Source organism: Rhinolophus sinicus, linkage group LG02 (assembly GCF_036562045.2).
Source record: "Rhinolophus sinicus isolate RSC01 linkage group LG02, ASM3656204v1, whole genome shotgun sequence".
In the NCBI taxonomy this organism is placed as follows: domain Eukaryota; kingdom Metazoa; phylum Chordata; class Mammalia; order Chiroptera; family Rhinolophidae; genus Rhinolophus; species Rhinolophus sinicus.
This window is the reverse complement of record NC_133752.1, coordinates 150815352-150881759: the sequence shown is the minus strand read 5'-3', so window position 1 is coordinate 150881759 and position 66408 is coordinate 150815352. Positions and strand designations below refer to the sequence as shown.

At 49.2% G+C, this 66408-nt stretch overlaps 3 protein-coding genes across 6 annotated transcripts; 1 reads left to right on the top strand and 2 right to left on the bottom strand.

The window, feature by feature from the left end:
• The first annotated feature begins 14133 nt into the window (after nucleotides 1-14133).
• CACNB3 (calcium voltage-gated channel auxiliary subunit beta 3) lies at nucleotides 14134-27736 on the top strand. 3 transcript variants are annotated; one of them, XM_074325762.1, is made up of 13 exons: nucleotides 14134-14258; nucleotides 22532-22654; nucleotides 22887-23009; nucleotides 23431-23546; nucleotides 23814-23878; nucleotides 24096-24115; nucleotides 24308-24388; nucleotides 24596-24654; nucleotides 24831-24940; nucleotides 25210-25361; nucleotides 25554-25649; nucleotides 25777-25926; nucleotides 26375-27736. In XM_074325762.1, the coding sequence occupies exons 1-13, from the start codon at nucleotides 14253-14255 to the stop codon at nucleotides 26687-26689; spliced, it is 1416 nt and encodes a 471-aa protein (XP_074181863.1). In that variant the 5' UTR covers nucleotides 14134-14252; the 3' UTR covers nucleotides 26690-27736. The 3 variants fall into 3 exon arrangements, with proteins under 3 accessions (XP_074181863.1, XP_074181862.1, XP_074181861.1); XM_074325761.1 differs by lacking the exon at nucleotides 14134-14258 and adding an exon at nucleotides 15295-15473; XM_074325760.1 differs by lacking the exon at nucleotides 14134-14258 and adding an exon at nucleotides 18398-18846.
• Nucleotides 27737-28570: 834 nt separating this feature from the next.
• On the bottom strand, nucleotides 28571-43053 carry DDX23 (DEAD-box helicase 23). Of its 2 annotated transcripts, XM_074325759.1 has the most exons (18): nucleotides 42955-43031; nucleotides 40325-40354; nucleotides 38691-38899; nucleotides 38164-38274; nucleotides 36934-37027; nucleotides 36760-36825; nucleotides 36066-36204; nucleotides 35659-35792; nucleotides 35410-35522; nucleotides 33974-34117; nucleotides 33650-33875; nucleotides 33216-33361; nucleotides 32677-32854; nucleotides 31697-31939; nucleotides 31128-31279; nucleotides 30788-30896; nucleotides 29888-30062; nucleotides 28571-29451 (listed from the first exon to the last, which is right to left on the bottom strand). In XM_074325759.1, the coding sequence occupies exons 3-18, from the start codon at nucleotides 38897-38899 to the stop codon at nucleotides 29228-29230; spliced, it is 2463 nt and encodes an 820-aa protein (XP_074181860.1). In that variant the 5' UTR covers nucleotides 40325-40354; nucleotides 42955-43031; the 3' UTR covers nucleotides 28571-29227. The 2 variants fall into 2 exon arrangements, with proteins under 2 accessions (XP_074181860.1, XP_019580241.1); XM_019724682.2 differs by lacking the exon at nucleotides 40325-40354 and having other exon boundaries at nucleotides 42955-43053.
• Nucleotides 43054-45869: 2816 nt separating this feature from the next.
• Nucleotides 45870-52474, bottom strand: RND1 (Rho family GTPase 1). The gene is made up of 5 exons (XM_019724681.2): nucleotides 52239-52474; nucleotides 51370-51457; nucleotides 48589-48698; nucleotides 47590-47724; nucleotides 45870-46964 (listed from the first exon to the last, which is right to left on the bottom strand). The coding sequence occupies exons 1-5, from the start codon at nucleotides 52356-52358 to the stop codon at nucleotides 46719-46721; spliced, it is 699 nt and encodes a 232-aa protein (XP_019580240.1). The 5' UTR covers nucleotides 52359-52474; the 3' UTR covers nucleotides 45870-46718.
• Nucleotides 52475-66408: the final 13934 nt, after the last annotated feature.

The following is a 66408-nucleotide window of genomic DNA, read 5'->3' as shown; positions in this document are numbered from 1 at the left end:
GTGGAGGCCAGCTCGTGGGTCCCTCGACCAGACCTGTAGCTCCTCCTCTCTTGGCAGCCCCTTCCCCACCCGAAGTCCAACTCCAACAACCTAGATCTCTGTCAGGAACTGCTCGTTCCTCAGACCCAGCCCTCACTGGGGTTCCTAAACCCAAGACAGAGCTTGAGGGAAGGAAGGGAGGGGAAGAACTAGGAAAATCTGTTTCTATCACTTACAAGGTGTATGCAATTGCACACTATGTATCTTGGGTAAACCATCACTTATTCTCTTGGAGCCTCATCTATAAAATGGGGATGAAACTAACTGCCTTGTCTTTCTTACAGGATTTTGTGAATCAGCTAGAAAAATGTTAGTTAAAATGTTTGAAAATAGGAAATGAAAATGAGAAAGGGAGAGTTTCTTATGTCATAAATGAGTCTCAGTTGTACACGCCTGGCCTGTAATTTGACCTTTGGGGCCTCTTTGCCTGACTTCTCCCTTCAAGTAGCTAGTGTTCTCATCACTAACAAAATTTCCTCTCTAACCTGAATCCAGTTTCTGCCATTTACCTCTTAGTATAATGTTTGTGAGCCATATGGGGAAAATGCAAAAGACAATAGACAAAAAGAAATGTGTGCATCATGAAATTTTATATTTTGGAATGGAAGGCTTTGGTTTCTTTTGGAATGAAATGAAAAATGGACAGCAACCAAGTAAGCTGAAGAAATATGCTAGGGGTCCATCTCTGGGTGCTTTCAGTCTCACTGGCCTCCTCTACCCTAATGTACAGCTGGTGTGTTCATCTGGCCTCCTGAATTTCCGATTCCTGGAAGGCAGCCACCATCAGCACCTTACACAGAGGATCTATTTTTAGCACTATAGACTATTTGGGCCTTAAAAATTATTCTGGTCTCTTATTTCATAGATAGGCAACATGAGCTAGTGGTAGGCACATGGGAAATACTCGATTATTGAAATTTTAAATGTATGGGATATTAGAGCAGAAGGGGTCATAAAGATGATCTAATTCGGCTACTATACTTTCAGTAATTATAATTATATTATGTAAGCAAGCATTTACATAGCATTTCCTGTGTGCCGAGTATTCTTTTTTTTTTTTTAAATTTTATTGGGGAATATTGGGAGACAGAGTGTTTCTCCAGGGCCCATCAGCTCCAAGTCGTTGTCCTTCAATCTAGTGGTGGAGGGCGCAGCCCAGCTCAAAGTCCAGTTGCCGTTTTCAATCTTTAGTTACCGGGGGTGCAGCCCACCATCCCATGTGGGAATTGAACCAGCAACCTTGTTGTTGAGAGCTCTGGCTCTAACCATCTGAGCCATCCAGCTGCCCCCCTCCCAGTATTCTTCTAAGCCCTTCTAATTCTCATAACAACTTCATGGTGCTATTATTATCACCTTCACCTTACAGATGGGAAAAGTGAGGTACAGAGAGGTTTAAAAGTTTCTCCAAGGTCAGAGAGGAAATGGTAGGTCCACATTCTGAAGGTTTGCAATCTCCCTTTCGGATCTGTGTTTGTCACCACGGTGCTACCAAGCCTCTGAGATGGGAAGTGACTTGCCCAATCACACAGCTGCTTGGTGACAGAAGTAGCACCAGAACTCATAGTCACTGACACCAATTCATTGCCCTTTCCAATCTGCCTCACTATGGTTATGCCTGTGTCTATCACAGCCTTGAATTGTGCCACGTCTTCCCTGGTATCTCTTCAGAATCACAGACATTCTTCTGCTGGTGGGTGGGCTTTGTCCCCATTTCACTGTGGGGAGTGCATACATTAAAGGATTTGGGACAGTGGGCCTTTGAGTTGTAGCTTCATGACCCATAAAGTGTGAGAACTGCTGCCACTGGCCAAATGCAAAGGGCCAGGGACTCCTCATTAGGCCAGGTTAGAGCCCGGGCCTTCCACCAGCCCTCTCTGTGACAGAAGATTGCATGTGCCAGACATATTTCAGTCAAGCCCTCTATCTCTGACATGCACCAAGGTCTTCTAAAAAGCTTGCAGATGAGTAGCTTGGTAGGAAACATGGAGTCTCTAAGACAGTAGTTCTCAGACTTACTCCAAGCCCCTAACAGAAAGGGTTTTCTCAGCAGAACATTATGAAATATTAATATATTAAAATAACTGAATACATAATTTTGTGCTATGCCACATCTAATAGAGTCTAGAATCACAGGCACCAAAATTTTAGGGAAGAAAAATATTGTAAAAGCCTTCAAATTGAGAAGATTCTATTTTTTTTTTCTTTGAACTGGGACAAGATGGCTATTATTCTTATTTTCATGACAGAACACCTCTGTCCAGCTTGGGGAACACCAGCCCTGCTGAGCCTAGTTTGAGAACCACTACAGTAAGTAAAATGTTCAGAAAGGACCTCCTACCCCAGAATGGAAAATAAACAGCAAGTCCAGGATCAGTTGGAAGGTTTCAACCTGCCCAAAGAGAAGAAGAAAGAGAGAGAGAGAGAGAGAGAGAGAGAGAGAGAGAGAGAGAGAGGCAGCTAGCATGAACTGTTTCTATTTCTCCAAGCCTAGCTTGGTCTCAATGACCTTGGTTTTTCTAATACAGGGCACAGTCACAGAGTGATGTATTCTCAACCTCTCAATTTCAGGAAAAGGAAATTCCTACAAAGAGTATATTAGATGTAAATGCAAGTTCCATATAGCCATAAGTGTATCTGAACAACACGCTCTAAACAGCCAGTGTTGAAAACATCCTGTAACGTAACAGATGAATGGGCTTGAGTCCCCTGAGCCTTCTCTGGGTTGTTTGGGAAACAGTTAAGCAAGCCTCTGCCTACTCCCTTTTACAAAGCAAGGATTGCTTTTACAGTGCAAATAACCATTCCCTAACTTTTCCGCCTTAAAGATCAGTTTATGCAGATTACATTTTTTGAAAGTAAGAAAGATGTGTAAAGACAACCCACACTCACTCAGTCCAGCAAATATACCCTGTCCATTTCACCATCCCTAACGTGACTGCTGCTCCCACCACCACCCTAGAGACTTGGCTTCCTCTAGGTCTCAGGGGTGGAAGAGGCGTTGGCCACTGCCACGCCCACAACCACTACCACCCATAGGAGTGGAATGATTGACTGTAAAGTCCAGAGGTATCCATACTTCCATTCCCTCTTCTTTAGCTCCTCATCATTCATTCATTCATCCATTCTTTCCACAAATATTTATCGAGTGCCTACTATATACTAGGTACTGTTCTATTAATAGGTACTAAGGATACAGTAATTGAACTCAGCAGGCTGACTCCTGTAAATGCAAGTTCCATATAGGTATCAATTGCAAGTCTCACGGAGCTTACCTTCTAGCAGGAGGAGACATGAAACAAATGAATAGATGAAAGATAGTGGATGGTTAAGTACAATGATGACAGAAATGGGGATGGATAGGAAGTGATTGAGGCAGAAACCTAGGTGAGAAACCTCTTTGAGGAAGTGACATTTGCATAAAGACCTAAATGACAGCCACTCAACCAGGCAAAGAATCTGGGTAAAGAGCATTCCAGGCAGAGGGGATAACTCATGCAAAAATCCTAAGACAGCAGCCAGCTCCCTGTGTTCAAGAAACAGAAAGTCCTGCGGCTGAAGCCTAGTGTGGTAGAGAAAGAAAGTACAAGATGAGGTCAGAGAGGGAGGCATGCCCTAGCTAGTGTACAGCTTATAGGCCAGGGTAAGGAGTTTGGATTGCATTCAAAGTGTAATGAGAAGCCTTTGGAAGATGTTAAGCTTGGAAGTGGCATGACCTGATTTATGGTTTTAAAAGATCATATTGGCTGCTGGGTGGAGAATAAAACGAGGGATTAAGAGATGCAAGGGAAAACATTTAGGAAGCTATTATAGGGGTCCAGGTAGAAAGAGCAGTGGCTTGAACAAGGATGGTGATTGTAGGGTGCTGAGAAGTGGAAAGACTCATGAAATGATTTGAAGTTGGAGTGCCCTAATGACCTGTCTTGGTTCCTTCTGAATGGTTTATCCATATCAAGTAATCATTGAAAACTGACAAATATTTATCGAGTACCTACTCTATGCCAGATACTGTGCTGAGCAGTGGAAGTTACAGTATAGAGAAGGCACACCCCTCCTATTCTACTGCCATAGGAAGCTCTAGGTTGGGGAAGTTACTGCCAGTCCCAACCCTGCCCCATTTTCAGGGCCAGAGGCACACCCCTCATTCCACCCCTGCACTCTAATGCTAAGCTGAAGTTGATGGGGTTAGGGGTGTGTTTACACTCAGAGAATTGATGCCATAAAAAAAGAGTCCAAAGTTCTCCCAAGATTTCAGAGCAAAGACCGGGGAGCCCAAAGCTTCGACAATGGAAGAGGGTGCAGCTAGAGCCATGAGGACGAGAGAAACCTGTTGGTGGCCACACCACTGGTAGTCCTTCTATGGGGTCATTGGAGGCCAGCCGGCAAGAGCCTCAGTCAAGCCCGACTTCCTCAGCCTTCTCCACCACGCCATTCAGCAGTGCAATGCCAAGCTCCCTTAGTAGATTTCTGAGTATCGTGTGCCCTCTGGTGGCACATTCCTAAAACTGCAGCCCACAGTTAATAGCTTTTCACTATTCTGTCTACAAACTTCTCCCAATCTACATGCTCTCAAGGGCGATATGGGAAATTCCGGAAATCCTGGGAGGGGCTAGTAATGTCATTGCATTAAGGCAGAGGGCCACATCAGCTTCTGAGCCTTAGAGGGATGAGCTAGCCCTACCATCTATTGCCAGATTCGTTTATGAGCTAAACTGCTTTTGAGCACCTACTGTGAGCGGATCCCGGGCACCAGCGTGTGCAAAGCTGACCCAGGCTCAGATGGTCAGGCACTCACACACCAAGCGCTTTGAGTCTGGAGCCGGTAAAGTAAAGAAGCTAGAGCAGTGTGGAATTCATTCTGCTGTCAGGGGCACGCATCCAGTGACTGTGGCAGAAGCCCGGAATCAGACTCCTCTGTGATTCCTGCTGCTTTAATTTCCCTTCGTTCCTGCCTGGTTTTTAAGCCTGGTACTCTGGCCTTTCCATCAATTCTATAAGCAAGTTATTCACTACCCTTGCAATCAATGTCTTTTCTGCTCACATTAATTGGAGTCTGGTTTTGTTTTCGCAACCAAGAAAACGACTGGTACGTGGGACAATTGGTCAAACCTCTCTGAGCTTTAGTTTCCTCCTCAGTAAAAAGGGATGATAACAAGGACTTCCATATGCAAGGCTGTTTTATTAAGTGAGTGTATTAATTATCTGCTGCTGCCTAACGAATTACCGTATGTTTAGCAGCTTAAAACTACACACATTCATTATTTCATGTTTTCTGTTGATGCGGAGTCTGGGCATGGCTTAGCTGGCTGCTCTGCTTCAGGATCTCACAAAACTGCCATGATGCTGTCAGCCAGGATCGCAGTGTCATCTGAGCCTCGAATGAGGAAGAGTCAAGTCCATGCTCAGGTGGCTGTGGACGGGACTCAGGTCCTGCGGGCTGTGGGAATGAGGACCTCAGCTCCTTGCTCCAGCACAGCAGCTTGCTTCACCAAAGCCAGCAAGGGAGTCTGCTCGCAAAATGGAAGTCACAGCCACTCTGGTGGCCTAATCACAGAAGTGTCATCCCCTCACTTATGCTGTGTTCTCTGAACTAGAAGCAAGTCACTAGGCCAGCCCACTAGGCAAGAGGAGGGGATTACCGAAGGGCATGACTACCAGGAGACAGGGATGGCTTGGGGCTACCTTGGAGTCAGCCGGCCACAATGCAGGAGCTGCGAGTCCTCATTCAAGGCCTTGTTCAAAATCCCACTTCCTTCTTGTGAGCTTTTCAAGTCCCTCTTCAACCCACACCCATCAAAATTAACTCCTCTTACAAATGGGGAAACTTGAAGATGTACTGGGTCTTAGATGGGATTATTTTTAATTGTGTTAGAAGGGATGATGTTATTTTGATGCTGTAAGATGGTCTTTTCAAGAGACACTACTGAAGCATTGAGTGATAGAACATACGATGCTCACACTTCTCTTTCAAATGTTTTAGAGTAATAAGGGGAGAGTCATGACATCAGTCTCCCTTTGTTTCCTAGTCTCCCTGACTAAGTGGTTGCCATGGAAAAAGTTGCTTTTGCTCTTGCCGTAAACGGTTCAGGAAGCCAGCTTTAGATATGTGTATAAGAGGTAAGAAGGGCTAAAAGGAATAATATTTAACAAATGTCATGCTTTCTCATCTGATAAGCTTCAGAGGGCTCCCATTTTAGGGTTGTAGTCATAGATATATATAAATTCACTAAAATTCTTCCATCAACCCTGAACAAAAGAATGTGGAGTGGGGATGGTTGTCATTGACTTATAGATACGGTCATCAATAAAAAAGTGGTGGTCAGCATATGGCATTTCCCCTTCTGTATTGTATTTGGTCCTTCAGATCAGGAAGAAAACAGATTCTGGAGAAAGCCCAAGGTGGAGAACCAACTCCCCAAAATCAGTGATCGCCTTGATCATTGCTGTCCCCTCATACAGATGTGGTAGGTGGACACTCAGGACAAGAATCCTCTTTTGATTGGTTTTGACCCAGGTAGATCTCAGCCCGTAGTGCAGGACTTGGGTTTAGGGGGCGGGGAGAGGGAGGAAGATGCTTCAATCGCTGCTGGGTTTGGCTCAGGTCAGATCCAAGCCTCCTCTGCTTGCGTCAAGAGTAGGAAGCACGCACCTAGTCGCTTCACACAGTCTTGGAAAAATGATGAACCACAGCTTTCCTTTCTGAGCCTCTTCTTTTTTATCTCCACACTCTTCCTTCCAATTCTCTTCATTTCTTTCCTCCTCTCTAATGTAACATCCTCCCCGACTAAGAAATCTGTCGTGAATGCCACCTTAACCAAGTGATTAGATTTAATGTCACCAAAAATGGGACAAACTGACAATAATATGCCCCCCCAAAGCGATGCACTGAGAAGGACACAATGTCACCTATGTAATGGTATTACCAAAAAAAATGTTTAAACTAAATCTAATCACAAGAAAACAAATTGAGGTGCATTTCTAAAATAATTGGCCCACACTCTTTAAAAATATCAATATTATGGAAGAAAAAACCCAGCTGAGAAATTGATCTCATTTTAAGGAAACTAGAGAGATATAACTAAATGTAATGCATGATGCTTGATTGGAACCAATTTTTTTTTTAAGTCATAAGGACAATGTTTGGACAGTTGTGAAAATTTGAAACAGACTATATGTTAGGTAATATTTATTGTATGAATGTTAAATTCCCTGAGTGTTTTGTGATTATGTAGAAATGCCTCTCTTCTTGGTAAATACATGATGAAGTATTGAGGAATGAAACTGATGTCTGCCGTGAACTCTCAAGTGAATCAGTAAAACCACAGAGAGATAAACCAAATGTGAAGAAATGTTAACAACCAGTGAATCTAGGTGAAAGGCAAATGCATTTATTGTATTGTTCTAGCAACTTAAGCCCTACAGAAACCTTTAAAATTTTCGAGATAAACAGTTGGGAAAATGCCAAGCCTTCAGAGTTTCAATGCCATCAGGGAAATACTCTGAATGAGGAAAGTGACAGGGTACTGTGGGTCCCTTAAATTTGCCCCAGAGGTGGTGGGGGAAATGAAACGGTGAATATTTATGCCATAGGCACACTGAGTGGTAGGTGCCAGCAAAGCAGCGGCACTGAAAAATAAGAAGGGAAAGAAAAAAATATATTCATTAATGCCAACATGCTGGCAGGCAAAATTCTAGGTACAGGGGATCCACTGGTAAGTGAAGAGGACAGATGAGGTCCCTGCCCTCATGCAACTTGCCTTCTAGTCCAAAGAGGCAGATAATAAATAAGCAGACAAATAAATAAAAAAAGTTACATACCATGAAAAGTGTATTGTAGAATCTAGCTACATATTGTATGAATTCAGCTATATGGCATGTAGGAAAAGGCAAGACTGTGGAGACAGTACAAAGATCAGTGGTTGCCAGGGGTTGGGGGAAGAGAGGGCTGAATAGGCAGAGCACAGAGGATTTTGAGGGCAGTAAAACTATTCTGTAGGCTGCTGTAATGGTGGATACATGTCATTCATTATACATTCATCAAAACCCATAGAATATGCAACACCAAGAGTGAACTCTAATGTAAACTATGGACTTTGGGTGATACGATGTGTCAATACAGGTTCGTGGATTGTAACAAAAGTACCTCTCTGGTGGGGGAAGTCAGTTGTGGGGGAGGCTGAGGGGCAGGAGGCATATGGGAACTCTCCACTTTAGGCTCAATTTTGCTGTGAACTTAAAACTGCTCTAAAAAATAAAATCTATTTCTAAAAGTGTGTTGCGGGAAATTAACATGGTGATAAAAGGTAACTGGAGAGACGTACTGTAGATAGGGTGGAAAAGGAAGCCTTCTCTAAGGCTCAGTTTTCTCAGCGATAAAATGAAAGTAGGAGTATTTGCCTTCATGTACATATATATATGAAAGTATCCTGTAAATTGCTATGTGTCTTCCCAAGCGATAAAGTTTGGAACGACACCTATAATATGTGGGTAGGAAGCTCTGAAATGGCCCCCAGTGATCCTGCCTTCTGGTTTTCAAGTCCTGCTGTAATCCCCGCCTTCTGAGTGTGCGCTGCATCTAGTGACTTGCTTCTGAGGAGTAAAATGCAGCAAGAGTAATGAAAAGTCACTTCTAAACTCACAAAAAGACTGGCTTCTTCCTCTCTCTCTCTCTCTCTCTCTCTCTCTCTCTCTCTCTCTCTCTCTCTCTCTCTCAGAAGTAAGCTGCCCTGTTGTGTGTAGCCCTATGTAGAGATCCAGCAAGGACCTAAGGTGAGGTATTGCAGGATGCCTCCAGCAGATGCAATGTGTGGTCCTCATTAGGGCATATCAGCTCTAAAAGACATTTGGGGGCCATTGGGGGAGATTTGAATATTGACTGGGATTAGAGAAAATGGAAAATTAATGAAATGGAAAGGTGGAGACCGTTGACTGAAAAAAAATAGGTTCAAAATAGCATGTTCATTATGACCTCATTCTGCTAAAAAAGAAAAGTGTGTGTGTGTGTGTATGCATAAAAAAAGACACACCCTACCCTATAATCCAGCAATTTCATTTCTAGGTATATATATATATCCAAGAGAAATGAGTTCCTTGTCTACCAAAAGCCACATGTTCAAAAAAATCCATAGCAATTTTATTCATTATGGACAAAATTGGAATTATCCTAAATGTTCATCAACAGAACAGATAAAGTACGGTATATTCTAACAATGGAATACTACACAGCAACAAAAAAGAGCAAACTGCTGATAAATGCAACAAGGATGAACATCAAAAATACGCTGCTGTGGGGAAGAAGCCAGATACAAAAGAGTACACACTGTACGATCCTTTTTATATGAAGTTCAAGAACAGAAAAATCTAATCTATGGTGATAAGAGCTTAAAGAACCATTAAATTACCAAAGGAGGCTGGATATTGACCATGAAGGAGCATAAGGAAAATTTCTGGGGTGACGGTAATGTCATAGACCTTGATTTGGATGTGGTTATATAGATGTATATGCAAAAAAATCATCAAGCTGTACATTTAATATTTGTGTACTTCATATGATTGAGTTATATCTCAAATTTTTTTTTAATTTTAAGAAAAAACATCCAGAAAAATTATACCCCAAGTGTTAATGGTGGTAATTTCTGGGTGGTGGGAATACTACGTTTAATTTGTTTTATCTTGTTGCTTATCTGTGTTTTCTAATTTTCTACAATCCATAAGTACAGCTTCTATAATAAAAGATTATTTCTTAAACTGCATTCCAAGACTCGATAATATTATCCCTGCTGCCTTGGAGGAGAGTCACAAAATGTACTTGCTGCATTATTTTTGAAGGAGAAAGGGGTGTGGCCACGCATAATAGGCAGGAATGAAATACTAATCGCTATGGTATCTGCTACGGAATCCGGCATCCGGGTGTGGGGACTTAAAGTTCTCAGTGCTGAGCACGTGGAAGGTCAGAGTAGACCACGTGGAAGGTCAGAGTAGACCACAGTATCCAGCCCACCTCGTGTAATGGAAAGAACCCAGGAAGGAGAATCCAGAGATCTGGGTCTGAATCCAGATCCCACCGTGGACTGACTATGGCCTTTGAAAAGTTATTTAACCTCAGAAGTGGAAGGACTAAGGGTTAGTCACACTGCGTGGGTTAAAACCAAGGTCATAACACTGCACGGGTTCTGTCTACCACGTGCTGCTTCCCTGTTTATGAGGTTCCTACCCCCAATAAAAACAACTATTACACAGCCATTTCCATTTTCTGAAACGCAGATGTTCCTGTTGGATTCTCACAGAACCTCTTGTTAAGCAAACTCTGTTCTTCCCCTTTGTTAAAAGTAATAACACTCAGTTGCTGAAATAAATGACTTGCCCACTAGTAAGTGACAGAAATAGGACTTGCCTTCTGGTTTTCAGACTCCAAATGCTGCACTCTTTCCACCAGGCCAGGCAGCCTATCCAGAACACTTAACTGAGCCCTCCTCAGCCTGCACCTGCTCCCAGCAGCTCTGCCGTTCTCCATTCACCGCAGGACGCCGTCTCCTGGGAGGCGAGGGCTCTGCACAGAGCATCCCTGGTGCCTTACGGTGCTGACTCCAGGACCCAGACTCCATCTGGCTCTGTGTAACCCCAGAGGCATAGAGGAATCCAGATGTCCAATGCTGGGCAGTCACTCGGGTCAAGGGTCTTTCAGTCTCACTTCCCAACCTGGCTCCAGGTGACTGCCAGCTCCGTCTGCCCTCCTGACCCATGACAAGAAGCCACATACTTCACCAACCCTCTTCTCTCCTCCCCAGGAGGTTTCTCCCCAAGGCCCAGGTCCTCACTTCCTATCCAGGTCCTGCCTCTCCCTGACAGGCGCTCACAGCTGGTGAAGGAACAATGAGAAGCAGAGCTAGAGGCAATGGTGGACCCAAGGGGCAGCAGCTGTGCGCAGTTCGCACTACGTTCTCTTCAATAATTCATTGCCAGGGAGGCTCTAGGCACTATGCCCTCATTCTGAGCTGGAGACACTCCCACAGCTCAGATCCTTAAATTGAGAGTGGTGGGAGTCCGAGTGGGCCAGGGGGCTAGTTAGAGCAAGCAGAAGGGTACCCAGCCTCTAACACCCTCGCAGCATCATTCGCCCTACTCTTTTCTAAGGGCTTTGATTTGGGCAGAAATCCGGGATCCGGTGAGAGATGAGGGAGCCCAGGCACTGCAGTGAGCATGAGGAAGGACCTCAAACAGAAAACACAGAGCCTCACCCCCACTCACTCCAGCTGTACATCCAAGGTCAGATGAGCTTTCTCAGGCCACCCTCAGCTTCTTGTTAGTTTCCTAAAGGAAACCCAAGTCCCTTCTGTCCCAGACTTCTAGAAGCCCTGGATGCTTTAACTGCCCCTGCTAAGGGACTGATTTCCCCAAAGAGAGCCACTCACCACCCATAGGCCTGTAATCTGAGTCAAACATCTCAGAATCTTCCCTCACCCACCCCCACCCCCTGCATTTGCCCCATTCCCCACCTCTTTTCAAACCCAGCTTCCCTGGCTTGTAAACATGTGGGGGTGCAGGAAGGACTGGAACTGACTGACCCCTTGGGCAATTCTGTGATTCTGAGTCCAAAAGTGTTAAGAATTTGGCAAGAGTGAAGGAGAAAAGGCAGTCAAGTCTAGGCCAGCTCCCCTCCCCCAGGCCCTTCTCGGGATCCTGCTGCTAATACCCCTCCCTCCACCTGGGGCAGCCCTAGAGTTCTGGTCCAGTTCCAGCCTCATTCCTCACTCCAATCCATCCTGTGCAATTGAAATCACTGATCCCATGTAATGGACCAGGAGGGGAAACCGAGATCTAAGACTGAAGTAAACATGTATCAAGCACCTACTAAGTGCCAGGCTGAGCCAAACTCTGGGCAGCAAGAGAATGAGAGCCAAGCATCTCAGCCTTCTCACCTTCCCTCTTTCCCAGGTACCAGAGAACCCCCAATCCACAGAGCAGTGACACTGCCTGCCCCAGAGTGGGCAAGAGATGGGTCTTGAAACCATAACTGAGAGCCCAGTGCCTCCAGAGAGGCCTGGTGTGGGAAGGAAGGTACAATCTTGTGGGGCATTGTCAGCAAGAAACTCTTCAGGCATATTTATAGCAAATGCTGCGTCAGGGGATAGAGCCTGAAAGTGCCTAGAAGGATCAAATATCACCATGGGCCCAGAGGCAGAGCCCAAAAGAGAGAGAGAGAGAGAGAGAGAGAGAGAGAGAGAGAGAGAGAGAGATCGCAGCAGGAGAGATTGAGGTTTGATGTTGGAGGAACTTCCCCAGAATAATATCTGGAGTTGGCAATGGGGATTCCCTGTGGAAGCTATTCCCAAGCTTGCTCAGAAGAGCCGGGGAGAACTTATGTGGTCTCAGTGGAATAGATACAAAGAATGGACATGGTAATTTTTTTTCTCTGTCCTTGTGGTATACAGATTTTCAAATGCTAAGCCACTAAGTACAATCGTGCAGGTTATGCCTTGCTGAGGAGGTTAAGCGGGGATTGAAACCTAACTGTAGAGCTGGTGCAGAGCTGGGTCTACACAAAGACTCGCCAAAAGCGTGAGCAGAGGCCCTGCCAAATATCCTGAGGTCCTGACAACCTGGGGTCTGGGAGGTCAGAGAATAGGGTGAGCTGACCCCAGAGAGAAGGGATGAAGGCTTCCTGGGAAGCTCTGGGGGCTATAGCTGGCTTAAGGACCTGAAGGGGCCACACTAATGTATGGCTCCCAGGAGTGTGTGCAGGCTAGAGGCCCCTCTTAGCCGGGTGACAGATACTGTGAGGTCAGCGGGAGATGGAGACCTGAGTGAGAAAACGCAGGGAGGAAGAGGGTGTGGGTCCCAGACAGGGCCCAAGGAGGGTTGGTTTTGCCAATCATCTGGGGGGGGGGGTTTTGGGGGGGGCAGCTAAGAGAGGACAGTTCTGGGGACCTGGGGGCAGGGCTCCCAGCTCTAGCTCTGAGGTTCCTACCTTCTCTTCCTGGCAGAAGGGAGAGGGGTGTGTGATCCAGCAGCTGGAGTGAAAATGAGAAAAAGTGAAGGTTGCAGAGCTGCCTCTATTCACCTCAGATTCCCTCTGATAGGTTCAGAGAGAAGTCATTGATATTTCTATTTTAAAGAAAGGAGTGGAGAGAGATGGTGTTCTAAGCTGTAGGTTCTCGAAGAGTGGAGGGAAGGAAGGAGGGAGGGAGGGAGAAGCCAGGGACAATTGCTTGACTTGGCCAGCACCCCCCCACACCCCACCCCCTTTCTCCTATGGAAACTAAAGCTGCCCCAAGGCCCAGAAGAGCTAGTCCATTAGCTGTGGTCAGCGGGGGAGTATGGGGGAGGGGGGGCTCTCTCCTTTCAGGACTTAACGCCAAATGAAAGGCAACGCTTCTGCTCCCTCTATTAGAGCCCCCCCACCCAAAAAAGCAAACAACAAAAAACAAACATAAAAACCTCTATGCACATTTTTAAAAAAACATACACAACCTCTATATCTCGTCTGAATAGTTGAAGCTGAGTGTCTTGGGGGGAGGTAGCTGATAGGGGAATCCTCCGACTCACTGGACTTCACCACAGAGGGAGGGAAGTGACTTCCCAAAGCGCTTTCCCCGGTTAAGTTCAGCTTGAGGAGGAGCTGGGGGTGGAGAGGAGAATTAATTCTCCCCCAATTTAGCTCCCTCTGGAATGAGGGCAATTGGAGGATCAGCTAAACACAGAGGGAGGGATGTCTTCCAAGATCCCCAGGGGATAGGAGGGTTGAGGGGAGGGATACCAGGAACCACCCGGGCAAGGGAGTTTAAAAAAGGGCTAGGAGGGCAGTGAAGCGCCCTGGACCTGAAAGGAAAGAGTTCTAGCTGGTGCCAAGGAGAAGTTGGGGACTCGGGTCATTCAGCTTCAGGGTGTGTCCGTTTCCACAAGGGGACCTACGACACCCTCCCGGCCCCCTAGCCGTCCTCTTTGGTATGGAGAAGCGTCCAGCAACGGGGTGCTGGGGGTGTGGAGGAACCAATGAGAGGCTGATCCGTTCAGAGGGTGCAGGGAGAGAGCTGGCTGGGGATACACCCCTGCTCCCCCCTTCCCCCGCCAGAACTTGGGCTTGTCCTGTTTGACGTGCCCGCCGAAGGGGGCGGGAGGGGTACCGACCCGAGGAGCGGTCCCAGGACTCTACTCCCTGCCACCCAGTCCCTACCGGGTCGCTGCCAGGCTCAGCGTGGTCGCCTCTGGAGACCAGGATGGAGGTAGGAGGGCTCTAGAGCTCCAGGGGGACCAAGTATCTAAAAAGAGCCCCACAGGGGTGGGAATAGAGTGCAGCCTGGAGTCTCCATACTAGGGGTCTGGAGATGGGACCGCAGCTCCTGGAAAGATGGGAGGGAGAGAGGTTTATCCTGGGCTTCGGTGGGGGTCGGGCTTGGAGCTGCGCCCCCTCTGCTCCGGCCAGGGCAGCGCCTCCTACTGGGAGGGCCGAACTCCTGCCTGCGGACAGAAGGGACCCCCAGGCCGGTGCCGCCACCTGGAGGGCTTGTGCCGCCACCCCGCTAGTGAGTCCAGGGGGCGCTGCAGCCGGTGGGGGAGGAGCCGCCACGCCTCACTCTTCGCCTTCACAGGCTGAGCCCCGCGGCGGTTGCACCTAGGAGAGAACAGTGACGGTAGAGATTTCCCAGGCGCCGGGCGCGTCCCGGTTAGACTGTCTCCAATTCGATCCCGCAGGAGCCACCGGGTTTGGGCCTGGGACGGCGGATGGACGTGGCTTCCCCGAAATCCAGAGGGGGCGCCTTGACGTTGGGGCTAGCTAGCAGTACATGAGCGTTCTTTTTCGATCCGTTCCTCTGCTGAGGTCGGTCGGAGCCGCCACGGGGACCACGGTGCTTTCCTTTCTCGGGCGCTGGAGGCTGGGCGGGGGAGCACCGAGCTGGGGTTAAGGGATCAGAACCTTCTGCCCGAAGCTCCAGAGTCGGGCAGCCCTTGAGCTACTCCCGCCCTTCTGCCTGCGGCGATGGGAATTCCAGAGTCCCTTTTCTGGGGAGGGGATAGAGGAAGAAGTGAGGGTGGGCAGGCAGAAAAGGGATGAGAGCTTCATGGATGGAAGGACAGTGGGAGGCAACCCGATAAACATTGAACAGGAACAGTAGAGAGGAAGAAGATGAGACGGAAATGGAGAGAGCAGGACTGAAAGGCGACGGGAGAGGGCGAGAGTGACAGAGAAGGCGAGAAAGGGAGAGAGGGAGGAAGGGAGGGAAGAGGAAAGGGGGAGGGAACCTGGAGAGAGGGAAGGGAGCAGGCGGCGGAGCCAGGCAGGCGTGGGGCGAGGCCAGGCGTGCAGGCAGCAGCCCTTGTGCAGAGCTGCGGCCGGGTCCTGCTCCCGCCTCGGAGCCCCTGGCCCCGGGGAGGGGGAGAGGCCGCTAGTCCGGTCTATGTCTTTTTCTGACTCCAGTGCAACCTTCCTGCTGAATGAGGTAAACGGGGGGCGGGGGGCCCTCCCCAGGGGTGGGAGGAAAGCCCCACTCCAAGCTAGGAAAAGGGCCGTGTTCGGGGGAGACTGCAGTGATGGAGAGGGAGGGAAACCAAAGGTAAGGCTAAGGGTGAATGAGGGGGTAAGAAAAAAAGGAGTTGACAGAGCTGGCAGCCTCCAAGCACTGGGACTGGGATAGAAGGAGAGGACTGAATGGGAGCTAGAAAAGAGGACAGAGAGAGGAGGGCTCTGCCAAACTCCCCCCACCCAACCCTCCCCAGGTTCCCTGGGGGCAGCCTAGCAGCTAGAACACTGGGATATTTGGTTTGGTCCAGATCTTAAAGACTGCTGTGGAGGACTTCCCAGAGGTCCTAGCTCCTGCCTCAGTTTCCCCATTTAATGATCAGGGACTGGGATCTGCTCCGCTTCCTGGTACACTTATAGAAGCTAGAAAGTATGCTAGAGGTTCCCAAGAACTCCAACTCCCAAACCTGGTTATTCAGGCTTTCCTCCTATGTCCTGCTTCCTTGCCTTGGGTACCTGCTAGCTGCCAGTCTAACAGCTCTCTCCTAATAAGAGGGAAGGAGGAATCTTCTCCTGAAATCCTTTGTTTGTTTGTTTGTTTGTTTGTTTGTTTTGTCCTCAGCTCTCTTCCATTATGTTCAGTCATGGGAAAGAAAAGGGGTTAGGGGCCACAAGACACTGACAGGCACATGTCTTGTTACAGGACAGAAAGTCACTAGGTTGGCATGAAAACTGGAGTAGGCAGGTGTGGGTGAGGTGAGAAGTGGAAGGGGGTATTGAGTAGCAACTCAGAGATAAAGGAAAGAGAGAGAGAGTCTCTGAAGCCCTGCAAGACCCAGGGGATGGGCCCAGGTAAGAGGAACTTGAAGCTATCTCCTGGGGGTGGTTGGCATAGCAACTCATGCTTCAGATGCTTCAGGAGGGAGACCAAAGGAGACTTAGACACCATTGTCCTGTATAGGGATGTTGTCTTTACAACAAGTTGTGTGAGGAAGGAATGAAGCTCATGGCAGATCCACTGTTACCTACAGTCCCTGGGACCCCCTGGTGGTGGGGATTCCCAAAAGGAGAGGCCAGGAGAGTAGATTCAAAGATGGGGAGAGAAGCAGATGCCTCAGCAGCTGTCTTCTTCATTAGAGTTATCTCCCAGGAGAGAGCACCTTGAGGGTCACATTCTCTTACACCTCATGCCTTCTTTTTGCCCCTCTGGAAGAACAGAAGGAATTGAAGAGGCAGAGAATAAAAGAGGAGCATATAGGGATTCTGAGGAACTGGGAAAGGGCACAAAAGTGAGAAGACAGAGTGTCTGGGAACTTCCAAGACAGAAGAGTCCAATATATGACCAACCTCCAAATGATGCCGGACTCAGGAGAGGGAACTGGGAAAGCGGACTGCCTCTCCAGTAGTGATTGGTCCCCTCAGCCACTGGGGCTCCAACAAAATTGTTTTCCAGATCCAGCAGGAAGAGGCTGTGCAGGGCTGGACTACACCACTCACAGGGTTAGACAGACTGAAGGCAGACTAAAGGCGGTCTTAAGAGTAGGCCCCTTCTCTCTTTTTCTTGCCAACAGAACAAGTGACATAAGTAGGAAGCCAGTTGGTTTGGGTGGTCTTTCTCTTCCATAAACAGTGCTTTCTCCCATAGGTCTCATCAAACCCTGTCAGTTTTGGTTTTCTAATTCCACTGTAGCTCAGGAATGTAAAGGGATGAGTAGATTCTTGATTCACCTTCCTCGGGGTGAAAAACTGGGAATGGAGAAGGACTGAGCTCCAAAGCCCTCCAGGTGGTAACCTGTCATCTCACATCCCCCTCTAGGTGGTGGGTGCGACGGGGGCTGATAGGCAGTCAAAATTCAAAGGAATACTTTTGCTCAGGAGATGGAAAAAAAAAGGAGGGAGCTCAAACAGGTGGATCTTTGGGGAAGTTGGCTCGAAATAAGGACTGCTGCTGCTCTGTCTCTAACCTCAAGTCTCAGTGCTCCTTTAAAGAGACTGACTGGTGCAGAGTGGTACATGTGGCTCCAACGGGGATACCGGCCACTCCAACCCCATCCTTTTGCTAAGGAGGAAATCTGGCCTTAAGCTAATGACTCTGGCCAGATTTGCCCTTCCCCCTCCCTACCCCAGTCTGTCCAGGACCCCATCTTCTGTCACAGCCACAATCCCCCCACCTCCACCTTCTGGTTTCTTTCCCGGTCCCTTAGGCTCACCTAAAACAGCCCGTCCCTGTCCCAATTCCCACGGGTGCCTTGGCAATGCCTGGCACAGTCCTCGGCGAGGAAGTGAGTAAGGGAACCCCCCATCCTGGCCAGACTAGGATGAAATCTGCCTGCGCACCAGGTATAGGGCGGCCGGACCTAAAACCTGCCCTTTTGCACGGGTTGGGCGACACGGCCCCGTGCTGCAGGGCGCAATGAGAGGGCCGAGCACCTGGTGTGGCAGGAGCTGCTTTCATGGTATTGACGTGGAGTCGCCAAACCCATTCCTCCCCAGTGCCATTACGGGGTTCGCTTTTGGAGTCTCAGGGACCGCCAGGGCCCAGACACGCCTCCCGCTCACCTGGGGCCCCTCCCCCGTCTGCGCCTGCCCCAGCCCCGCCTCTTCTGTCTCCCCATTTTCCTGTCTCCCCCGCCTTCCTCCTGCCTCTATCTCTCCTTTCTCCCTCTCCTGCCTCCCAATAACCTGCGCCCGCTTCTTTCTCGGCCCGGGTCTCCTTTCCCTCCGCCTCTCCGCTCCCCCTCCCCTCCACCGCTCCAGCCCTTTGTTTCCCGGCGGAGTATTTCCTGGGTTGCCGAGCGTCTCAGTCTCTGCATCTCTCCTCGCCCCGCCTTCTCCCAGCCTGGATCCGCCCGCCCTCAGTCTCTCCTCCCCTTCCTCCCCGCCGCCCCTCGGGTCCGTAGGTGCTGGGGGACCCACCTTCTACCCAGCTCCCGTCCGCTACCCTCTCCCAGCCGGGTCTCGGGCTCCCCGGGTGGCGGGCGCCCCAGTCGCCGCCCCCGCCTGCTCCCGGGGAGGGGGGTCAGGTGGGCGGGCACTATTGTTGTAGGAGCCAGCGCCAGATTCCTCAGCCGCGCTCGGGGTGGGACTGGCTGGGTTTGGGGGGTGGGGTGGGGGTAAGCGGTGATTTGAGCTCCGAGCAGCTGGTCTTCGCGGCTCGCTCCCTCCTTCGCGCTCTCTCGTTCTGCGCCGCCGCCCGCAGGGCTGCGGGGCTCGGTGGCATCTATCGGGCGCGGCCCGCTGTCCTCGCCCCTGCCTCCAGGCCGCTCCCGCCCCCGGCGCCGCTCGCTTCCCCCCACCCGGACTCCCCCATGTATGACGACTCCTACGTGCCCGGGTTTGAGGACTCGGAGGCGGTGAGTGCCCACGATGAGGGTGGGGGTGGGGAAGTTGGGGTGACACTTCCTCTCCCTTGGACCCTTCTCCCAGTCCAGGACTTTGAAAAAACGTGGCGGGGAAGAGCGTTGCGGGGGGCTGGGGGCGCTCCAGGAAAGTGGGGCGATGGATTTCCGTGCCGCGGGCTCCGCGGTACCCCAAACCTAGACCAAGGAGCACGGGGTGTGTGCAGGGAGGGAGTAGTGTGAGGGGAAGGCTCGAGCAAGTGGCTCCAAAGCCCAGAACAGAAGGGTAGGGGGAGGAAGGGCTAGAGACTGAGGGAACAGGGGCTTTAGAAAGGGCACATGACATGTCTCAAGTTCCCACAGGTGGATTGATCGGGTCTGAACACAACCGCGTTCAGAGGAGAAGCTGAATTTCTTGGGGAGGGGGACAATCCAGACCTCCTATGACTCAAATACAGGACAAATTTAGGGAGCCTGAAAGATCACAAAACTTGAAGACCTGCATTATTCCTTCCCCCGTCCATCCTGAGCTTGCCTCATCTCTTCACCCTACCTCTAGCCCAGCTTCTCTCCCAGGCTGGAAAGTGGGCACCCAGCACATGGGTGGGCCAGCTGACTGAGCCCCATCCAGTCCGTGCCTCCTGCTGAGGCATCCTCAGAACAGCAGGCACCCTGAGCTCCTCTCAGCATGGAGGACCTGGAGCTGAAGCCAGAGGAGCTGAGGGCCTGGGGATGGAGAGGAAGCTCTTTGCTCAGAGAACCAGGCAACCGATAAATATTTAATTCTCCTTTTTGCTTTTATCTCCTGACCCACTGAGACAAATCAGCTCATTAGGCAGTGATTCCCGGAGCTCAGGAAGCATGGAGAGTGCCTGGAAGGATGGAGCACAGATGGGGAGCAGCTTCTCAGTGCCTTCTCTCAAACATCCTGCAAGAAGGCCTCCTTAGAAGAGGACCACTAGATGGCTTGGAAGGGGTCCTTGATAGGTGTGGAGGGTAGAGCACTCCAGGATTGAAAGTGGAGTGTTTGAGTCTTCTCCCAGCTCTTGCTGCCCAGACCAGGATAGATGAGTTCTAGGGCTCAGAATAGGCAGCTATCAGTCCTTTCTTGGGCTCCTGCTGGGCCAATTCCCCATTGGGCCTCTGGGCCTAATTACATGGCAGCTAGAGCAGATAATTTTCAAGGCTCTGGTGGACACCTCTTTGTGACAGTTGAAGAGACAGCTGGTATGGCCCAGGGTGCCAAGGTGAGCTTAAGAACAAACCTTCCTGCTTGGCTGGAGGGCCCTAGAAGATTCTTCCCATCGCTGGTTTTAAGGCAAGAGCTGTTGCAAGGGAAAAATTGACATGTGGATAGCGTTGGGGGCAGCCTGCTAACCCATTGCTCACTCCCCACCCCTCTCTGGGCCCTGGATCACCCTCCCCCACTTCCCTTTCTCTTGCCTGGCTCCTTGCTCTCCCTGAGGCCCCCTCTGAAGCAGTAGGAGGGAGATCAGGCTCTAAATAAATCCACTGGCTCATCTCCCTCCTCTCCTTCCCCCGTGCCAGGCAAGAGTGGAGCTGCAGCCTGCCCACACACTCACCAAGCAAGGGGGGCACCACTAGGGCACTGTGCCAACTCCTGGCAGCTCCAAAGTACTGAGCCTCTGGCCGCTGTGGCATAATGGGGTAGGGAAGGCAAGGCCCCAGAGTAGGCCTGGAAGGGCAGCCCTGGCTTCCCCAAGTGATACCAGAGTATGAAAGATGGGTGAACTCTGAGGACTTGGGAATAATAGAGAGGGGGTTCCATTCTGAGCCCGACTCATTAAACATTTAGGGAGAGATTCTATCATTCCCATCCTAGAATGAGAGGCCAGGTAACACAGATACCCCAGGTAGGGACATTAAGATGACTAAATTAGGCTGAGAGCCTGGAGAGCAGAGATAAAGGCCAGACTCCTCTTCCAGCACAGGTCAGGGCATCTAAGAGGCATCTGATGGATATTTACCAAATGAATGACCATCCTGCCTTACCTCCTGCCTACTGGCCTGTTGGCCCCTATCCCCTTCATTCAGCTGTCTCCCACATCTAAGACCCCTCGTACATCTAAGACCCCTGGAAGGAGATCCCACACTCTACTAACAGTGCAAAGGTTCTTTCTGGGGCTCAGCACCTTTTATCCTACTGCTAAGCCAGCCTTATTTTGTTCTCAAGAGAGATGAGGAACAGCAGGCAGAATCTACTCCTCTGTAAAATGAGACTTTCCCACCTGTGCTGTCTTCATGTCTTCCGTCTACCCCAGACATTGACTTTAGCTTACATTCTAGAGCCTGGGCAGATATCGAGCTGACCTGCCCTCTTGCCTGTGGTGGGACTGGGGCAGAGGGCGTGGAGACAGCAGGTGTTTGAGTCTGTCTTCCCCACTGAGAGTCTGGCCTCTGCTGCCTTCTGTAGGTGCTCATGCACCGCGGGCTTGAAGGAATGTTCTTCAGGTTGAGAATATCCTAAAACCACTTCTGTTAATACACACACATTCCCGCATGGACCCGAACTAGGCTCCTATTTATCTCTGCCACTTGGACCTCAGAATTGATGGAAGTACCACTTCAGGCCTCTGATCATAAAGAGGGGAAACTGAGGCAGAAAACAAAAGCTTCCCTTTTCCCTAGACTGAGAGGGACACCCAGACATCCTGACTTCTACCCTCCTGTCCTAAGATCCAGCTTCCTTTACTCAATTGTACGTCTTTCTCACAGCCTTGAAGGTGAGCTCTGCAACCCTCCAAATGCACCCTCGTTGCCCAAAGACCCTGCCAATGGGCAGGACTCAGACACTCTTCCTGGCTAAGGTTACCAAAGACCCCCGCCCCTACGTCCTCAGGGTACTGCTCCTCTGGCTGGGTTGCCCGGCACCAACATGGCCTTCCTCCAGGATAGGCCTCTTGGGGGAGGGGTGGGGAAATATGGGCCAGGTGGTGGGTGTGGCCCAGCCTCACACACCCAGGGAGATAGCTTTGTGTTGCCCTCTTAGTCGGTGTCCTTTGCTGCCCACACCTGGCCAGTTGCCCCAGCAGGTGTGAGAGGAAAGAAGGTGGGGGGTGGGGATGGGGCGGACGAGTATAGAGGAAGTAACTTCCAGGAGTTGGTAGCTCTGTGTCCCCTTCAACCTGGAAAGGTAGGGACTGGGGAAGATGAGACCTAAGAGGTGGATGGCTGTATCCTGACACTCAGGACCAGGGCCATGCCAACCAGCATCTCTTGACTGTTCCCAGCTGGCTGTATTCCTGCCAGGCATTTTAAAGGAATAAAGTCTAGGCTGCTTTGCAGGCTGATGTGAAAAAAAGAGCTCACTGGGTCGCCTGGATTCGGAATCATCTTCAATATATCATCTTCAGTACATCTCCCTTCCCTCCGCCTGGGAGGATGTGGTAGAGGGAAGAAAAGGGAGGAAGGAGGGAAGTGAAGGCTCTATTCAAAGCTGCAGTATTAATAGTCTTGGGGGGAGGGGCCCAGATCTTATCACGTGGATTGGGGGGCTTTCCTACAGCGCTAGAGGAACTATGGTCCTTCTCAGGGAAATTGGAGGGACCATTGGGGTGTGGCCACCCCTATGGACATGGAGTGGCTGGGGTTCATGGAGGCACTACTATAGGGGTCAGAGAGTGCTTCTATATTCCCTTCCCACCTGAGCCCAGGGGTCACAGCCTCTTCCCCGTGGCAGGGTTCAGCCGACTCCTATACCAGCCGCCCATCTCTGGACTCAGACGTCTCCCTAGAGGAGGACCGGGAGAGCGCCCGGCGTGAAGTGGAAAGCCAGGCTCAGCAGCAGCTTGAGAGGGCCAAGGTATCCTCTTGCTTGTGGACTGGAGGCAAAACAAGCCAGGCTGGATAGAATCTGTGCTCTGTCCTAAGAGCCAAAGGGTCACTGGGCAGGATGTATGTGAGTGTGAAAGATTGTGCGTGTGTGTGATGGGCAGATGATGCCTTCCCCTCCCCACCCTCTGCTGATGGGACACTGAAACTAGAAGGGGTGCTCTGAGGCTCCCCTCATTGGCACTGATGACCAAATTCTCTAGCACAAACCCGTGGCATTTGCTGTGAGGACCAATGTCAGCTACTGTGGCGTACTGGACGAGGAGTGCCCAGTCCAGGGCTCTGGAGTCAACTTTGAGGCCAAAGATTTTCTGCACATTAAAGAGGTAACCAACCCCCTTCCTTCCAGATAGTAGCCACATAATTTCCCTGCTCTTGCCTCAGTCTCCATGCCTCTTACTTTTTAGTCCTATAAACAAGTCCCTGAACTCAACTCTTGCCCTTAACACACACCCGTACACCTCTCATATCCAAGATGCAATCCCCATGGTCTCCATCTGAGACCTGGCTTGGACCTCAGTCTCCATAAGTGGAAAGTGAGCAGTTAGATTAGCTGTCTCTTAGGTCCTCTATGACAGCTGTGATGCCTCATGTGGAAATTTTGGGAGGCTCAAACCTGGCTGCCCCTTCTCCTTGTGCTGCTGTATCAAACCAGCCCTGTGAATGCCTCCCTGGCTCCTCCACAGCTAGGGCTGTGGCCTGGGCCACCTCTTCTCACTGCCTCTTCCCGCTGCCCCCTGCCCCCAGAAGTACAGCAATGACTGGTGGATCGGGCGGCTAGTGAAAGAGGGCGGGGACATTGCCTTCATCCCCAGCCCCCAGCGCCTGGAGAGCATCCGGCTCAAGCAGGAGCAGAAGGCCAGGTGAGAACAGGGCTGTGACTCATAACACCCCCCACACGTGTGCACTTTACTTGAAGCCTGCTTCACTGTACATGCATGCATATCCCCCCATACACTCAGACCCAGCTATACACATTTACACCGCACAAATATACATACATACACACAGATGCACGTCACACACACCTTCCTCCCTAGCTAAAATATAAGGAAATATTTACAACTGTTAAATAATGTGTAGAGCATATACATACCAAGATGCTTACTGACCTCTCTTGCTGCTCTCAGGAGATCTGGGAACCCCTCCAGCCTGAGTGACATTGGCAACCGGCGCTCCCCTCCTCCGTCTCTAGGTAGCCTCCCCCCAACTCACCTGTCTTGGGTAGGTGGGTTGTTAGGACACAGGGGGACAAGGAGATTCTCCCCAGGTGAACTGTGTGAGAAAGGGTTGGTGGAGGGGTCAAAATAGCTGGGAGAAGCCCAGTGTCTCCCCTGGGGAAGGGAATACATGCCCCCAGGGCCTTTCCCCCCTTCACCAACTTAAATCTTTTATTTCCCTTTTCCAAAAAGCCAAGCAGAAGCAAAAGCAGGTGAGTCAAGGAAGGGACCTGGGCTGGGGGGCTCATGGCTTGTGGCTGTGGGGACAGGCTTCTGGGCAGTCATTGAGGGGCAGCAGGACAGACAGGGGAGGGAGCCCAGCACTTCTGAATCTCCCCACTCCAGTCAGGCAGAGGGCAGACCACAGGGCCGTGGCTTTGCCTGACCTCAGGTCACTTCTGCAGGCAGAACATGTTCCCCCTTATGATGTGGTGCCCTCCATGCGGCCTGTGGTGTTGGTGGGACCCTCTCTGAAAGGTTATGAGGTGAGACCCCAAAGAGTTACCTGTACCAACCCTGCCATGCGAAGGCTCCGAGGGACAGTGGGAGGGTGTGTTGTTTCTCCCCACCCGCCATCCCCCAGGTCTGGGTGGAAGGGGTGGGCTCCAGGGCCATGCTTGGGGATGCTGCCCCTCTCCAAGAGGACCCTCAGTCCATTCCATGCCTTCCCCCCTCCCAACCTCGCCCACCAGGTCACAGACATGATGCAGAAGGCTCTCTTCGACTTCCTCAAACATAGGTTTGATGGCAGGTAAGCTGCCCTGGGCCGGAGTGGTGTGAGAACCAGGCAGACTGTCACTGCCTCCTTCCAGGTGTCTGCAGCAAGGTCTGCTCTCGAGGGACAGTTAGGAGTAAAGAGGTCCCGGGTAAGTCGGGCCCAGGGCGTGACATTTAGAAGTGAGCTGGAATTCTCCACCCCTGCCCCAGGATTTCCATCACCCGAGTCACAGCTGACCTCTCCCTGGCAAAGCGGTCCGTGCTCAACAATCCCGGCAAGAGGACCATCATTGAGCGCTCCTCCGCCCGCTCCAGCATCGGTGAGGAGTCCCAGGCGCCCGCTTTGCGGCCCACGCAGGCCTCACCGAGAACCCTCTTCCTACCTCTCTTCCAAAGCTCTTTCTCCACCTGCCCCAGGATTGACAAGAACGCCCCTGGTGTCTTCAATTGCCTGGGCTCTGCCTGCCCAGGCCTTGACGAACACCTTCTCCCTGCAATTCCTTCCCTTTCACCATTGGGGAGAACCCCAAGCCTCATTGGAGGAAGTGGGTGGAGCAGCCAGTGAACGTTGTGGCTCCTCCCTCTTTAGCTGAAGTGCAGAGTGAGATCGAGCGCATATTCGAGCTGGCCAAATCCCTGCAGCTGGTAGTGTTGGATGCCGACACCATCAACCACCCAGCACAGCTGGCCAAGACCTCACTGGCCCCCATCATCGTCTTTGTCAAAGTCTCCTCACCGAAGGTGAGCAGTGGAGATGCAGGAGGCCCCCAGGGTTGTCCTCCGAGAATGGGCTGTAACTCAGCTTGGTCCCTGCCCCAGGGCTCCTGAATTCCCTTTTCCTGATGCCAGATCACAAGTGGGGGACATGCCCAGTTCTCTCTAGGCCCAGCTCTGCCCAGGATCCCCAGGCCTCGCGCTGCTCTTTCCCCTCAGGTACTGCAGCGGCTCATCCGCTCCCGCGGGAAGTCACAGATGAAGCACCTAACTGTACAGATGATGGCATATGATAAACTGGTTCAGTGCCCACCGGTGAGTGCTTGGGAAAGCTACTCCTGTGCCTTCTCCAGTTGTTTTCCTTGGGGTTGGAGGAGTGATGGAGATGGTGGGGGCTGCTGCTGAAAGGAAACCAGTATGCCCCCTTTCCTTTCCCGCCCAGGAGTCATTTGATGTGATTCTGGATGAGAACCAGCTGGAGGATGCCTGTGAGCACCTGGCTGAGTACCTGGAGGTGTACTGGCGGGCCACACACCACCCCGCCCCCGGCCCTGGACTTCTGGGCCCTCCCAGCGCCATCCCCGGACTTCAGGTAACCATTTCCAACGGGCACTGATGTGCAGGCTAAGGCAGCCAAAGCAGTGCCCCCTGCCCACCCAGAGGATCGTCCTTGGCCTACAGTTTGAAGGCCAAAGGATCAGAGAACTCAGCTGTGCTAGGGCAGATGGACGAAGGAACTTCCTGATGCGAGAGGGAATAAATCAATGAACTGGTTAACCAGAGGTTACTTTTCTAGAAACACACTCTCAAAGCTTTCTCGGGTCTGTCTTGAAGGCAGAGCCTGAATGTTGCAAGAGTCAAACGCTCCAGTTTTCCATATCTGAAAAGAAAAGATGCTCCAGTATGCTTCCCTTCCTTGCACGATTTCCTCTACCCAGGAACTGATTGTTGAGGGGGAAGAATCCCGCTTCCTGCTAGAGGTGGGAGGAGGCCAAGGGGGCGTCTGCACTGCCTCACTTAGAGCTGTGTGTTGCCCCCAGAACCAGCAGCTACTGGGGGAGCGTGGTGAGGAGCACTCACCCCTCGAGCGGGACAGCTTGATGCCCTCAGACGAAGCCAGCGAGAGCTCCCGCCAAGCCTGGACCGGATCCTCGCAGCGCAGCTCCCACCACCTGGAGCAGGACTATACAGATGCCTACCAGGACCTGTACCAGCCTCACCGCCAACACACCTCGGGGCTGCCTAGTGCCAATGGGCACGACCCCCAAGACCGACTCCTTGCCCAGGACTCGGAGCACAACCACAATGAGCGGAACTGGCAGCGCAACCGGCCGTGGCCTAAAGAGAGCTACTGAACGTCTCCTGCTGCCCTGCCCTGGCAGGCACCGGTACAGCTGGCTGGGGCACCCACTCCAGGCAGGTTGGCGTTAGACTGGCATTAGGCTGGCACTAGGCTCAGCCCCCGCAACTCCCTGCCCAGCCCCAGCTCCAGGGCTGCCTATGGTCCCAAAGTTCTGGGAGAAGCAGGGGGCCCCCTCACCTCCTGGGCAGTGACCCTCCCCTAGGCTCCCATTCCAGGTACTAGCTATGTGCTGCACCCCTGGCACCTTCCCCTCCTGCACAAGAAGCTGCCCCACTGGGCAGTGCCCTCAGGCCAGGACCCCCTCAGCAGGGGCCTTCCCACCACTCAGGGAAGGGATGCCCCCTCAAAGTGATGAGGGTGGGGTGTGAGCAACATGGTATGAGGAAGAAACAAGGTCCCTGAGCAGACAAAGTCCTAATAATTAAGGGACTCAGGTTGTGCACTGGGGTCCGAGAGCTGCCACTCACCTCACTGCCACACTAGGAATGAGACAATCAAAGCCCAAGGGTGGGTGGCATTGCCATCCTTCAGCTGGGTGGGGCATCCACATACAAGACTGGAGCAGCAGGCCAACTAGGCTAGGGCCAGAAGCCTCACAGCTGATGCTCTAGAAAGGGCTCTCCTCACCCTGCCGGGACGCTTCCTCATACCTGACAGGACCAGCGACCAGGAGTACGGCCAAGCCAAACTGGATGGGAGCCAACCTGGATTGGGGGTTTGGGAAGCGCGGGCATTGTATAGCAGAGAACGTACGGAACAGCTTTGGGGGCCTCTTTGCTCCCCTCATCCTTTTGCTCTTGCATCTGTCATTCCTGTTCTTGGGCCTCATGCCTCCTGGGAAATATGGGCCCCCAACTTGACTCCCTGATTCATAGCTGCTGCTTGTTAAGTTAGGGTTAGATGGAGAGACAGGACCCAGTGGACAGCCCCCAGAGGCCCCGTCTGCCCTTGCCTTATGGCTCTAGTGTGTGACCTACAGAGCATGCTCCACAAGACCCTGTCCCACCTCTGTCATCACTAATAAACACCATGCACAGTCCCTCAGGCTCCTGTTCTGTCTGCTCAGGTGGCTGGTTCCTCACTGTGAGGCCCAGGTCTGGAGGAGGCCAAGAAGTATCCTGACCTCCTTTCTCACAAAGGACCCACTGAGCGGAAAGGGCAAAAGGACCGAGCTGGGGGAGGAACCATATTCCCAGGAACCCCAAACCCACCCCCTCATGCCGAGGTGCCTGGAGGGAAATGTTCAGCAGCTCAGAAAGGACTTCCTGGGGAAGGAGACGGAAGAGGCTTTGTCACAGCCTTCAACTGTCCCTGCCTCAGGCCAAAGGCCCTAGAAGTAGCTGCAACGCGAACTCCATGTACTAGCCCAGGAACTTGAGGAGCACGGAGAACACACGATGCATAGCAGGCCTGGGGAGGACCCAGGCCCTGCAGCCCTCTCCCCAAACCTAACTCAGCCGGCCCAGCTCATCACTCCGTAATGCTTCTGTGCCCATCTCCATCCTCTCCCCTGAGCAGTGACCTCAGCGGCTGGGGAGCCAGGAGCAAAGGGACGAAGACAGTGTCAGGCACATAGCATCAGGGTGCGAGGTCCCGACCGTGCATCGCTTGGCAGTTTCACAAGTGCTTTCCTTCCTCACCCTTTGCAAAGCTCCCTAGAGGGTGTCCAGGTCAGAGCGACATGTCACGTGAGGCTGGAGCAGGGAGGGAAGACAGGCCATGGTCCTGCTCTCCTCAAGTGCCTGCTGTACTTAGATTATCAACTGAGATCCCAGGCTCTGCTCCGGATGTGACTTTCCTTCACCTCCCAAGTCTGATTTTTGTGGCACCAGAAGAACCTGGGAGATGGGTTTAGCTAGAACTACACACAGCCTTCATGTTCATGTGTTTATTCTTAGAACATACAAACTCATCTTTTCAGAGAATAGAAATTTCACTCAGGAACTTCAAGATGGACACAGCCAGCTCACCCTGTCCCACATCAACTAAAAAAATTGCCCAGATGAGGGATGCCTCGAGCGCACCGCACCCCTTGGTACAGGGGCCGTTCACAGCTCTAAACAAGGCTTTCACTTGTTTTATAATCCAAAAGGGCAAACACTATCAAAATGACATTAAGAGTCCAAGGTCCAGTCCTCACAGCGCGATCCCCTGGGTCACCCAGGGCCGTGATGTGCTGCAGCTCACGCAGGTAAGTCTCGGCCTAAGAAGTCCCCTCCCCGCAGCTGGGTTTCTGTTCAGCCTGGAAGGCAACGCCAACTGGCTACTCCCTGAACTGGCAAGAGCTGATGGCCCAGTGCAATTCCAGAGCCCACCAGGGGGCAGAGCTGGGTCAAAATCTGTGGTAATTGGTTCTCCCTGCCTCCGGCAGCAGCTTCCTCCTTTTGGAGCCGCCCACTCAGGCCCTCAAACCTGAGGGTCTAGGTCACGGAGTCTGATTGTTTCCTAAGGCCCCATAGAGTGAGGAGATGGAAGAGTCCTGAAGAACAGGCTTCAGAGCCTGCCCTTAAACCCGTGGAAGAGTGCTGTGTCAGGCAAAGATGGTCTCTTCCCTGCGCTTCTTGGTGAGGATGGTGCCAGGCTTGTGCTGGGCATCTGGGTGGTTGGCTAGCTCAGGGGGGCAGGAGGACACCGGGCTCTCCAGGATGGCCTGCTTCAGCTCATAGAACACAGCAGAGTCCTCTTTGGTGAGGAAGGTGATGGCCACACCACTCTTGCCTGCTCGACCCGTACGGCCAATTCGGTGGATGTAATCTGGGGAGGGATTGGGGGGTTAATGTCACTTAGGACGCCAGGCCACATGCCCTGGTGAGCAGTGTCTGAAGCTTTCACTTTTCAATGCATCACCCTCCCCGCACCTCCACAGGCAGTAAACAGTTTGTGCTGCCTACCCTACCCCTTCAGTGCCCACAGTGCTCTCCCCAAGACCGCTATTGATGGGCTCATCCTACCGCACTAAGACGGAGGGGCCCAGCTCCACTCTTCCCCCAAAACAGAATGCTGTCCCAGGTGCTGTGAGAACACACCCACATGAGATAGAGAGTAGCTCTTCTCCCTGGGACCAGCAATCCTAGACTTGGAGCTATGAGAGACGGTGGCAGCAGCCTCCTCAGCGCAGCGCCCCGACTTGGAGTGGAAAGAGACAAGGATCTCCCTTTACCCAGACGGAAGCTGCTTTCCCTGCACTTACCTTCAATATTTTTGGCCATATCATAGTTGACCACCATAGACACATCTTGGATGTCAATACCACGACCTGCCACATCTGTGGCCACCAAAATATCCTTGGCCCCAGCCTTGAGGTTGGACAGTGCAAACTCTCGCTGTTCCTGGCCTTTTCCACCATGTAGCGTACAAGCATTGTACTGTTGGGAGAACGGGGAGGTAAAGAAAGAGCAATGGGAATATGGAAAGACACAGACAATAAGAGAGTGGGGACAGAGGGGGAGGGTTGCAGAGAGCAGCACAGGAGGAGGGGAAGGGGAAGGAAACAGGAGGGAAAAAAAGAGTGCAATTGCAAGTTAAGGAGAGAACAAGTGAACTGAAGAAAGGATGGGAGAGACCAGGGGTGCCACGGCAGGGAGAGCCAGGGCAAGGTCAAAGGTCAAATTGGGTGAGATGTAGAGCCAGACAGATGAGTAATCAAAGAGAGAATGAGGGTGGGAAATGAGGGTGGAAAGCAGGCACCAAGAAATTGAAGGCAGTTTAAGCACGGACGGGAGAGGACACACCCTTCCCCTCAAACAGCAGTATCAGGAGGAAAAAACACTGATCCACATCTCCCTCCTGGTGACCCCGTCCCCTCTCCCAAACATAAACACAACCAACTCTGACCCAGGCTAGTCCACATCCTCAGATCCTGCCAGGATACATGTCTCAAACCTCCCACTGGCCCCGGCCCACTTAGAGGAAGCCCGAAGGGAGCTCTAGATGGCACCGCTGGGATGGACAAGGGTCAGAGCAATTGCCCCAGACCGCCTTATCCCTATCCAAGCTCCCTTTTCCTTCTGGCCCTGACTTGTTGAGTCCCGGAGAGGTTCAGAAAACAGCACCAAAGAAACCGGACTTTGCCCTCCCCTGCCAGACACACCCCCATCTTCTCCAGGGATTTGGCCAAAACATCACAGCCCTTCTTCTGGTTGACAAAAATGATGATGGGTGGATCAAAGCCTTGCTCCAAGATTGCCAGCAGCTTTTTCCTGGGGAGAAGAGGAAGAGAAAAATGAGATGCATACTAGCCTCCACTCCAAGTGAAACGCTCAACCCTGATCTATGACACCAATTCCAGGCTCTTCAGTGCCTGTGGCATGCTGAGTAAGAAAACAGAAGCACTTCAGCACGGCAGAACAATCGTCCTCCGTCCAGCCACCACCCGCACTGAAAAAAGTCCTTTCTCCATCCCGTTTCCTCCGGTTCAGCTGCCCCCGTACCTCTTTTCTGATTCTGACATGAGGAAGACCTTCTGTTCCACACGTTCGTGGGGCTTGCCTGCAGAGCCAATGTACACCACAGCAGGTCGCCGAAGATAGCTCCGGGCCAGACGCTCCACCGCTGGCGGCATGGTGGCCGTGAACATGACTGTCTAGGAAAGCAAGAGGCTCAGCCTTGGGCCCAGGCAGACACAATCACATATCCTACCACAACCACAGGCAGCTCAGCCCAGGCTGAAGAATCTAAAATGAGCCACGGTGTATGCTCTGATAGCCACCACCTTCGGAAATAGTGTCTTTTGCCTTCTTACTTCTTTCTTCAGTACCTGTACTTAATTAACATCTTATGACAGGAAGGGCTGAGAGCATTTGCTAGCACCTACGGTGGGCAGCAGAATGACTCTCTGGAATCATTTTTCCAGGGTGAAGCTAAATGGCTACACTGCTACAACTGTCAGAGGACTGTATATTTTGGAAACATGTTCTCTGGGCCCACCTAAGGCAAGAAAGGCTCTAGAGCAGGTTTGGCAACTTGCCACCCTTTTCCCAGCCCAGGGAAGCAGACTTACTTGGCGGTATTTATGTTTTCCTGACTCAAAATTGGCCAACATTTTCTCGGGGTCCTCAGCCTCATCCGTGTCCGGCTTCTGGTTGGTGACAGGCATGTGTTCCAGGATCTTCTGGACGTCTGGCTCAAAGCCCATGTCGATCATCCTGTCTGCCTCATCCAGAACCACGTAGGTACAACGGCTCAGCACCAAGTAGCGGTTCTCCAGCACATCAATCAGACGTCCTGGGGTAGCGATCACAATCTAGGGGGTACAGTGGAATCATATGCAGCCCCAGCAGGTACCCCTTTCTTCTCCTTCCTGTGAACTATCCACCCACTTGGACAACAGACCCCCAGTGCTAAGGAACTTGGACCCTAACCTCCAGTTATGTTTGGCACTGAAGTTTCTTGAGAACTGGCATAAAATCACTTACTGCTATCTTGGAGTTTTTTCAGGAATGAATCGGGTCTCTGAATAAAATCCAGGGGATAGACAGAGGAGGCAAAATCAGAAGGAACTTGCTTAGATGGAAGAGAGACTAAAGGATACTGTGGAGATTATATAAAGGGATTACGATAAGAAGTCTATAGAAAACTCAATTCCTACAGCAGATTTCTTATAAAAAGCTTTCCTCTCCTATCCTGAGAGGAAGGCAACTCAGAGTCAATGACTTGGCCTGGCAGCGATTAAGAGCACGGGCTTTGGAGATGAATCTCAGCTCTGCACACTGGCAGCTGTGTGTGACTCTGGACAAGTTACTAACTTGAGCCTCAGCTTCCCCTGTAAAATGGAGATACCCCTACCTACTCTGATATGGCTGTGAGAACTAATGCTGTGCACAGTACAATCCCTGGCGCGTACGCTCTCAATAATAATGCACGTCTATAGAAACCAGCTCTTTCCTTCACTGGACTTATCATCTATGGCAGAAACTAGAACGAGAGCCCCAAAACCGCACAGCCCAAACAGCAGGCTGGCTGCTGGCCAGGTGAACAAACCTCACAACCCATGCGCAGCCTGAAGCCCTGGTCTTCTCTGGAGATGCCGCCAATGACAGCCACAGTGCGGATGCCTAGTGGCTTCCCAAACTTGATGGTCTCTTCCTCAATCTGCTGAGCCAGCTCACGGGTGGGGGCCAGGATGATGGCATAAGGGCCCTGGTCTGACTCTTCGATCCTGTGGTAAAAGGGGCATCCCACAGTTTCATGAGCTTTCGTTCTCATCCAACCACAAACAGGAACAAGAGAAAGTCACACTTAAGGGAAGCTACGGGAATACGGAAGGTGGTGGGAAGAGGATGCAATGATCTCCCTAAAAAACCAGACTCCAGGATAGCCAAGTTCTCCAGGGAGTGGTCCTTGCCAGCAATAAAATCAGACACTTCTTTGATATCACGAGCCAGTTATTCTCTAATGTCCGACACAGACTAAAGAAGGGGCTTCTGATTATAGACTTAAAAGAAAACAAAACACCCATTTGTCACTTTCACCATTCCTACCCAGTCACATGCACTCCAACTGGTATCAGCTGACCCCACCTGTCAATTTTGGGAAGAGTGGTGATCCAGACCAGCAATGGAATGAGGAAGGCTGCTGTCTTGCCACTGCCAGTCTCAGCCACACCAATGATGTCACGATTCTGTAGCCCAATGGGAATCGCCTGTCGCTGGATAGGTGTTGGTTCCTGCAGTGACCCAGACAGAGTAATGGGCACAGGCAGAATTATATTACCTGGGCTACTGTTGAAAGAATGGGCACATATGCTAGCACATATGGAAGGACACCAAGTACAGGAATAGGGACCAGAAAAGAAACACAATCACCGAAGGCCAATACTTCCACCAGAAAGTTACAGACACTGTCACCTTGGTGCCCACTGGCAGAGAAGGCACCAAATAGCCAAGGACAAAGTTTATATGCACTAGAATATAGGAACATGTCAGGACTTCTGGACCGCTCTGCCCCTTCTTACCTTGTAGCCACACTTATCAATGACCTCCAAGATGTGTGGGGGCAGAGAAGAGTCTTTCCAGGATCGGATGGGATTGGGGATCTTGCCACCTTTAGTGGTGATGCTGTAGTCCTCACGGAAGATCCGCCAGTCCCTGTCCGTCATCTCGTCCAACTTCTTCTGGGACCAATGCCGATCATCCCAGCGCTGCTTGGCTTCCTTCTTACGAAGTTTGCGGAGTCTTGCCCTGGAGCCGAATCATCAGGAAAAAGTGGGATCAGTATCCCCCATCTCTTTTCTGTAGACTCGGGGCTCTGCCCAACCACCCCAGCCCGGACCACTCACTCCTCCTGTTCCTTTTCTTCCAGGGTCCGCCTCTTCTCCATTAGGTCTCCATAGAAACGGGACTGCTCTCGTTTCTGCTGCTTTAGGTCAATGCCTGCAATGAAGCCTCGCCCCAACAACTGCACCTGGTGCCGTTCTTTGTACCTGGGATTGAGAGAGGAAGAAAAAAGAGAAGGAGCTGATACAGCAGCAGAGGGAAGGGCAGGCTACCAATAAGTACCACTTCCCCTTCCCAGCCAGGGTCTTTCTTCACCCAGAGGGCTGGCTGGCTGACTACTACTAGTTTACCAACATCCCCATCCAGCTTAGCTATCTCTGTAGTCCCTAGTTCTCTCTAGGAACTGCCTGGTTTAAAAGACCTAGTTTAGAAAACCTACTGAGATCTGTATCTGTGAGTCTGTTTCTGGGTTTTCTAAAGATATTCACCAACGATATATCCTATAAGGAGTTAATAAACAAAAAATATAAAGAACTCATGCCACTTAATACCAAAAAGACAATCGAGTAAAAAAAATGGGCAGAAGACCTGGATAGACATTTCCCCAAAGAGGACATACAGATGGCCAATAGACATATGAAAAGATGCTCAATGTCACTAATCATGAGAGAAATGCAAATTAAAACCACAATGAGATATCACCTCATACCTGCACAAACAAGCGTTGGCAAGGATGTGGAGAAAAGGAACCCACGTGTATTGTTGGTAGGATTACAAATGAGTGCAGCCACATGGAAAACCATAGGAGTTTCCTCAAAAAATTAAAAATATGACCCAGCAATCCCACTTCTGGGTATTTACCCAAAAACATCCAGAACACTAATTCAAGATATATGAACCCCTATGTTCATTGCAGCATTATTTACAATAGCCAAGATATGGAAGCAACCTAATTGCCTATCGATAGATGACTGGATAAAGAAGATGTGGTATAGATATACGATGGAATATTACTGGGCCATAAAAAAGAATGAAATCTTACCATTTGCAACAACATGAATGGCCCTAGAGGGTACCTATGCTAAGTGAAATAAGTCAGACAAAGAAAGACAAATACCGTACGATTTCACTTACACGTGGAGTCTAAAAAACAAAATAAATGAACAAACATAACAGAAACAGACTCACAGATACAGAGAACAAACTGATGATTGCCAGGTGGGAGAGCGGTTAGGGGGCTGGATGAAATACAAATTGGCAGTTACAAAACAGTCACGGGATGTAAAGTACAGCATAGGGGATATAATCAATAATATTGTAATAACCAGGTGTGGTGTCAGGTGGGTACTACACTTATCAGGGGGATCACTTTGTAAGTTATATAAATGTCTAACCACTATGCTGTACACCTGAAATGAATGTAATATTGAATGTCAACTGTAATTGGGAAAAAAACAAAAAAAAAAACAAGACCTAGTTCAGGCCTAAAGCTACTCACAGTGGGTTGTAGTCTATGGATGTGTCCTCAGATGCATCCCACTCAAAGACAAATTTGCGATCATTGAGGTGCCTCGTTCGGCGCCGCTTCTTAATGCCACCCAGGTAACGCTCCTGCCCAGTGACAGAACAGAGTCCATCAAGCTCAAGGCCCAAACCTTGCACGCAGAGATCAGAATGGCCAAATAACTACACTTCATTCGTGTGTGTGTGTGTGTGGGGGGGGGGGTGGCAAAGCCCAAGGCTGCACCTTGATGGCATGCAGCTCCTTGCTCTTGTCCTTCTCCTCCCGGATCTTCTGCCGCCCTTCCTCGTCCTCATTTCCATTGGTCTCCCGCTCCATCCTCTCCCTGCGTTCCCGACGTTCCCGTTCCTGAGGGTCTTCTGCAGACCAAAGAAAGCAAAGCTGCAGAAGAGCTCAGTGGAGGAAAAGAGGGCATGGGGGAGCCAAGCCAAGGGCACCAAATGAGAAAAAAGGTGGGAGATTTATGATACAAAGGAAATGGAGACGTCACAGAAACTTTTCTCATGAACATCCCCCATCCTTTCCTCTTCCAAACTCCAGAGCAAACAGGTTCCTAGCTCCTGAATGACACCATCATCACATCCGACCCTTCCCTATCCCATCTGGGGGCTACAGGGGGTGGGAAAACGAACCCAACATTTTCCTGCCCAAGTCCTGAAACTGTTTCCTTTTCTTCCTTTCTTCTTCAAGCATCCTCTGCCGCTCTTCCACCTCCTGCTGCCGTCGCTTTAGGGCTTCAGCCTCTCGTTCTGCTTTGGAGAGGAACTTGGGCTACAAAATAGATTGGAACTGTAAACAAAGGATCTAGGAGCAAAGTATAATCATATCACTGATGGGAGATGGCAAGGAGCCCAAAAATATTTGCTCAGGTATTAAACCTGTTAAGGTAAATACAAACAGGTCTAGGATCCTGTTATGGGCTGACTTGTGCCTCCTCACGATGCATTATGCTGAAGCCCTAAACCCCAGTACCTCAGAATGTGACTATTTTTGGAGATAGGGCCTTTAAAGAGATCTTTAAAGCAAAATGAGGCTCCTACCCTAATCCAGTCTGACCAGTGTCCTTATAAGAAGAGAAAATTAGGACACGCAAGATATACCAGGAATATGCAATCACAAAGGGAAGACCACGTGAAGACGGAGAAGTCATCCACCTATAAACCAAGGAGAAAGACCTCAGAAGAAACAACCCTACTGACACCTTGATCTCAGACTTTCCAGCCTCCAGAATGGTGAAAAAATAAATGTCTGTGGTTTAAGTCACCCCATCTGTGGTGTTTCGTTATGGTGGCCCGAGCCAACTAATAGAGACCTTCAGATTCTTGCCTTAGCCTCAGCTTCTTCCTCTGCCTTTTTCTTGGCCAGAAGCTCCTCCAGGGATAATGGCTGGGCCTGAAAATAAAACACAGGACTTCAGTCCATAAAGGTTCTCTCCCTTTGAAGATCACAAAGTTGGCTGGAATTGAAGACGAAGATGGGAAAACGCTTCCTCTCCTTTACCTTAGGCTTCTTGTCACCATGCTCATCCTCTTCGTCCTTCTTCGAGTCTCTGTCTTTGCGAGATTTAAAATCTTTTCCTCGGCCAGGAGATAAACTTTAAGGAAAAGGAACAGGAAAGGTCCATATTGCTGCCTTACCCCAGCCCCTGGATGATTCAGGCTGAACCCCAAAAAGAGGATGGAAGTTTCTCCATAACTCAGCAAGACTGGCCCATGGTCACCTATCGGTCTGGAAGCTCCCTTGGCAGGCCTGGTCACTCTGCCTATTCTAAAACCTAGTAATGGCCCTGTCTTGGCCCCAATCTCCCCGAATCTCCTTTTCTGAGACTCATTTCTTCTGGAAAGTGGGACTTCACTACTGACATCAAAAATATTTCCTCCAAACAGCAGCAGTTGCACGTTGAAGGAAAAAGTTCTGTTTTATAATACAAAATAAATTTAGCCTACACGGCCACCCACATACACCCTTTCTAGATACTGCTATATATGTCCCATCTGCATTTTTCCTTCCTACCAGTTGCAGCAATCCTTTCCCTACACCTGCTATAAGCTTAATCTACAAGACATCTCAAACAACTCGACTGTGTTATGAGAATTCTGTACCTTCCCTTGAATTCTAACCACTCACTCAGAGCCAAATAAAAACTTTGCACAGAAAGTTTCCTGAAGAAAGAGATAAAGAAACTGGGGCACTCAATTATCCCATCAAATACCGGGGGTGCCAAAAAGATGTATACACATTTTAAGAAAGAAAAAAACCATATTAAAATTGTAACACTCAATATATACCAATAACAAAAGATGAATACAAGTCACGTTTGACTTCTGCAATTACAAGAGGTGCTCAAAGTGGTTACCATCAGCATAATTTTAATACAGTTTTTTCCTTTCTTAAAATGTGTATACATTTTTTGGGGCACCCTCTGTATATGTTATATATTCTGGGTAGAAAACTGAACGGTCCGATAGAGCTAAAGGAATGTTTTGTAGGCTGGTAACCTTTTCAAACTAATTTCTAAGAACAAGTTGACCCTCAAAGGGTTGTGACTTCACTAACTAGTTATTCTTTCTAAAGAAACATGCCTTTTAAAAAAACAAACTGCTCTGCAGTAAGTACCAATAGGATCCACTAAGAAAAACAGACTTTCCCATGAAGCTGAGCGAGCTCAGACACAGGAAGGAAGAGATGGAGGGGCATTCCCCTGAAGCTCCCTCCCACTCCCTCACGTACCTGGATCGTTTCCGGTCTTTGTCCCTTCTGTGCCCATCCTTATCCCGATCTCGGTCTTTCTTATTCCGATCCCGCTCCTTATCTCGTTCTCGTTCTTTGTGCCGTCGTTCTCTGAAGAAAAGCAAATTTAAGAAATCACTTGATATTTCCAGAGTATCCTTCTCCACTGCAGCCTTAAAAGTTCCCATGATCTTGTCTCCCCAAAGCAGAATTTTATAAATTGGGGAATGTGTTTCCCAGGGAAGTTATGAGGGCATTCTAAAGAGGTCTTATAGCTCAGAGCTATACTACTAAGTATTAAAGGCAATGATAGATCACGGACTATGTGAACAGATGAACTATCTCCCTTGGTCATCTGGACCTTCATCTTACAAGTTCCCTCTTAACCTTTATGAGCTAATGGGTCACTAGGTGTAGAGAAATGTGTGAAACACTACTGTCCTAATCCTGGAGGCATCGGAGGAACCAAGAATGAAGAAGTCTGAAAGTACTCTCCCTTTTCACACGCAGACATACAGTTACTCTACCTTTCTGTAGACTTGGATCGGGAACGGGAGCGAGAACGGCTGCCTCCTCGACGCCTATCCCTTGAACGATGCCGCTTCCTGTCTTTAGATGGGGAAGCCTTCCGGTCCCGGTCCCTGTCCCGCTCTCTGTCAGGAGTCCGGGATCGCTTCCTTTCCTCTTTGGAAGGTGAGGCATCACGGTCCTTCTTGTCAGCCAGCTCTCCTGCCATCTGTCACGGGTACGAGGAGTACTTCGTATGTACTAGGTACGGCTCTAAATTGTTTATATATAATGTACTTAATCTCAAAACAACCCTATGAGGTAGATATATTAGTATGCCTACTTTATAGATGAGGAAACTGCAGCTCAGGTATATAAAGTAACCTCCCCAAGGACACACAGGTGGTAAGTGGCAGAGTTCCAGGCAGTCTGGCTCCAGAGGCCCACTTTTATTCGTTACATTATACTGTCTCTGTGAGTCACTGTATATATTCATTTCTAAAGGTATATAATGAATGTACCACATGAAAAATTAGACAAGAGCATTGAAAGAAATTTTAATAAATGAATAGTGTACTAGCCGTCTCTAGGGACATCCTGTATTGTGTACCTTAGGAGTCTTAGGTCTGTCAGCCCATCAGATCAGTTAACACATAAAAATCTAAGGGAGATAAGTTCCCTTGAGCTATATAAAGAAAGCTCAAAAGAGGGAAAATAAAGTTTAATTTTGAGATTTGTAATTATACTCAGCACTCCAAAGAAAAACTAAATTTAAATGGAGAAATAGAAATGTACTTCTAGTTATGCAATGGGAAAAATTTGGTGAAGGGTACACTAACCTCCACGCACTTTTGCCACTTCCTATGAATGAAAGAAAGGGAAGGGAAGGGAAAGGAAGGGAGGAGGGGAGGGGAGGGAGGGCAGAGAAGGGGAAGGGAGAGGAAAGAAAAAAAGAAAAAAAGGAAGGGAGGGAGGGAGGGAGGGAGGGAGGGAGGGAGGGAGGGAGGGAGGGGGGAAGGAAGGGAAAAACTACAGGTCACAGACATTCTGACTGATATTGCCTACTCAGATTTTCACAGCCTCGATCGTTGCCCAGTCCCATGAAAGGTTTGAGCAAGAATTTGTCCTGTTACCTGTTGCCTGGAAAACACTGAACACCATGCCACCCTGTCAACTGTCTTTCAGACTACAAAATCTCCTTCAACGTCATTTGCTAAAACAACAGCAAGTCTGAATCTGCCTCTAGCCTATCGTCATCATCACCGCTGCCACCACCACCATTCCTGACACTTGGGATACATTTCTCAGAACTTATTTTATTGCCAAATAGTTCAACTAGAATATCAGTTCCCTAAGTTTTAGCTTACAATCCCCCTTTCCCATGTCACTTCCTGCCATATATCTTTAAGAAGGGAGACTGTGTAAAGAGAAATAAACAAATAGCATTTTCAAAAGATGGAAACCCATTTTATCTCACAATTGTATGAGAAACAATCGAATGTTCTATATCAGTGCATTGTGCATTATCACAAGGAAATTATACTTTTTTCTTCCATTTATAGCCCTAACAAAACACCACAGAACGCTATTTTCTCTATAAAGCATCCCGGACATCATTCTTTCAACAAATATTCATTCAGCACGTGACAGGTACCAGAAACTGTTCTGTGTCCTGGAGATATACCTGTAAACAAAACAAAGTCTCAGCTCTCTAACATTTAAATTCCGGCGAAGCAGACAACAGTAAAGCAGAAAGACAAGAAAATTTCAAATAGTAATGAGCACTAATGAAGAAAATAAACCAGGGTTATATGATGGGGAGGGATATGAACAAGAGATAGAGGGCTCACAAAAGAATTTTTTGGACATATACACTGAGCCTTGACTGATGAGAGAGAGCCTGCAAGGATCAGGGAAAGGAACTTACTGGTTAGGAGCAAGTATTAAGGCAGTAGGGAAGGAACTAGCTTAGCACATTTGCTGATTTAAAAACAGACTTGTGTAGGGCCGGTGGCTCAGGCGGTTAGAGCTCCGTGCTCCTAACTCCGAAGGCTGCCGGTTCGATTCCCACATGGGCCAGTGGTGGGCTCTCAACCACAAGGTTGCCAGTTCAATTCCTCGAGTCCCGCAAGGGATGGTGGGCAGTGGCCCCTGCAACTAAGATTGAACACGGCACCTTGAGCTGAGCTGCCACTGAGCTGCCGCTGAGCTCCCGGATGGCTCAGTTGGTTGGAGCGCATCCTCTCAACCACAAGGTTGCCAGTTTCGACTCCTACAAGGAATAGTGGGCTGCGCGCCCCCTGCAACTAGAAAACAGCAACTGGACCTGGAGCTGAGCTGCGCCCTCAACTAAGATTGAAAGGACAACTTGACTTGGAAAAAAGTCCTGGAAGTACACACTGTTCCCCAATAAAGTCCTGTTCCCCTTCCCCAATAAAATCTTTAAAAAAAGAAAAAGAAAAAAGACTTGTGTGGCTGAGTAGCAGACTCAGGGAGTTCAGGGAGGTAGGCAGGAGTCAGATCATAGAAATATGTTCTATGCCGAGGTAAATAAAGGAACTTGGGTTTTAATCCAACTGCAATGGGAACCTTAGAAGAGTGTTAAACTGGAAGTGATGTGATCTAATTTTACATTTTTAAAGAATTACTTTGGTGACTTGCAAGAAAACTATATAGTAGGGAGGCAAGAGTGGAAACAGAACCACTGAGAATGCAATTACAGTAGGCAAGAGATGACAGTGGCTTGTTCTAGGAAAACGGCAGTGGAAATGGAAAGTAGACAGCTTCAGGGTATATTTTAGAGGCAGAGCTGATGGGACTTACTAATGAAGAGAGAAAGGAAGAGAGGACACAAAAATAGCTCCTGAATTTATGGTAATGGCTCACGGTGCATTTAATGACCGGGGAAGACTGGGGGAAAAACAGATTTAGGAGGAAATCAAGTGTCCTTTGGCCATGTTGAGTGTAAGATGTCAGTAAGAAAACCAAGTGGAGATTGCAGGAAGGCAGTTAATGCAATTCTGGAACTCAGGAGAGAGACCCAGGAGATAAAAATTTGAGTCATCAATATACAGATGGCTTTTAAAGCCATGGGACACTAAGTGATATTACTTAAGTAGACAGTCTGAATAAAGAAAAAAATAAAAGAGGACCCATGACTGAGCTCTGGACCACTGTAACATTTAGAGGGCAAGCACAGGAGGAGCCAGACGAAAACCTGGAAAGTAGCTACAGCCAGTGAGAAAGGAGGTGAAAAAAGTGATTTCCATGACCTGGAAACCACAGAAGCCAAAACACATTTCAAGGAGGGAAGGGTGAATTGTGTCAAGTGGAGTAAGACTAGAAGATAAAAGCAGTGACTTGCATTTGGAAAAACAGAGACTGTTAGTGACTTTGACCAGAGCTGTTTCGATGGCACCGGGTGGGGGTCGGGGGTGGGGTAGAAGCCTAAGTGGAGTGAGTTTAGGAGAATGAGAAGTGAGAGAAGACAGTAAACATAGGCAACTTTTATTATAAGTTCTACCTATCACAGGCCAACCCTAGCCATTGCTTCTCAGCAGCCTTCCTTGCAAATCTCCAGATTTGAGTTTCTCAGTTGTTGTAGGGCAGGGGCAGATTCTGTTTCATTCAGTGAAATGTTTGTGAAACACCCACTAAATGGAAGGCACCGTGGTAGGTGCTGTGAAACTTACAAAAGGCAATTAGGAAGCTCCTGTACAAAAGCTATGAGACACATACCAGAAGGAAGGCTCAGATAAAGTGTGAAAGGAGTTCAAAGAAGTTTCCTTAAATTTGTAAAAGATCTGGAATGATCTGTAGAGGAAGTGACTCTTGAGTATTTAAGTACAGGTAGAATTTAAAGATGTGTAATTGAGGGTGCGGAAAGGGAAGTCATTCCCGGCAAAAGAAATAATACAAGGGGCGCAGAGGCGGGAAAGCATGACTGGTTCTGGGAGAAAAGCCACAGTTCCAATTTGGCTGAAGCAAAGACTACTCAACACATGAAGGAATAAGGTCAGATTGGGGGTATCACAGATTGCTGTACCAGTGGACAAAGGTCTGGCCTGTAACATCATCCAGGTACCTGGCCTGTGCACCCAGGAGACAACACTACCTCCCGGGGCCCGCGCCCCTTCGCTCCGGCCGGCCAGAGCTTTCTGGGCTCGTGCCCCTTCCCTGAGGCGTTCTTTCCCGCCTGGTCCCGGAGGCAGGAGCCACTGCCGTGACCCACTCTCGCCCTCTCTGTAAGCTCATTAGAAAGTGCCTCCATCGCCCGGGACTCACCACTCAGAATCTGAACCGCCCAACGCGGCCTCAACGTCGCAGAGCAGTCGCCATCTTTCCCGTTTCCTGGTCTCCAAGAAGCATCCCCGCCCCCTCCGGCCGCGCGGCAAGCTGGGAAGACGAGTTCCTGATATTGGGCGGTGGTGGCCGACAACGAGGGAGCGAGAACTACCAACCCCAGAATGCACGGCGCGAGCGCCCGCCCTGGGCCGCGGGGTCTGCTGGGCAATGTGGTTCGCCAAACATTTGAGTTGGCTAGAGGAAGAGTTTTCCGTGGGTAGGTTTTGCGCAAAAGGTTCTCTCCCTGTGCAGTCTTCCTGGAATATGCTGGTCTTCCTAGAAACTGCGTTTAAAAACTATCATGGCTCGTGGCATACAACCTTTCGTGGAAAAGCAGTTTTACAAAAATCTGTGAGACAAATTAGCCCAATTTTATAGGTGGACAAACTAAAGTTTAGGTTGCAGGAGTAGCGAGTATTTCACAATGTAAGTGGGACAATTCATTATGCGGGACTATCCCAGATTTAGCAGGATATTTTAGCAACCCACGATAACAATACCCAGTTATTGTGACGACTCAAAATGAGCCCACGCAACGGATTCCAAAGGCCTCTGGGAAGGACGGTATCACCTGGCCTGGGCTGTGGCATCTATTTTCTCAACATTCCAGACAGGACCCTGGCTTCCCCATTTTCTTGCTGTTTGGAATATGGCCAATGTTGGGCTATCTTTGTATTTTTGCTTCTTTCTGCCTTATATTTCGCCCTTTTCAGTCCTCCACTGAGCTTTTTTACCCCAAATTGTATTGTTCACTTTGTTTCTCTTTGGTCTTATCATTCATAATCCCCCGCCAAAACAAAAACCTTGCAACTTCCAGGATGGGTTCAAATAGATACTAGGAAGTACCTAATGCCTCCTTCCTTCCCATTTTGCCATCATCAGTTGGTTTCAATCCCACATGGCTGCAGGTCTGGCTTTTCTCTCTGTATGTTCAATTCTCTTCAAGCAGTCTCAGGATAGACCCAAATAACCCGAAAGCCCTCAGCATCACACACAATGGCCCAAAGTAACCCTCGAGTTACACTTCTGCTCTTCGAGCTCTGCAGCCTTTTTACCTGCCACCTCCACCAGAGACAGAACTGCAGGGAACGTAATGAGATCTATTAAGTGTAATCCACCCGGTGAACACTGGAGGGCTCTACACTCACAGAATGCAACCCCAGCTAACAATTAGATCAAAGCTGTAGACTGGAATCTTGAAGAGCTGCAGTTAGTATTTACTGAGAATCTTCTAAGTGCTCGACACTTAGCTTACCTTACTTATTTTTTACTTCGGCCTCATAACTGTATGAGGTGGGTATTATTTCCATTTTACTGACAAGGAGACTGTGGCTCAGAAAACTTAATTATGCCTTCAAGGGCCACATAGTTAAAAGCATGGAACCAGGCGTCAACTTGAGAGTCCATGCTCTTTCCCAATTTCCAGATTACCATTTGTCGGCATCCTGAAAGATGAGTAAATTGAGACCCGGACAGGTGATGAAGCTTGTGCAAGTTCACAGTGGCAGAGTTCCCCTCGTACTTGTGCACACTCTTAGGAATGACACATGTAAGACATTGAGCTTAAAGGGTACTCGTTGTTTGTTTCTTACCCTGCTAGGTCTTTTACAAACATACATCTTTGGAGATGAAGACAGGGGGACTGTGTTCTAGTAAGGACCACAGATAGTCTCCTACTTAGGTACAACATGGCTAGCAGTAAGGGGTCCAGGGATTATAGTTAACATTAATCCCCGGTTTGAATCATGACTCCATTACGTACAAACAGTATGATCTCTTGCAAATTATATGGCAACTCTGGATTTTCTATTTCTCATTTATAAAATAGGGATAATAATACAACTTGTCTCACAGGGTAGGAGAGCAGAGCAGTGAAAAGTGCATGTTATGGAGCCAGGTTGCCTGGATTTGCATCCAGGTTCTACCACTTTCTGGCTGTGTGACCTTGGGCACATTAACTGATCTCTCTGAACCTGTTTCCTTGTCTGTAAAATGAGGCAGATAGCACTCCATAGGGTTATCACAGAAATAAATAACACATAAAGAACTCATAAGCATCTCTCACCCATAGTAAGCATTTAACTATATTATTTGTGCAGTTGGATGTGTTAATGTAGGTAAAGCTATTTGCACAGTGCTGGGTACATAGTAAGTACTCAATACCTAGTAAGTACTCTTTATTTCCAGCACACTACGAAACTTGAAAGTCACTGAAGAGAAGGAAAGTTAAGGCCTTTGAGCTGCCATCAACAGGCAATGGGATTGAAAGATCAAGAAAGCAGAAGACGTCACCTCTCTGAACTCAGAGGAGACCAGAACCCCAGGAAACTCCCATCCTTGGCTTCAGTCTGTCCACCTTCTGCAGCAGTTGGGATCTCAGCAGCTTGGGTCCTCTGATTTCCCCAAACCTTGTCTCTTTCCTCTAGACTCTAGGTCAATGGTTCTCAACCAGGAGGAATTTTATCCCAGGGGACATTTAGCAGTATCTGGAAACATATTTGGTTGTGACAACTGGAGGGGGGGTGCTGTTGACATCTGGTGAGTAGAAGCCAGAGATGATGCTAAACCTCCAATGCACAGGACAGCCCCCACAACAAAGCACCATCTAGTCCAAAATGTCATTTGTTCCAAGGTTGAAAAACCCTGCTCTGGGGCTAAGGAGATCTTCATTGGCTTAGAAGGATTGGATGGGCTTGGGGACGGGATGGGGGGGAGAGGGAGGAGATCCTTGTTGGAGGTGCCAGGGAGCAGTGGAGGCAGCTACTCTGCAACCCACAGAAAGGGTCCCAGGACAGCTTTTTTCTCATTATCAATGACCAGAGGAAACAGAAAAAAACTACGAAAATGGAGCCAACTTCTTTGTACATGTTATATATTTTCATTAATAAATAGGTTTTCTTCTTTAAACAGACATATAACGGATTGAAACACTCCCCCCTCCCCCCAATTCCAAAGACAAGAGTCTATAAAACAAATGCCAGCTGTACTGCCCTAAGGGCAGAAAAAGTCTGGTGACCCCCACCCCGCCCTGCCCCCTGCAGCACCACCACCCCCACACTGCAAGAGAAGGGGGTCTGGGGCTTCTCCCTTGGACCCTGGGGACTTAGGTGAGAAGCATGTGAATGTATGACGTCACCTCTCCATGAGGCATGGGCTATGCAAAGATGAGGTTTCCTTCTCATTGGCTCTGACCAGCTCCTGCCCTTCTGATTTCTGTTAGGAAGCACCTGGGCTCAGCTCCCAAGAGCGCTGCCTCATGGCTTCCCCAGTCTCCACTCTTCTGCGACCTCCTCAGAGGGGAAAGGAAGGGCTCAGGGATCCCTCCCATCCCCTGGCCTGCATGAAAACGCTGGGTGGAAGAGGCATGATGCTGAAGGTGAGGCTCCTTTAGGCCCCTGAGCCCATGAGGCCAGCATGCCCCCCACACCCCCACCTTTCCTTCGTCTGGAGTGGGGGGTACTGCGGCAGCCACCCCCTCCACCACCTAGTGCCTGGCTTGGGGTGTGATGGTTCTTTCTCAGCTTCAGGTCCTCAAGCCGGGCCTGGCTCTTTCCTGGTCCCATCCCTGTCTCCTTCCAAGCCCTCACCGTGGCCGTCTGAAAAACTCGTGTCCAGTGTCCTAAATTGTCTCATCCTCCCTCTCCCTGTGCCTCTGCAACCCAAGGGAGGAAGTGGGAGGTTGTCTCCCCTCTCCAACCCCCACTTCACATAATGGAACAGCTTTTGGCCTTTTCCTTCTTGAAGGTAGAAGAGATGAGTTCGGAACGACTGGGGAGGTGGAGCAGTCGCTTGGAGAGGCTTCGGACAGGGCTCTTCGGGGGTGTCGGGCTGGGCTTGTTCAGACACACCATGGATGCTGTCCGGAAGATGCTGTGAATGCTCTTCTCTGAGGTGAAAGCCGAGCCTTCCAGGTAGATTTCCGCACCCAGCTGCTTGGCTATGGCACAGCCCTGCAGGGGGAGGGAGGAGTGAGGTCACCGATGCAGTGTTCCAAAATGGTTCTGAAACACTGCCTCCTATGCTGAGTGGTACTCCCCAGCGCTACTCCAGATGGGACCCAACTGCCAGTCTCCCACCACCACCACCCTCTGCTAATTATTTTCTGAAGGTGATCTTGACAGCACGTTAGAATCACCTGGGACACTTTTAAAACCATACTGATACCAGAGCAAGTAAATCAGAATTTCTGGGGGTAGGGCCTAGGCATTGATATTTGTAAGAGCTCCCCAGATGCGTCTAACGTGAAATATTGGTTTAAGAGAAATGAACCTTACACTTCAATAGGCATAAGAAATTCTGGTTAGTCTAATGCAGGTGATCCACAAAAGCAATCTGAGAAACACTGGCACGCGCAGGAATGGCTCACCTGCCAACCTGTAGCATAAATCTGGGAAAACAGGTACTTACCACCTCTATCCAGGTGACTAGATTGCTAATTATAGATGACCCCCCAAAAATACCAATTCTCTCTTGCCATAGTGAGAGAGTTTGTGCAACGGGGACATTTCAAGTCCTCAGCCTGTCGCCTTCCCCATCACTCCCCCAACACACACACACACACACACACACACACACCTGCTCATAGGAGATGGGTGCCTGCTTCTGGTGGGACAGCTCCATCAAAGTACTCAGGTCTGTTCGCAGGTCTGTCTTGCAGCCAATAAGCAAAACACGGGTGCTGGGACAATAATCTAGGATTTCCGTCCTCCACTGATGAGCCAGGCAAGAAAGTTGAGAGAAACAGAAAGGAAGGAGAGTCAGTGCCTGACAGACCACCGGAGAAGCCCAGTTGGCAACACCACATACACCACGCAGCTTATCACCAGTCCTGCCCTCCGAGTCACAGCATTGCCACTGCACTAATTACATCATCTTCTAGCCCATGAGGCGTTTGGGGCCACAGGAGTGCTGACCCAAGAGCCTGTCCCTTCATTCCACAGCCCAGCCCACAGAGAGCACAGAGGCAAATCTTTCCCCACCTTCTGCCAAGCATACGGGCCTGGATCTGCCCCCTCAAACCAGTCAAAGGGCTCCCCAAGTCCAGAAAGCCATGAAGAGACCAACCAGTCTCTTCCCAAGGGAAGGAGGCAGTCCTAGATTCTTCTCAGAAACTAGGCTAGTTCTACAAGGTGTCCTGGGACTCCTCAGGATGGACAAATCTTGCCATCCAGACCTAGGTATTCCCTACGAGCAGTTCTGCTCAGGCCTGCCTGGCTTGCCCAGTCCCAGTGAGTCTGGGATCAAAGTTTATAGAAGCTGCCTCCAAAAGACCCCTTCCTTGACCCTCAAACCATAGCACAAAAGGTTCTCCGACTTCCAATCCTTCACTTCCTGAGTCCTTAACACCGCCCTCTCTTGCAGGGCCTCTGGCAGAGCTGTATAGAGCAGTGGCAGGGGCAGGAGATCTGGGTTCTAATCCCAGAGCTTAGCTAATGGTGTGGCCTTGGGCAAATCTCTTCCTTCCCTGGCCTCAGTTTTTTCACGTTACATAAGAGGGGATTCGACGACAAGGTCCCCAAGATTCCTTTTTGTTCTCAAGCTGAACTAGAGATTGTAAAGTTTATCCAAACTTACCTTCTTGAGGGCACTATCCACTGTCTCTGGACGGCTGATATCAAAGCATAGTAATACTGCGTCCGAGTCACTGTAGCAGAGTGGACGGACATTATCATAGTAGGGCGATCCTGGTGGAGAGGAGAAAGAGCTGATGGTGAGTCACGGCATTTTCCCTCCCCTACAGACCTCAGCCCAAAGAGCCCTGGGAATACCATTCTTTGTCCCTTATTAGTTGGCCCCACCCATCTCCCATGGGAACCTGCTACAGCCTGGAAACTTGGGACCTGACTACCTGCCAGAAGGCAATGCAAGAATATCATCTTCCTTAGCACTGAAAAACGGGAAGGGGGCAAAATAAAAGAGGAGTGGAACATAATTTGACCCTGTCTGGGTCTCCTACAAAGGGCTTAATTTCAGGCCTGCCCGTTCTCAGAGTCCCAGAGGACAGTTCTCCCAACTCCTGTGGGACCAGGGCTAGTTTAGTGTCTCCTCTTTTCTAGAGCCTGCCTGCTACCCAACCTCTGCTCCCTTCTTCTGCTCCAGGGCCTCCCCAATGAAGAAACAAACTTGCGTGTTATATAACTGGCTGCCCTGCTTCTTTGCCATGGGGTCAGAACTCTAGGAGGCTGGCAGGGATTCAGGGTCCTGCTCCTCCTCTACGCAAATCAGTTTACACTGAAACGGGGAAAAAGAAAGCTGCAGCCCCTATCCTTCCAAATCTCAGGGAGGCAGTCTCAAAGCCAGCAGCACCAATAGCTAGGGAGGTAGAGGCTCAAGTAAGGGTCCTTCACTGGGAAGGCAGGAGGCAATGCAGACCCAGGTGTCCAATAAGGGAGAATGCTAGGGGCTGAGCCTGCCCCCCTCCACCCTGGGGAAGGAACAGTAGCAGATTTGGAACCCAGACAATCCGTGCTCAGAATAGCAAGCAGCCCCTCTCCCTGCACCACAATCGCCATGGAAACTGGGGGGAATCCAAGTGGGGAGGGGGTTGGTTGTTTAAAAGAGAGTAAAGGGGAGTTGGGATAGCTGCCTGCTCCTTCAGCAATCCACCCCATCCCCTCTCTGAGGTGGGGTCTTATCACCGCAGCACTGAGCAAAGGAAGCACTGCAGCACTGGGAAGGGGGAGGGGAGGAGGCCTCCATTCTGGATCTAAGCAAAACCAGCGAGTAAATAACAGGAGCAGGTTCAACCCTGGCCCGTGTTGGGAAGCCCCGTCCCCATTGGGCTGCCACTTCCTCCTTCCTTATGGGCACCTCATTTGAAAGAGGGAGTTTGAGGATGACTGATAGCCTGCATCCTTTTGGAAACTGGAGGGTGGGAATGCAACACAAGAAACAGAGACCACCTTGCTGATTTTCCATTATCTGGATTGGGATTGAAAGGCTGCGTTCTGACTATGGGAGGAGGGTAGAAGCAGCGGGAAGAGGGTGGGGGGGAGTGGCACTTTGGGGCGGAGGTTGTGAGAAGAGATGAGCTGCAGTAAGATTCTGGGAAGACTGAAAGGTGGGCAAGGTACAGCAGATGCCAAGCCATACATCCTGAAGCCAAGTGCATTCCAGTCGGATCCAGCCAGCACAGCACAGACCGGGAACCCAGAACCCTGCCTCCCAACCCCCAGAACTGCAGCAGAGGAAAGCATAGCGGGTCCGGCAATTTTTGTTTTGCTTTGTTTGGGGAAGGTAGAGCTAGGGGAAGTCATTTTTCTATTTACCCATTCCCTACCCCTAATCTTTTCAGACCTCAAAATTGGATCATGGGAACAACAGCTCTTTGGAGGAGCAGGACAACATATTTATTGATGTAACAGGAAACCCTTAGTGATTTATAGTTCCTCTTTAAATTCAGCCTGAATATGCATTTTTAGAGGAGTGGATTTTCTTTTCTTTCTCCCATTCCTAGCTTTTAGTCCTTAATTACGACTCTGAGCCCAGTTATTAAAAAAGGATTGGGGTGAAGAGATAATGGAAAGGGGTCAGAATCAAAGCAAAGGATAGCCTAGCACTGAGGGTTTAGGGTTGAGAGGCTGGAAAAACATTGCTTCTTACATTCCAGAAAGACAGAGGGTCTTCTACCTCAGCCCAATACAAGGAAAATGGTCAAAGCCAACACCCCTCCTCCGATTACTATCTATAACGTGACTCTGCTCCATATGAAGCCATCTCCCCCACCCTCCAAAACATCGATGATGCATCACTTCAGCCCTGAGCCGCAGCAGTATGACGAGTGGAGCTGAGTAGAGCTGAGCTGCAGCAGGAGGACAGCAGTGGCCCGAGGTGGAATGCAGGGGACAAAACTGAGTTAGGAGCAATATTTCCCCAAAAGCAAGCTTTTCTCCTTGCCTCAGTCACAACTGCCTCCAGCTACACTGCCTCCTGCCTCATACTTGGTTTTGCTCTGGGGCAGTAAAGACTGTGTGTGTGTGTGTGTGTGTGTGTGTGTGTGTGTGTGTGTGTGGTGGCAGAGGCGCAGGGAGTGGAAAAGAAGAAGCCTTGTCTGATTGCCCCCCAGTAGCATTCAGGGGTCCATTCACCTCGTCATCCAGCCCTCTGAAGAATGGAGCTAGACCCAGAGAAGTGAGTGGCTTCTGGGTTAATCCACTCTGCATCCCTGGACCCGCCAACCGAGTGGACCTGGCCCCTCTCCCTGCACCCAACTGAGGAATCTTCATGTCCCCTTCTTTCAGTTTCGTGGCAAGTACCATACTGCTCCCCATCAAAGAAGAAAACAATTTCTAAAAGACAGCAGCTGCAGCAGACCAGTAGAGGTGGGAAGGGGACATTTGGGGCCAGTTGTCTTACCTGAGGTGTCCCAGAGACTGAGCTCCACTCTCTGTTCCTCTGTCTCCAAGCAGGCTGTGTAATTTTCAAACACGGTGGGCACATATGTCTGTGAAAAGACAGAAACTATTCACACCTGGGCCCTTCCTGCCCCTGTAACCCTCTGGTTGTTACTGGCTACAGAAGAAGCCATTCACCCTAGTGAGATACTGAAGTGGCCAGAGGAGGGGATGCCTGGGGCAGGAGGGACCACATGGGACAAGAGGGAGGGGAGTGTAGAGGCACAGGCAATTTGCTCCATCAAAGTAAGAAATGTGAATGACTTCCAGCAGGGACAAGTACCCCCCTCCCCATTTTAGATGGTTAGGGAGAGAAAGAGGGGGAGGTGGGGGAGAGAGAGAGGGATTCCTCTCATCCCCAGATTTGTCTGTCTCCCAATTTCTGAGCCACAAGCCCATTCTAGCTCTTTATCTTCTCCCCACAAGCCACCAGCAGAAGAGCAGAAAAGAGCAGCAGGAGCCTGCCTGGGACCATGACCACAGAACCTTTGAGGTTGGGGTGAATGGACGGGCAGGTATTGCGTCAAGAAACCCCAGATTCTCAAATGCCTCCAGTTCCCTCTGCGGAGAGCAGACTCCAGGATGAAGGTAGGTAGGAGGGAATTCGATCGGGGCCTATGGGTGAAGAGGTAAGGAGGAGCCAGCGGAGCGGCAGAAGTGGAACAGGTCTCAGGGGAAGCTAAGACAGGGCGGTCCTCCAGCCAAAAAGCGGTTGAGGATGGGGTGGGGTGGAGAGAGAGAGCTCCCTGGGGCAGATGGGAATGTACCCCCGGGGAAGGGGGCAGACAGGCAGGCAAGAATAGCTGGCCAGGGGGCGGTCGGGCAGCTCACCTCGGGATAGCAGTCCTTCGCTAACACCTGTAACATCGCTGTCTTCCCACACTGCACGTCTCCCACCAGAACGAGCTTACATCTGGCCACCACTGGCTGCGGAGCCCGTCTTTCCTTCATGGTTGCAGCCTCGGGGTACTTGGACTTCGGTTCAGAGGGGAGAGAGTTGCGTCAGGTGCGTCTCAACACACAAATCCAGACGAATTCCCTGCCTCGCTCCAACTGAACCGGAGGCCGGCACAGCCCCTTTATATCTTCCTGGATGAGCCAATCACAAGAGGAGGCGGACTCTGTCAGGGCCAATCCCTGAGATGGGATCCCCTCCAGCAGCCAATGGGAGGAGGATCTGAGTCAGCGCCCTCTTCCTCCCTTCCCTTTCTCTTAAAGCTCCCCTTTCTCTGAAAGGGGATTCCCACGCTGTTTTGCATTTGTATTAGGGAGGGACGAAGGGACTTGAAGCAAAATTTAATGGTCTTGAGTGTCCACCAATTAGTGTCAAAACAGTAAACTAGCCATGAACGCACAAAGTGAGGTCAAGCTGGAGTTGTCCTAGAGAGCAGGACCTGCCAAAACTATAGACAGGTGGCACCCCAGGGTGGGGGTGGGGGCAGAGATCTCTGACTTCTTTATTCCCTCTAATCGCCATCCAAACCAATTCCCACTATGACTTCCCCTCCCAGAAGCTTCTGCTGTGCCCCTTTTGACTCCCAAGTCTCTTCCTCAGGAAACACCTTCACCAAAAAAATTAAATTAAGTTTAATTAATTAAAAAGCCCTCTCGTGTCAGCTGGAAAATCCCCACACAGTCCCTAACCCAGAGATGGGCAGAGAGAAAGGAACAAGGGAGTCTGGCAAGTGGGGATGGGAAGGAAGAGAACAAAGCAAACAAAGTCCCTGTCTGTTTGGCAAGACAACCTCTCACCTCATACCTGGCAGGAGCTGCTTAGGGGTGTTTGTTCTGCTGCCTGGGTTCAGCTTCCTGGATGAATCAGGCACAGGTCTAGTTCCAGGTGACACCTCCTGATGCCAACAAACTGCATATGTCACCTGATTAAAGTCCAGACTAGAACACTGGCCCTGGGACTTAGGGATTAGAAAGCTGGAGGGCAACCTAAGGTTGAGATGAGCTGTGTAACTGCCTACCAGCCCTGTCCCTCAGAGCCCTTGCATCTTAAGGCACCAATCCACTAGACAGAACCATGGGGTGTACACAGCTCGAATAACAAACTGCTTATTCAGGAACCAGGTATCCCGAATAAGGCCTCCTGGGGATCAGGGATTGAAGTAAAACTGACATTGGGCAAAAGTGAGAACACTCCAGAACTCATCTTTAAGTCCCTTCACCTTGGTAAGCCCAGCGCCTCTGGAGCATGCCTTGGGTCTTGTTCCATCTGAGCGTACTCCTGACTCACTGTCATTGCTGCCCTACCCAGGGATATTTTCCCTGTTATAAAGGATGTTTAAAAGCCTTCCCCAGACCCAAAGGGACAGATATCTAAGGGTGAGATTTTCAATGCCCACTACAGACAGGAGAATAAAGGGTATTTTGAGAATGTTTCCTAGCCAGTATGTCTCCTATCAAATCCTTTGGCATCTAAGTCCACAGTCCATGTTCGTCTGAGAGTTCTGGGGTGAAGGCCTGCACTGTCCTCTACCCAGCTCCTCAGCCCCCCTGCCAGGAATCAGGAATCAGGTAAGGGAACCTCCAGGGTAAAAAGAAAATTATCCAGGTGCTACCATCAGCTGGTTACCCTCCTCTGTCAGGCTCTCTAGAAGTCTCTTCCCCCACCTTCCTCCAGGCCTCAGATGATGTTCTGTCTATAAAATTTGTCCTCCTCTTGCCCCTTTTCAGTGGCCTGACAGCCTCTCGGAGCTGCCCATAAGTATGGTTTGGGAGAGTTCCAGGAACAGCTAACGTCCTAGACTGCCTCCACCTGGAGTCCTTTCCCTCATCCTGACCTTTTCCTCCTGTTCCCACCCTCAGTCTCCTATGGAGTCAGTTCTGGAGGCACCAGTGGGGTTCCCATACATCCTCTAACCCTTTACTTGGTTCTCTCCAATGGCAGCCCCAAAGGCTTTAGCTCTCTGTCCCCCATGTCCTCTACCAGCCTCCCCCTACACACATGGCCTCCATCAGTCACTCCCCCCCACAAAAAAAAAAATTCAATTTAAGTAAAAACTGATCTTGCTACACAGACAGCTTCCTCTAGCCATTCCTGAGCTCCTCTAATATAGAAATTCTGGGAGCTGGTGCTAGCACTGGTTCTTCCCTGGGTGGCTGCATTTCAGGATAGGGCAGCCAAAAACCTGAGCTATGAGACAGAGCAGCCCCCATCATGACTGATTCTCAAGATGTGTCTCCGAAGATATTTTGAGGGTCACATGTTTATAAGTTGTGGTGGAAAAAGTGTTATGGGTGTGTATTAGATCAGAAGGCAGTGTGGCAACATGAAAAGATGATGGAGCCAAAGGTCAGCAGGTCTGGGTGTTGGATCCAGCTCTGCCTTTAACAAGCTGTGTGTATTTGGGTAAGTCACTTCCCTCTCTGGGCCTGTTTCCTTAAATGTAATGCAAGGGGGCCAGACCAGTGGTTCAGGCGGTTGGAGCTCCGTGCTCCTAATTCTGAAGGCTGCCGGTTCGATTCCCACATGGGCCAGTGGGCTCTCAGCCACAAGGTTGCCAGTTCAATTCCTAGAATCCTGCAAGGTATGGTGAGCTCCGCTCCCTGCAACTAAGATTGAACACGGCACCTTGAGATGAGCTGCCTCCCGGATGGCTCAGTTGTTGGTTGGAGCGCGGGCTCTCAACCACAAGGTTGCCAGTTTGATTCCTCGAGTCCTGCAAGGGATGGTGGGCTGCGCCCCCTGCAACTAGCAATGGCAACTGGACCTGGAGCTGAGCTGTGCCCTCCACAACAACTTGAAGCTAAACGGCACCCTCCACAACTAAGATTGAAAGGACAACAACTTGACTTGGAAAAAAGTCCTGGAAGTACACACTGTTCCCCAATAAAGTCCTTTTCCCCTTCCCCAATAAAATCTTAAAAAAAAAAAAAAAAAAAAGTAATGCAAGGGATTTGGACTAGAGCAGGGATTTTTAGCCTTTATTTTTTAGCAGTTAGACTCCTCCCAAGTTTGTTTAAACCTCTTCCAAGTGTCTTCATTTAAAAATCCATAGCTAGAGTAATAAATTTACAAGATGGCTCTTTCTCATCAAGACCAGAAGAGTTTAAGACAAGGTTATACTTGAAAACGTTAGCTTAAGGCAAAAGAAGCCAGTCAGAAAAGATCACATGTTGTATGATTCCATTTGTATGAAATGTCCAGAATAGGCAAATCCAAAGAAACAGAAAATAGATTAGGCGTTGCCTAGGGCTGCAGGGGTTGAGGGGAATGGAGAGTGAGTAACTGATAACGGGTATGGGTTTCTTTTGGGGGTGATGAAAATATTCTAAATTTGATTGTGGTAATGGTTGTAAAATTCCAAGAATATACTAAAAACCACTAAATTGTACAGTTTAAATTGGTGAATTGTATGGGATGTGAATAAAGTTGTTACTTTAAAAAATAAGGTTATAATTCCAAATCTTCTTTAAAGTGTCTCCTTTAACTTGTTTTTTAAAAAGTGTTTTGTGTGTGTGAGTATGGAAATGTGCAAGCATTTAAAAAGGTAAAAAGAATAATACAATTAACCCCTCTGTACCTGTCATCCAACTTCAACCATTATCAACATAATCTTGCTTCATCTATATCCCAACCCACTTCTCCCCCTACACTTTCTGTACTGGATGATTTTAGACATAATATCATTTAATTCATAGACATTTCAGTACTCATCTCTAAAAGAAAAGGATTCTTTGTTAATATAACCAACCACGATACTATTATTACAACTGAAAATAAATAACAATATCACCATGTACCCAGTCAGGGTTAAAAAATTCTTCAATTGTTTCATACATTGGTTTATTCAAATCAGAATCTAAACAAAGTCCACACATTGAATTTGGTTGACATGGCTCTTAAGTGTCTTTTACAGGTTCCACCTTCCCCCCCTCCCCTTTGCTTCCTTGCAATTTATTTGTTGGAGAAAACAGGCTGTTTATTGTATAGTATCTTCCATATTCCGGATTTTGCTGATTGCATCTCCATGGTGTTGTTTACATGTAATAAACTCCTTTACAAATTAAATCTTATGCAGAATCTCAAAACACTCACACAAAAAGATGCAAAACAAGACTGCTCTGGTTGAATCAGAATGAGGAATTTGGAAGGGGGCTCACCCAAACCTTCCCCAACCTCTGGGGTACCTCCAAGGAACAAACTCCAGGGAATACAGTTTAAAAACCACTAGCCTGGATAGCGTAAGTGTGTGTGTGTGTGTACCACATGTTCAAAGCTCAGGGCTGTCTTATCTCTTTTTGGCTCTGATTACTCTGATAAATTCCTAATCTGGGACAGTGACATAATACACAAAGGTGTTTGAGGTGATAGCAAATTCAAATTCACTCTGACTTCTACCAGAGAATACACAAGCACAGTACTTTCTGTGCCCTAGTGATCCTTACAAAGAGCTCCCAGGCACCCTGCCACCTGCGTCCCCCAGGAGTCTGGCAGGGCCAAGCCCATTCTCCCTGTCTCTTAATATGACTCAGATGCTCCACTCCTCGGTCCTAAGCCATAACTTCTCATGATCTCAGGGATCTGTGGCCCCTGGCACTTTGGAACACCTCATCTTTTGACTAGGCATTTTTAGCTGGAGGAGCCCCTAGAGTGCTAAGTTTTAAAACCCAGCCTCTGCCTTTGAGTAGTTTACAGCTTAAGAGGGGCGATAAAGCAAGAGACTTGTAGGTAATTAATACCAAGCGCGGTAGGAAGTACTGAGGAGGGAGGGAGGTCTGGTTAGGTGATCGTGGAAGGCTTCTGGAAGAGGGTGATTTCACCTGGGCCTCAATTCTGATAAAAGATTCGTTAAGGAAGAGTATGGATGCTGGAAACACTAAGTATGCCTGAAGACTGAAGAATCAATCCAATCTACAGAACAAAGGATTTAGGGTGAGGGACTGGGGCAGTGCCTGAGAACATAATTAGGAATGAAAATCTAATGAAAAATGTCACAAATGCACTTAAAATCCAAAATAGAGGCATTTGTAGTTTGTTTAAGAGGCTCAAAATGGCATCACTCATGCCAAAATCCCATGATACCAAACCTAGATTTAATACCTGACCTAATTGCAGTCGCAACCTCTCCCAGAAATGTAATCTTAATCAACCAGTCTGGAGTTTTCTGGTCAACACCAATGAGGTAATCTGTCATGTAGGCCCTCTCCTCACGATACAAACACTTGTGTCCCCCTCGTCCCCCCCAAAAAAAAATTGTCCCAGTCCCAAAATAACTCTTTCTTTTCTTTTGTTAATAGCTCCCTTTCCCCACCTTTCTTTCTATAAAACCTTCCCTTTTGTACAACCCCTTGTGGAACCCTTTTAGTTGCTAGATTGGGTGCTGCCTGATCGCTTAATAAAGCCAATCAGATCTCCAAAATTACTCAGTTGAATTTTGTTTCTTAACAAGTTTTTAAAAATGCTTGTTAAGAAACAAAAGTCAGTCAGAAATACATGTTATATCACTTCCCAAAACATATACATACTCATACTTTATATACATACGAGCTCATATATGCGTATACACAGTATACTCACACACATTCATTTATATTGAAATTAAAGTTTCCTGAAACACTTACCTTTACTAAGTACAATGTCCTCGGATTATACTTTGGGCTTTTTCACTGCTTTCCTCCTGCCAGAGGTGCCCTTTTCCCTCATTGTCCCAACGAGCACCTTTTCATCCCTTAGATCTCAGGTTAAGTGTCATCTGCCCAGAGACTAAAGTACCCACCTGATCATTCTCTTTCATGTTCTCTGCCATTTGTTGCGATGATATTTTTCAGGTTTATGTTTTTTGTTTACCTACATATTCTTTTTTTTTTTTTTTGAGATTTTATTTTTTATTTCTTTTTTTTTTTAATTAGTTTTAGGTATACAAAACAACAGAGTGATTAGACATTTAGATACCTCCCAAAGTGATAACCCCAATAAGTGTGTCATCCATCGGACACTTTACATAGTTATTACATGTTTACCTATTTTTTTGTTGATTGTCCTTCTCCACTCTGATAAGGTGGACTCTGTGAGGGCAGGACCTTAAGGTATAAACCTAGGCACAGAGCAAATCATGGAAAGGCAGAATTGGAGCCAGCTTGACATAATGAAAACAGCTTTGGTGGTTTGCTTCCTGTGTGCTGTGCTCTCCTGCCCTGCCTCACTCACTCCTCAGTGCTCAGAGGGTGGAAGAATGGGTACAGAACATTAGCTCTGGAGTCAGCCAGACCAGATTCAAAACCCGACTCCAACACTTCCAGAGGCAACACAAGTGGAGAGCACAGGCTCCAGCCACATGGCCCAGGCTGATCCTGGCCTTATGTTATTAGTTGCATAACCTTGGGTAAATTATTCAGCCTCTCACTGAGCTTTCTTATGTCTCAAATGAGGATGGCATTAATTGCATTACCTCACATTCTTTCTAGCATTTCCTGGAGCTTGGGAACCTTAAGCAAACTGGGAATCTCTGCTGGGGCTTCCATCCCCCCACCCCCCATGGAGCTCCTGGCCTCCAGTACCTCACAGAACCAGTTGAAGTTCTTGGCTCTGCATTCACCAGGCTGAGGTCTAAGTCCAGGGCCCAGCACTTACTAACTTGTGACCTTAGAGAAGCCACAACCTCTGTGAGCCTCAGTTTCCTCAGCAAGGACTTTGTATTTCCTGAGCCAGGGTTTCATCCGCAGCTGGGACAGTCTTCTGATGACCAACCTCAGTCTCTCCAGCCCCAACATTTCCTCTTCCCTGAGGGAGAGAAAACAGAATTGTCACAGAGAGCCCTGAACCCTGGTATTATTAAGAGTCTTTCCTTCCTTCTTTTGGTTTTCTTCAGACTGAATAACCCAAATCCCTTTCTTTGCCCTCACAAATATAATTCTCAGCCCTTCCCACATCTCTCCTTTGCCATTTCCCTGTATCATCTGTGTCTTCTAATACTGGCGGCACCAGGTCCAGCTCCGAGACTCTGGTTAGGGTGTGGACAGAGTTGAGAGAAAGAGGGCTGAGAAATCACCCTGTGTCCTGTAAGACCCTCAGGTTCCCGGAATAACACCTCCATTCCTGAGGCCTTGGCCACCTGCAGGCACTGTGCTCAGTGCTCCCCTTGCACTATGTCACTTAAATGTCTTACAACTGTTAGTTGAATACTATTTTATTGATACTTAAGCCTAAACATAATCGGTGGAGTTCATCTGCCCCCCCCAGCTCCTCCTTGGACGCCGGTGCTATCACAGTGGGACAAGCCAAAAGCTACAAATAGAGTTGTCTCTTCTGAAGGGAGGAAAACATGTCACAGGGGGAGAAGTTTCCAGGAGGTAAATAAGAGAAAATATAAAAAGGATAAAAGACCCAGAGACACATACAGTCCAGAAATGTGTTACAATCTACATTCATCTGTGCTGAGGGTGTGGGGAGGCAGAGTGATGAGAGGTAGGTGGGGTAAGTTTGGGAATTTTCAACAGAAATAAGAATGTGGGGGGGGTGGCAGGCAGGGGAAAGAGGTGTCCCCACCCGCATGCTTGTGAAGAACCAGAAGATCAGGAAGGTGATAGTGTGTAAACTGTGTTTATTTTTTCCAAAGTCTAAAAATACAGTGAAAAGGAAACACACATAAACTAACCTAACCAGAAATGGGGAAAAGTGGCCATGGCAACAGCTGAGAAATCTGGAGGCAGGAATTTCAGGAACTGGGATAACTCAATGACCGGAGTTTGGAAATTCCAAGCCATGACGAGGCTCTTGAAAGCTGCCAGCTTCCGATCAGAGTCTGGAGCACTTTCCAGCAGCCTGGGGTGGGGCAGAGAAGGAATGAGGTGAGGGGGGGTGGTGTTGAATGCCTCCTACTGAGAGGGCAGACCTGTCGCCTTGAGAGGGTGTGCGTGAGGAATGGCTAAGATGTGGGGTCCTCCATTTAGTCCTCTCTCATAGTAATAACAACTATAACAACAACCCATTACTGAGAGATCACCAGATACCAGCAATCTTATGTAGTATTATTTTCCCCACTTTACAGATGAAGACTCAGAGGCACAGAGAGGCTAAGCAATTTGCCTAAGGCCTCACAGCTGGTAAATGGCAAAGAGAGGGACCTTTTTGAGATCATAGATCCCTTTTGTGGATCTGATGAAAGCTTTGTATCCGATATACCCAGGAGAAAGCTTATAATTAATTTATATACAACATTTTACATTAATTTCAGGGGGTTCAAAGAGCCCTTCAGCTCATTCCATGGTAAAGCCATTGGAGAGTAGGGCCAGCCAGTGTCAAATCATCTCCCACCCCATCTCTAACCCCATAGTCCGGTAAACAAAGCAACCGTGTATATGGGGTGGCTTACAGCAATTGCCTGCCATCCCTGGAAAGCCCTGCTATCCTGGGACCTGGGATTTGCCCAAGCTGATTTGAGAGGTTTTCCCAGCCTGCTCCGGTGTGAGGTGGGGTTAGGGGTGGCGGGTGGGAGGGGGCTGGGCTGAGCAAGCTGTTAATGGGCTCTGTGGAGAAGCCAGAATGGTGAGGACAACGCTTTTCCCTCACCCCCTCAGGGTATCCTTTTCGGGCCGAGATTTGGAACTGCCCTGACTAGAAGAGATGAAGGCCTCCTCCCTTAATTAAATGCCCAGGGGTTGCTATGGAAACCAGAGCTTCCAAATCCTGGCCAGACAATAGGGAGAGGAGCTGCCTTCAGCCTAGATAAGTGAAGCTTCAGGGGCCTCGTTGGGGAAAGGAATGGGAGCCAGAGAGTGAGAAAAAGGGGATGCCAACCAAAGAGCTCAGCCTCCCTTTTCCCTGGAACTGTGGGAAAGGGCCTCTCAGAACCTAGAGGTCTGCCTAAGACTGGGGGGAGTGGAGGGGGGCGTGATGCTCCTGGACGGGAAAAGGGAGTGGGGGTGGGGTAGCTGGAGCCCAGCATTGCCCAGAACTGGACACCTCCTTTGTTCCCAGAGGAGAAAGCTCGCCAAGTTGGTAAACAAAGGGAAGAGGCCAGAGGGCAGACAGCTAGGCGATAAGGCCTGGGACCGCAGAGAGATGCGTAATGGAGCCTGAGCAAGGGACGGGACTCTCCTGCGTCCCACTGACAGGCAGAACGTTTGCATATATTGTCGCAGTGACACACAGTCACCAGAGCCACACAGGACCCACCCGTCACACACCTTTACAGAAACAATGTGCTTAAGCACCTGTCTTTGGGGACACTCAGACCCCCTACTCCTTTGGCCTCCTAACTACCCTCTGGAGCCCCCTTTCCATACCCATCTTTTAGAATGTCTCTGTAGCGAAGGCAGAGAACAGTTCTGTCTGTAATCAGCTCAGCTGCAGGTGGGAGAGCTGCATCTGGGGTTCAGGGACTTCAGTAGGTCATGGGTCCTGTCACCTCGTGTCAAGAGAAAAGACCCTATTTTGAAACCATGACCATACTTACCATTCATCAGCATTTATGTGCCAGGCACTGTGCTGAAGGCAATACAAATAATCCTCTTATAATGCCCCCTCCAACGCTGCGAGGTTAAAATTATTGTCCTAGTTTCCTAGAGAGAGGAATCTGAAGGAAAGTTAGGTAAAGCCAGCATGTCTCACAGCCAGTAAGTGGCAGAGCTGGGAATTGAACCCAGGTTAGTCTGATTCTAATGCCTGAGTGCCTTACCACTTTCCGCATCTTTGCTACAAAAACTTCTTGGAAACTTCTCTCAGCAAGCCTACTCTGTTCTCATCCCTTCACTCTCCCACTCGGTGTTACCTAAATACTTATGTAGAAGCAGTTCCCAATTTGTAAGCTGGTTATCTAAAAGGTTTATATATAACTTGGATGTTTGGAGTGCACACACATTTTTCCCAGAGAAAAGGTATTAAATGGGCCCAGAAAGGCCACTTGATCCAGAATGCAGCTGACAATGGTACATCTGGTTCAGGACTAGCCTGGGGCCCCAACTATCATTAATATATTGTTTCCTGGAGAAATGCATTCCCCAGTTACATTGGTGAAAAAAACAGCTTTCTTTTCCTCACTTTCTCCTCCCTTTCCTCCCTCATCCTGCTCGACCTGTACTCCAGTTGTTGGAGTGGTGGGGGCAGGGGGAGGGGAGGGGGAATGATAATAATTCATAATTCAGGCTACATTCTGGGTGCTGCCCAGAGGGTGTGTTTCTTGAGAAAGGGGACCAGAGTGGAGAAGAGTTAAGGAACCCAGTCTTCCAAAGCTGAAAGAATTGTTTAGGTGCCACAGAGGAGACTTGAGGACGGAGGGGGTGAGCAGGATAGCTGTTTGCATCTATTTAAAGCACTGTCTTGATTGCACATAGCTCCAGAAGGCCAAACTAGGACCAAGAAGTAACAAGGTGTGAGTTTTCTTCATAAGAAAGAACTTTCTAACTATGAAATCTCTTCAAAATGGAATAGGCCCCGTGGTAGAGTAGTGAGTTCTCTGCCACTGGAAGTACTCAAAGAGAAGGTAGATGACCACTTATTGGGCATATGGGAGAGGGAAAGAAGCATTGGACAAGTTGACCTCTGAGATCCCTCTAAATTCATATACTCATTTAGCGAAATGTTATGTAGTATCTATACGCAGCACTACACGTACGCTAGAAACAAGGTTTACAGTGGAGAATAAAATGGGGTCCCTGCCCTCAGGAGCATACAGTCTAGTGGGAGAGTCAGGCATTAAATAAATAAATACAACTAAATATATAATTTCAAATGATGATATCGGTTATAAAGGAAAATAATAGGGTACTACAGTAAGAGAATAACGAAGGGATCTAATTCAGAGATTGGATCCAAGAGGGCCTCTCTGAAGCATCCACAGTGAGGCCGAGATCTGAAGGATGAGTGGGATTCAGCCTGGAAAAAAGAGTGTGTGTGTGTGTGTGTGTGTGTGTGTGTGTCCACATGCACATGTGTTGGGGAAGCGTTGTGTTCAGGGCAGAGGCAACAGCAAGTAAGGCCCTGGGGCAGGAAAGAATAGAAAATTGTAAGTGAGGGGAGAATGGCAAGAGATGACATTGACCGGAGAAAGGGGTTAGGTCTTATAGGCCAGGCCACGGCAGGAGTTTCCATTTTACCCAGTTCCCTAACCTTATCTCTCTCGCTCTCGCTCTGGCTCTCTGATTGTATACATATATTTAACAATACAGTTTTACATAGAATGCTAAGAACACTTTCTTCATATTTTACGGAAGGACTTGAAACGTGGGCTTTCTATATCCATACCATAGCACAGCCATACCATAGCACAGCCAAACCTAACTCCTAAATAAATGCATTACAATTAGTTTAGCATTGAAAGGTGTAATGGCAATAATGAGGGAAGGAAAAAGTGCAAGTTTGTTTTACATAACTGAATGAAAAATAAACTCAAGAAATAGTCAACAAAATATAATATGGCCTCATGCGCCCTGAAGGAGGTGGTGCTCGATTCGGAGGGGTGATTGCAATGTCCAAGTCTCCTACCTGGAATTTCTGTGACTGAAGGCTCATGGAATCGCCAGTCCCCTTCCTCCCAGACAAGGTGCCGCCCATCTCCTTTCCTCCATAGCCAGGTCTTTTAATATCCATAAAAACAATTGCAAAACTGAAGCATGTGCCCTTCTCTTGAGCTTATGATAGACTTCTTTCAAAGTTGCATCCATCCAGATGTAGATCTGCAGCTTGCTGGATGGCATGTTCCCACGGGAAAATTCGTCCGTGAGGCGGTGGCAGCCATTGTGGGTCGTGAAGAAGTGCAGCAGCAGAGGGCATGTCTTCTCCAGGTCAATCTGCTTCTCTAGCTCCTTCTTAATTTCCTCCTGGGTAATGGGCGACTCCATCGCCATCTTCCTCCTATGGCCCAGAGGCGCTTGCTCTGACCTTATCTCTTAACTAGATGTACCTCTCCAGTCCTGGATCCCCAGGCAGCTGGCAGCTCCAGTTTCTGGCAGCTCCCCAAGTTGCAAGGCCTCACTATTCCCTACCCTGGGACCTCCCACCTAGTGATGCTCCTTGTACTTTATCAGTGTCGCAAGAGGTGCAATGGTAGCATTCACATCTGTCTTGTGTGGGAGGCCCAGGTTCAATTCTTAACCCTTACCTTTCCTCTCAAGAGGTAACACAGTTTAGTGGTAAAGAGCCCAGACTCTGAAGCCAGCCTGCCTGAGTTCAGATGGTGACTCTGTCACTTGCTGTTGGATCTTGCCGGGTTAATTCACTGCTCTGTGCCTCATTTGCCCCATGTGTGACAGGGGGAGGATGACCACACCTCACTCCTAGCAGTGTTATAAATTAATATTCATTAAGAGTTTAAGACAGTTCCTGGCATGTAGTAACTGTTATATGAGTGTTTGTTAAATAAATCACTGGCAATAAATCATGGGAACATCTGCTTCTCTGTCTCATCCCATGCTCTTCCCATTCAATCCCTAGGCCGACAGCAGGGAGCCAGGGGCCAAGCCTACAGCTCTCTCTCCTCCCCTGTTTTTCTAGTAAGGGCTGCCTCTGGCCACAATTCTGGTACTTAAAAAAGGAGGCACAGCTGCGTTCACTGCAGCTCAGCCCTCCTCGCCCCCAGCGTAAAAGATGTTCCTACTGGGAGGCTACAGTCAAATCATGGGGCGCTGGTCTTTCCTCCCTCCTCTTCCCCCTTCCCATTGGTTTCAGAGGCTGAGAATATTTTGGATACACTGAATGTATAATTAAGCCCATTTCCTGGGCCCGGGGCCTAATCCCCAAGACTGAGTTTAAAGTTTCTCCCACATGCTCCCATACCACCCACCCTATGGTCATTTCCAATGTCAAACTTACACTTCTACATCATAACCACCAGCTCTCTTGTTTGTGTCCTTGAGGGCAGCAGCTGTCTCCCTATTCTCTGTTCCCTCCCAGGGCCTACATATGGCACTGTTCCCTCTCATATCATTTCTCACCCGTCCTCCTGGTATCTCTGAGCCAGCGACACTGCCCTGCTGTCAGCATCTCAGGTTTGCTGTTCTCGCTCCTCAGGGCCTTTACTTGTGCTTTGCTCCCTGGCCAAGGTGTTCTTCCCCAGGTCTCTGCCTAGCTCTCTACTACTCCTTCTTCAGGTCTCAGCTTATGCTTCACTTCCTCTAGGAAGATTTCCATAAGTCCCCTGGTCTAGGTAGGTGTGTCTCTCAGCACCTAGATTTCCTACCATTGTATTTTAAGCAGCTCTTTACTTAACTATGTCTCCCATTAGCCTGTCAAGCTCAGGCAGGGCAGGAGTCATGTTTATCTAATTGGCTATTGAATCCTTAGTGCTCAGCCTGGGCTCTTTAATAGACCAGGAGCTTATGCCCTGGGGCACGTGGATGACTATAACCAGGGGTTCATGAGGCTTCCAAAAATCATACGAAAATGTTTGTGGATTTGTAGTGCCTTCTTTTTGGGAGAGAATCTGTATTTTTTATTACAATCTCAAAGGATATGGAACATCCCTCCCTTCCCCTCAAAAAAGGTTAAGCCACTAAGGTTAAAAACCATTAAGAAATGTATAGGGGCCTGCTGGGTGGCTCAGGTGGTTGGAGTGCCGGGCTCCTAACTCGGAGGTGGCTGGTTTGTTTCCCACATGGGCCAGTGAGCTGCGCCCTCTACAGCTAAGACTGTGAACCACAGCTCTCCCTGGAGCTGGACTACCGTGTGCCACAGTGGCCAGTGGCCCACATGAACTGCCAGGGCAACCCGTGACCCACTGCCTGGGGGGGGGGGGGGGACTGCAAGGCTCATAATACCAGCCTGGGTCAGGGAGCTGTGTCCTACACAACTAGACTGAGAAACAATGGCTTGAACCGGAGTGGGGCGGGGGGAGGCGGAAGAAGGGGGGGGAAAATGTGTAGACATTTTATAAACATTGGTGTGTTTTTTGTTTTTTTTTTGGATGCATCTACCTGTGAATATAATTGTTGATACGCAACAAGCAGTTACTGAATGGATGACTAAGCCTCCTCCTTGGGGTTAGGGTGTTTGTAATGTTTTCAACGGATCAAGAAGAACCTCAAAAGAAAGCGAAAGCTTTGCCAGTAAAAGTGC

Bases quoted from the DNA above. Each gene is read 5' to 3' on its own strand.
- RND1 (XM_019724681.2), bottom strand. From the start codon at position 52,358: ATGAAGGAAAGACGGGCTCCGCAGCCAGTGGTGGCCAGATGTAAGCTC. The intron at 51,458-52,238 runs GTGAGCTGCCCG...GTCTTTTCACAG, and splicing joins CGAAGGACTGCTATCCCGAG to ACATATGTGCCCACCGTGTT. The intron at 47,725-48,588 runs GTAAGTTTGGAT...CTGGCTCATCAG, and splicing joins TGGATAGTGCCCTCAAGAAG to TGGAGGACGGAAATCCTAGA.
- DDX23 (XM_019724682.2), bottom strand. From the start codon at position 38,899: ATGGCAGGAGAGCTGGCTGACAAGAAGGACCGTGATGCCTCACCTTCC. The intron at 34,118-35,409 runs GTGAGTAGCTTT...TCTCAATCCCAG, and splicing joins TCCATAGACTACAACCCACT to GTACAAAGAACGGCACCAGG. The intron at 31,940-32,676 runs GTTTGTTCACCT...TGTACCCCCTAG, and splicing joins GGCTGCGCATGGGTTGTGAG to ATTGTGATCGCTACCCCAGG.
- CACNB3 (XM_074325760.1), top strand. From the start codon at position 18,802: ATGTATGACGACTCCTACGTGCCCGGGTTTGAGGACTCGGAGGCG. The intron at 24,941-25,209 runs GTGAGGAGTCCC...CTCCCTCTTTAG, and splicing joins CTCCGCCCGCTCCAGCATCG to CTGAAGTGCAGAGTGAGATC. The intron at 25,650-25,776 runs GTGAGTGCTTGG...TTTCCCGCCCAG, and splicing joins AACTGGTTCAGTGCCCACCG to GAGTCATTTGATGTGATTCT.